General features: G+C 34.1%; 1 protein-coding gene across 1 annotated transcript; it reads right to left on the bottom strand.

Annotated features, from left to right (window-relative positions):
* Positions 1–16,731: 16,731 nt before the first annotated feature.
* On the bottom strand, positions 16,732–62,960 carry LOC129232466 (speckle-type POZ protein-like B). The gene is made up of 4 exons (XM_054866610.1): positions 62,804–62,960; positions 44,993–45,447; positions 44,801–44,831; positions 16,732–17,273 (listed from the first exon to the last, which is right to left on the bottom strand). Exons 1-4 carry the CDS (start codon positions 62,844–62,846, stop codon positions 16,732–16,734), a joined length of 1,071 nt encoding a protein of 356 aa, XP_054722585.1. The 5' UTR covers positions 62,847–62,960.
* Between the last annotated feature and the right edge of the window lie 1,040 nt (positions 62,961–64,000).

The raw sequence follows: 64,000 nt of genomic DNA, 5'->3' as shown, positions 1-64,000 counted from the left end.
TACTGATATGTAAATAAATTATGCCATGTTTTTTGTCAACAGTTATTATGTGATGTTTTCTTTCATTTCGAACTTGATTTCTTATGCAAAACACTGAAATGGGCCCAATCATTCATTATATGAGCAAGTCAAGCTTGAAAATAACAGAGAGCTCAAACTCCTGTGCAAACTGAACTCAGCTACTGCCACAAACTCCTTTTTGTATTCCAAAACAGAAATGTATTTATTTAAAAAAAAATTTTAAACATCTTTTGATTATTTTTGTTTTTCTACATTTTGCTTTTATTATTAATTATTTTCGTTTTTTTTCTTTTATTTGTTTATTTAGTTTTTGCTACTTAACTAGATTTTCCCTATAGTAGGGGAGCAAATGGTCAACTTTTAGCTTCTGTGCAATTTTTGTGACACAATTATGGGAGTTAGTTCTTCTGAAAGGTTTTGACCCAAAGAGAAAGAATGTGGATGTTGTCAGTCTCAAAAATGGTGCAGGGGGGGATTTTTGATTCAGCTATGCAATGGGGCGGTGCATGGGGCGATTTTTACGATACAGCTATGAGAAATTAAAAAAGCAGTCGAAAACTTTGTACAATGGAATGAGTAAATACTACAACAACGTGCATAAAGTACAAATAAAGTAATAAAATAGAGTTAAAAACTCAGCAAACAGCTGTTTCGGGGCTGTCATATGCAAGTCCCTTCATCAGTGCATAAAAAAAGAACGAAAAGTCCACACAATGTAGATTGAATGACAAATGAACAAAAATGGAAGGAAGCAATAGGTGTGGTATAGGTGTCGTTGCTGTTCTGTGACGCATGTGTTTCCAGTTTCCATGTCTATTTACTTTGCTTCCTTCCATTTTTGTTCATTTGTCTTTCGGTCTACATTGTGCCGATTTTTCGTTCTTTTATGCACTGATGAAGGAGCTTGCATATGACAGCCCCGAAACAGCTGTTTGCTGAGTTTTGAACTCTATTTAATTACTTTATTTGTACTTTATGCACGTTGTTGTCGTTTTTACTCACAACTATGGGAGTTTGTGTGGCCAAGAGCAAACATCCGTGGACAAATGTTGTCACATGTGGCGTATATTTGTATTACATAAACGTATTGTTATATATTTTTTACTTCAACCAAAATGTGAGATGTCATACTCCCTGTTATCTCTCCCCCGCCCCCCTTTGTCATAATTTCACCCACCCTCTGAAAGTGTCATCATTTGTGGGCAGCTCCTAATTTTAAATTAATTTTCAGTAATGAGCACATCACCGTAGAATTAGTTATCGTTATATAAATACATTGATTTCATAAATCTGGGGGGGGGGGGGTTAATTTCTAAATCCCATAATTTTTTCGAAAAGTGACTATTTTCCTCGCCTTTTCTTTATTTTCTACTGTGTGTGTGGGAAAGGATTTCATATCACTTCTCGTTTTAGCTCGAACTCTGAATCAACATTTTTGAACTATGAAATTAAATATCTCTGTGGCTATATAGTCCAGTCATATTATATAAAAAAAAAAGGGCTAAAGTCGCAAAACGCGATGTAGTTCTGATTTTTACTTTCTTCTATATCTAATATATAGAAGAAAGTATTGGATTCGTGCAAATTTTCGAATTTCGAATTTTGACGGATTCGAACGTTTTGAGGTGTGCTGAGTCCATTTCGACTATTTTTGGAAAATTTCTGTCTGTGTGTGTGTGTGTGTGTGTGTGTGTGTGTGTGTGTGTGTATGTGTGTGTGTGTATGTGTGTGTGTATGTGTGTCACGTCTGTGTGTGACCAGTTTTTTGTGGCCGCTCTACAGCAAAAACTACCACATGAAATCGAACGAAACTTGGTACACATATGTGCCCCTATGTGAACTTGTGCCCATTGGTTTTTGGCGCGAATTCCTCCAAGGGGGGTGGAGCAATGGGACGTTTTTTGAGTTACGCGTGATTGCTATTCCTCAGGAAGTAACTGGTGGAATCAAACAAAATTTGGTCCATATGTTGCCATTAACAGGAACAGGTGCTGATTCAATTTTGGGTGTCAATAACTCAAACGGGGGTTGAGCTATAGAACGTTTTTTTGTCGTCAATTGTGACTGCTGTATCTCAAGAAATAATGAACGGAATGAAAGAAAAATTTATCGGCAAGTAGCCCTTAGTGGGTAATAAGAGCTGATTTTGGTTTGGTGTCAACAGCTAAAAAGGGGGTAGCGCAATCGCCCGTTCTTTTTTTCCATTGTGAGTGCCCTATCTCAAGAAGTAATGCTACGTTCTGGTTGAAATTTGGAATGCATGTGAATCCATATGTAAACAGGCTTTGGTTCAATTTTGGCGCCAATCGCGCCAAGAGGCGCTGATTTATTTTTATTATCATTATTTTTTAGCGAATAAAAATAGTTTTATTAATGCAACAATAAGAAAGATAAATCGCAATAGATTGTCGTCTGCGTATTTCTCGTGATTTTAATTATATGGAAAAGATCGGAAATATTATCTCAATGATTTAAAATTTTTAACTGTTGCCATCTTGTGTTTGTTAACAGAAAAATGTTTGTAATTATTTTAAGCAAGGCTTTTAAAATAATTTTCAATTTTCATTCTTTGCTTTGCTTTTGCAATAATTCAGACATTGGGATGGTCGTCAAGTTTTTGCATGTGTAATTTCGTTTTTGTTGGGAATATTGCTTCCTCGTCAAGCATGGGGAGGGATCAGAAAAAAAAAAAAAAATATATATATAGAAGAAAGTTTCGTGATAGCCACAACATACTAGTTTAATATGTTTGGGTCAGTTAGGGTAGTGTAAATATAAGTTTGCAGTTTTCAAAAACCTGTGCTCGCTGCGTGATTCACGAAAAACTGCGAAATTTTCGGACTTTTTGTAGTTACTTCATAACTCCTAAACTATTCAACTTTTGGTACTAAATGTGATTACCCGTTCTAAAGCACATTAAATTTTGAACAATTCCAGCTCAACTGGCGTTCTGTACGATCAATATATTAGAAGATAGCGTACTTCAAAAATTGGCCACTTTTGGCGAAAAATATAAAAATTATGCTTCGATCACATTTCACGCCAAAAAATGAACATGAATTCCCACTCTAATTGGAAAATACTGGATTTACTGTTACAGTACATTTAATTGGTTTTCATTTAAGCCAAAAATGAAGTCTCTACATTCAATAGTTCTTTTACAATCGCAAAACAAACAAATAGTCGGAAAATTCGACTTTTGAAGAAATGAAGCAAAACGCTTTTCAAGACAATATGAAAGATCTTATTCCAAACTAGTATGTTGTGGCCATCACGAAACTTTCTTCTATATTTTTCTTTTTTTTCTGATCCCTCCCCATGCTTGATGAGGAAGCAATATTCCCAACAAAAACAAAATTACACATGCAAAAACTTGACGAACATCCCAATGTCTGAATTATTGCAAAAGCAAAGCAAAGAGCGAAAATTGAAAGTTATTTTAAAAGCCTTGCTTGAATTAATTACAAATATTTTATTTGTTAACAAACATATGATGGCAACAGTTAAAATTTTTAAATCACTGAGATAATATTTCCAATCATTTCCATATCAATTAAAATCACGAGAAATACGCAGACGACAATCTATTACGATTTATCTTTCTTATTGTTGCATTAATAAAGCTATTTTTATTAGCAAAAAAAAAAAATATCAACACCTCTTGGAGCGATTGGCGTCAAAATTGAACCAAAGCCTGTTTACATACGGACTCGCATATATTCCAAATTTCAACCAGAACGTAGCATTACTTCTTGAGATAGGGCACTCACAATGGAAAAAAAGAACGGGCGATTGCGCAACCCCCTTTTCAGCTGTGGACACCAAAATAAAATCAGCTCTTATACCCACTAAGTGCTACTTGCCGAGAAATTTTTCTTTCATTCCGCTCATTATTTCATGAGATACAGCAGTCACAATTGACGACAAAAAACGTTCTATAGCTCAACCCCCGTTTGAGTTATTGACACCAAAATTGAATCAGCACCTTTTCCTGTTAATGGCAACATATGGACCAAATTTTGTTTGATTCCGCCAGTTACTTCCTTAGGAATAGCAATCACGCGTATCTCAAAAAACGTCCCAATGCTCCACCCCCCTTGGGGGAATTCGCGCCAAAAACCAATGGGCACAAGTTCACATAGCGGCACATATGTGTACCAAATTTCGTTCGATTTCATGCGGTAGTTTTTGCTGTAGAGCGGCCACAAAAAACTGGTCACACACAGACGTGACACATACACACACATACAGACAGACAGACATTTTCCAAAAATAGTCGAAATGAACTCAGCACACCTCAAAACGTTCAAATCCGTCAAAATTCGAAAATTTGCACGAATCCAATACTTTCTTCTATATATTAGATATAGAAGAAAGTAAAAAGGGAGTAAAGAATGATATAATAAAGCTCTAATGCGTGTTTATATAAGTATGTGTGCTGGCAAAACACGACTGCAAGAGTAGCTGCTTATGCTCTTTAATTTAACAGAAATTATTTTACGCGCAATGAAATTGTTTTTGCGAGACGAAGCATTTTCGCCTTATCATAATTATGTATGAAAATTGTGTTTTGTTCAGACAACAGATGGAGGGAAAATTTTGCAGAAGTTTTTATTTCTGCCAAACTTGGAATTCCAATATGATTTACTGTTATGTCATTTGAAAGCTAGTGAGGTGGACTAGTTTTTAGAAGATTTGACCTGTTGTAACTGAAACGATTGTTTTTGAAAATGCCGTTTACAGATTTTGATGCCAATTCAACTTTGAGTACTTCGAATGTTTTAAAGCTTGTAGCCAGGGCCGCGCTGTCCATATGTGCAAGGTCGTGCGCACAAGACGGCGCCGAGCTCTGTTGTGGTAAACTTATGATGTTGGAGTAAAACTTTTTTTCTTTTAAAAAGCAGTCTTTGAATTCAAAATTTTCAATACTTACTGCTAATTGGTCTGCTACCCCCTCCCCCCCCTTCTCCATCCTATTTCTTTTTTTTTTACTTATTATTTTATTTTTCCTAGTTCGTCTGAAATTAAGAAAGTCGTAAAAATGCCACACCTCCAAATCTCTCCCCCCCCCACCATAAAAGCATTATAGAGCGTCTCAAATTTCGATTCCAGATCTTCAGTTTCACAAAATTACCAGGGAAGGCCCCCGATTTACAAACAACATCGCTTGAAACTGCCTTCGAAAATCGCCTAAAATTGCGTTTTTACCTTTAATTTCGAAAGATTGATGGCCCTAATGTTACCAAATATGGTTTTGCAAACGCGTTTTTTAGACTTCAATTTCAGAAAATATTCGGGCAAGGACCTCCAAACCGCTTTCCTTTAATATTGCAGAAATTAGGTTTTTTAAATATGACTTAAGAAAAATTTAATTGGAATAACCTCTGAAACTCTTCTTCTAATATTATAGAATATTGCTTCCGTTTTCAGGACTTAAATTTTGGAAAAAAAAAAAAAAAAAAAGCCAGGGGAAAGCTCCACACACCTCTTCCCGTAAAAAATCTTCAAAGTTATTTACAATTGCGTTTTTAGAAGTTAAATTTCGAAAAATTGGAGGGGAGAGGAAAAATTAATTTCTATCTATTTTTCAAAAAAAAAAAAAAAGGAACTGATGTGATATACCCCACCCTTGGCGTCTTTTTCCTGTTGGCGCCAAGAAAGCGTCGCCAAGAAAACGATGTATGACGACATATGTCATACATCGTTCTTAGCGATGCTTTTTTAGCGCCAACAGGAAAAAATCAGATACTATGAGACCTCTGGCTCGCCAGGACCTCGCTCCGCTCGGTCCGTTATCCCTCCGACTGTTAATGTACATTACAGTCGGAGTATGGTCACAATTATGTATATTTATGTATATTATGCATATTCATGTGTATGTACACCCAAGGGTGGCTCCTTCCGTTCAGTGTACAATAATGACACAGTTTTAAGTGTGAAATATGCACCATTATTGTGCAGATTTATTAATAAAATTCAGCATTTTTAAGAGTACAACCGAAAGAACTTTCAATTTTTAACATAAAATTCAGTACCGAAAGGAGGCACGTTAATGTCTAAATAATTCGTGGCATCGATAAGAATTAACTTTTAGAACAAAATAACCGTACTATTTCTGTAAAATTAATTTACACACAGTAAAAATAAAGTTAAAAACTACAAGAACCCCTCAAGGATTTGTAAAAACAAAGAATTTTGGAAGTGAGAGGTTTTTTCTGAATTCTAAAATAAAGAACTTACCTTTTTTATATGGTATAAATATTCACACTCAGTCTATAACAATACATCATATGACAATGGCACGTTACAGATACACACCACGTTGGAGTTAACTTTTAATTAACCTTCAAGTTTGAAGAAACTGGCATTTTCTAATGTTTTTACTTCAAAACACAACTACTGAATTTAAACTAACACAAAATAAGCATTCCTGTTTAACAATCAAGTTTAACAACTTTAAACATTCAAGCATATTTTTTAAATAAATTAAATGCCAAACGTATTTTTTTCCATTTTATATTTGTCTACAAAACCTCACTCCAGGTGTATACTATATTTTCTTCGAAAGAGAGTGTATGAAGGCGCTCAAAAGACATTTGCACGACGGCGCAAAAAAAGTTTCATTTTATAGGATTTTATCTGCTCTTTTCAAATTATGTTCTTTATTTGTGTGTCGAGTTCCCAGGAAATTTCACAAATCGGTCTTAATCTCAGAAGTTTCTTTTTTGGTTGATTTTTCTTCTTTCTATTGTAACTCGGTTACGGTTGCGAATTGAACCCGATAATGGGTGGTTCTATGCTCCCCTGGAACTCTTCTAAAACCCCCTTTCGTTTGGAATATTAGGACGAATTCACCCTGTATAGTTCCACTCCCACGTGAAATATTTCTTTATGTATTTATCTCACATTGTTATCAATCATAAAATGCATTTGTAAATAAATAACACTCACTACACAACCAAAAACAACATTTCGTCTGTAATCTGGTTTTAAATAGTCAATTAATATCAATTTTGGGTCTAGAAAAACTAATATGTGTGGATTTTTTTTATTATCGTTTGTTCTCAAGATAACACAAAAGCCCTCTGGAGAAAGATGCACAACAACTACTCATTGATTTAAAGGTAAAGTTAAAAAGAAAATAAAAAATATTCTATGCAGTAAATAGGTCCTGTTTCAGTAAGAAATGTTTATTTTTCATTGTTTCCTATGCCACCGGTTGGTTTTGACCTATTGCTGTAAACGCTTCATTTTAGATCTCTTGTAATATTTAATAAGTTACCAACCTGTAGCCAGGGCTAAGGTAGAAATACATCGCCAGCTCAGTTAATTCCAGCCGAGGACTGCAGTTTAGTGCTTATAGTACAGTAAAATTAGGCCAAAAAATGGCCAAACCCAAACATCCAAAAAAAAAAAGGTGAAACCTGTTGCAAATTACTTCTTACCCTTCCAGCAAGAAGGGGTAAAAAGTCCCAGCACTTTGCGCGTCGGGTTTTGGGGGGAAAGGTGGGGGACGAAATAATCCTCTATTTAAATAAAAATAATTTCTATTACTTAAAAAAAATTCTCAAACCTCTCAGAAACCACTCTATAATAGTAAAATAATAAACTCTCACAGAAAAAAAAATTCTAATTAACAGGGGTGCACCTGCGGGGGGGGAGGGGGAATGGAGCAGCTTTGCGTCATTGGAATTTTAAGGCAGTTTTTTCAAGGGATATTTCTTTCTTTTTTGAGGGTTTTTATTCTGGATGGATACTCCGTCACACTTAAGGGGTGCGCCATCGCTTTGGGGGGGGGGGGGGACCTGAATTGACATTCTAAAATCAGCTATTGCAGTGAAGTTCACGAAAAAATTTCCCTGATTTAAACTTTTCCGAAGTACAAAATGCCACACAATGATATGGTAATGTCAGAATGATAATTCTAAAAGATCTAAGCGAGCTCAGTAACCAAATTATTTGTGATTGGAGTTATTAAGAGTCATTTTTTTTAAGCTTGGACACTTTTGATAGTTGATGTCTTCGATTTTCGTAAAAATTTCAGGATGTGTTAGTGGTACTATGATAAGAAAAAGTGAAGTTTATTTTTTTAAAAAACTGATTTGTTTGCCCTTGAGTAGAGGTCAAAGTTTAAGAACGTGAGAAAAAAGAGCTTAATATATGATTGCTTTGCTTCAAAACCAATGGGTGTAGCAAGCCAATTTTTTTTATGTGGATACTACTTGATACTAGGTACATGCTAGCCGAAATATTTTGGTCTCTCATTCATGGCTTTGAGGGCAAAGGTCAATTGAAAATGCTATTTTTTAAACTTTTTTTGCCCTGTTTGGGCCCGGATATCTGCTAAAGCCGTGAGTAACCCTCGAAAATAAGTATATACCTAACTACTCACCACAGTATAGTACTAAGAAAAACATGAAATAGCATGGGTTACTCTTTGCTTTAGCAGTTCAACGGTCTCAAAGTCGATTGATTTTTTAAAAATAGCCAAGTTTAGACGTCAATAACTCTGATCGCGACGCATCAACAACTTTGGGACACAGCTGTAGTTATAGTCGAAGTGGTCTATTTTAAGGTCCAGGTTAGAAACCCATGGCAACTAATAAACTTTTTTTAGTTACACGGTCTCAAAGTTGAAAATTTGATCTATAATTTCAAGTTTTTTTTTTCAATTACTCTATGACTGATGAGTTAGTAACTTCGAGAAACAGTTGTAATCATACCCTATAGTGATGTAGTTGATGTAGATGACGTCAAGACAGCGTGATTTTAAATTTTGTTTCGTTATGGTTAACTGTCGTTTATAAGTATTTAAAAATAGTTCTTTATTTTTCTTGAAGCCCAATCTATGTAGTTGAAGAATTAAAAAAACATAAATGCCGCTGTGAACCGTTGCTTTTTCCTTTGATTTTTTAACCTAGAAAAGCATATTTTTGCCCATTAAGGTCATGGTTAGCCTTATCAGCCCAGTGTCCTCACTAGGACACCGGGTGATGGGGTGGAGGATATGATCCTGTCTTGCCTACGCTAAACATATGTCTACGAACTGTGCTGAGTGACCAAAAATCATAAAATGCCAATTTATCAGTGTCTTAAATGTGACAATTGTACTTTCACCTTTCCGCTGAAGGAAATTTGATTTTTTTTACAAGTTTATTGAACGTGTCAAATGTGTTTTAATATGCTATCCTATTGGCAACAGAGAATGGTTTCTTTTCGGAGTTTTTTTTTTTCAGAGTTGGAGACCAATGTTCCTAGTTTAGCCAATTTGCCTTTCTTTTTTAGAACAGTGTAGGAAAACATAATTGAAAATTATATTTTTTCCATGGAAATATGTTATCTAATGAATGTGCAAAAGTTGGAGTAGTCAATCATAAATGAGGTCACGAACTTAGGATGGCCTTGTTTGGTGCACTAAGCATATTTTTTGTACTTCTCATATGCAACTTAGGGGTAAAGTAAAATATCACACCTGAACAATAGCGGTCCACTAATACAGTGGTTTTTTTTTTTCTGTTAAAAAAGAAAAAAAGTAAATCAACACGAAAATAGGTCTCAAACATTTTCTACCTTGATTCTTTGCCCACAATTTTCAGAAAATATTTTATTTGACTAACGAGAAAAAAATTATATTGATTATTTTTTGAAACTTGAATCAATTTTTGTCTACCTTACTTTCAATTGAACATATTTTGTTAAACTATATACAGTTTGTTACTAAACCACGTGTTATGTCTCATTAAAATAGTACAACTATTTGAACACTAGTACTTGTAAACTACTTAAATGAAAAAATAGTTGTTTAACATTAAAAAAAAGCAGTACCTTACCTTTACACAATATCTGGCCAACATTCTCTCTGCTAAAAATTTTAAAAAAGCTGGTTGTTGATAGATTTTGTTTTGAATGCTCCGCCTTTCAAAGCTTCGGTTCAGTGTTGTTTGTTTAAAATGGCTACATCAGCCACTACTATCCGGTTTTATAGGTTTTACATATAATTTAATGAAGCCATCTATAAAATAAAGTACGAAACTTTTAAAAAAAATCAGAAATACATTTTGAAAAGGGAGAAAACTCAACACGTGCTATTAACTATATTGAACAAGTAAAAGTTCGAATTAAAAATATATTTTTTTGAAATTTTAAAAGTGTCATGGGTATGAAGCAGATTCTAAAACTACATCACTTGGAGCACAATTACAGCTGTGTCTGAAAGTCTTGTTTTCGTGGATTAGCTTAGTTGAAACTTGACACTTTATGTTAAAATTATCATTTTTGTGAGACCGTTTAATTAAGCAAGATGATTAGATCCCAAAGTTTTCTGGCCTGAGTCTAAAACTATATCACTTTGAATGTAATTACAGATGTTTTTCTAAGTTACTAACTCACCAATCATAGAGTAATTGAAAAAAAAAAAAGAAATTATAGCTCAAATTTTCAACTTTGAGGCCGTATAACTAAAAAAGTTTATTAATTGCCATGGGTTTCTAACCTGGACCTTAAAATAGACCACTTGGACTATATCTAAAGCTGTGTCCCAAAGTTGTTGATGCGTCGCGATCAGAGTTATTGACGTCTAAACTTGGCTATTTTTAAAAAATTATCGACTTTGAGACCGTTTAACTACTAAAGCAAAGAGTAACCCATGATATTTCATGTTTTTCTTAGTACTATACTGTGGTGAGTAGTTAGGTATATACTTATTTCCGAGGGTTACTCACGGCTTTAGCAGATATCCGGGCCCAAACAAGGCAAAAAAAGTAAAAAAAATAGCATTTTCAATTGACCTTTGCCCTCAAAGCCATGAATGAGCGACCAAAATATTTCGGCTGGCATGTACCTAGTATCAAGTAGTATCCACAAAAAAAAAATTGGCTTGGTACACTCATTGGTTTTGAAGCAAAGGAATCATATATTAAGCTCTTTTTTCTCACGTCCTTAAACTTTGACCTCCACTGAATTGCCAACAAGTCAAATTTGAGAAGAAAGAAGCTACACTTTGTCTTATCACAATACTAGCAACATATTCTAAAAATTTCAGGAAAATCGAAGGTGTCAACTATCAGGCTCCCATTCACTTTGTCCAGCTTTAAAAAAAATGACTCTTAAAAATTATTAAAATGTACTTACTGGTGCTTGCTGGTAAATGTATCTACTGGTTCAAACGTATGCAAAGTTGTGAAGTTAAAAAACAAAGGTAGAAAATCCTGTTTTTGAAAAGCGACTTTTTGGGAAAAAATAAGTACTTTTAATAGAATTTTATTGTCACACCTAAAACTGTGACTCAGGCTACATTTTAATATCATATACACATTGTTGAGTTACTTGAGTTACTTATAACCCATTTCCTTTGTGTGCCGGGGGTTAAAAATTATTAAAATGTACTTTATCTACTGTTTCAAACGTATGCAAAGCTGTGAAGTTAAAAAAAAAAAAAAAAAAAAAAGCTGAAAATTCTGTTTTTGAAAAGCGACTTTTATCTTTTTTGAAAAAAAAAAAAGTACTTTTAATGAAATTTTATTGTCACACTTAAAACTGACTCGGGCTGCATTTTAATATCATATACATATTTTTGAGTTACTTATTGAGTTACTTGAGTTACTTATAACCCATTTTCTTTGTGTGTCGGGGGTTAAAAATTATTAAAATATACTTACTGGTTCTTACTGGTACTTGCTGGTAAATGTATCTACTGGTTCAAACGTATGCAAAGCGGTGAAGTTAAAAAAAAGGAAGAAAATCCTGTTTTTGAAAAGCGACTTTTTTCTTTTTGAAAAAAAAAAGTACTTTTAAGAGAATTTTATTGTCACACCTAAAACTGCGACTCAGGCTATATTTTAATATCATATACATATTGTTCAGTTACTTATTGAGTTACTTATAACCCATTTCCTTTGTGTGTCGGGGGTTAAAAAATATTAAAATGTACTTTATCCACTGGTTCAAACGTATGCACAGCTGTGAAGTTAAAAAAAAGGGGGTAGAAAATCCTGTTTTTAAAAAGCGACTTTTATCTTTTTTGATTAAAAAAAAAGTACTTTTAATGAAATTTTATTGTCACACTTAAAACTGACTCAGGCTACATTTTAATATCATATACATATTGTTGAGTTACTTATTGAGTTACATGAGTTACTTATAACCCATTTCCTTCGTGTGTCGGGGCTTAAAAATTATTAAAATGTACTTTATCTACTGATTCAAATGCATGCAGAGCTGTGAAGTTAAAAAAAAGGGTAGAAAATCCTGTTTTTGAAAACTGACTTTTATCTTTTTGGAAAAAAAAAGTACTGTTTATAGAATTTTATTGTCACACCTAAAACTACGACTCAGGCTATATTTTAATATCCTGTACATATTGTTGAGTTACTTTTTGAGATACTTCAGTTACTTATAACCCATTTCCTTTGTGTGTCGGGGGTTAAAACTTATTAAAATGTACTTTATCTATTGGTTCAAACGTATGCCAAGCTGTGAAATTTAAAAAAAAAAGAAAATCCTGTTTTTGAAAAGTGACTTTTATCGTTTTTGAAAAAAGAAGTACTTTTACTGAAATTTTATTGTCACACTTAAAACTGACTCAGGCTACATTTTAATATCATATACATATTGTTGAGTTACTTATTGAGTTACAATTATTGAGTTAAAATTATTAAAATGTACTTTATCTACTGGTTCAAACGTATGCAAAGTTGTGAAGTTAAAAAAAAAAGGTTGAAAATCCTGTTTTTGAAAAGCGACTTTTATTTTTTTTTTAAAAAAAGGACTTTTAATGAAATTTTATTGTCATACTTAAAACTGACTCAGGCTACATTTTAATATCATATACATATTGTTGAGTTACTTATTGAGTTACATGAGTTACTTATAACCCATTTCCTTTGTGTGTCGAGGATTAAAAATACTGAAATTTTTTAAAAAAAGAAAGAAAATCCTGTTTTTGAAAAGTGACTTATCTTTTTTGAAAAAAAAAGTACTTTTAATGAAATTTTATTGACACACTTAAAACTGACTCAGGCTACATTTTAATATCATATACATATTGTTGAGTTACTTGAGTTACTTATAACCCATTTCCTTTGTGTGTCGAGTGTTAAAAAACATTAAAATGTAATATATCTACTGATTCAAACGTATGCAGAGTTGTAAAGTTAAAAAAAAATAAAATTCTGTTTTTGAAAAGTAACTTTTATATTTTTGGAAGAAAAACAACTTTTAGTGGAATTTTATTGTCTCATTGAAAACTGACTCAGGCTATATTTTAATATCACTTACATGTTGTTAAGTTACTTATTGAGTTATTTGAGCTACTTGTAACCCATTTCCTTTATGTGTCGGGAGTTAAAAATTATTAAAATGTACTTTATCTACGGGTTCAAACGTATGCAAAGCTGTGAAGTTTTAAAAAAAAAAGTTAAAAATCCTGTTTTTGATAAGCGACTTTTATCTTTTTGGAAGAAAAGCAACTTTTAGTGGAATTTTATTGTCTCATTGAAAACTGACTCAAGGTACATTTTAGTATCATATGTACATATTGTTGAGGAATTTAGTAATTCATAAATTCGTAATTACGCATACTATCCGTAAATAAAACATTTTATGGGTTAATAAGACAGAATATTGTTCAAGAAAAATACGATAGTTTTAGCCTAAGCTGTATCTTTTCTGGTTGCATATGATCGATACTGTGATACTCAATTTGCGGGTCACATCCGGCCCGCAAAGTTGATCCGTGTGGCCCCTTTTGCTCAAAGCCACAGATCAAAAAGCACGATTAATGACACTGTCGCAAATTTTAAACCAAATATTCGGGAATTGATTTTTGAAGAACATGAATTTTATAAAACAAGCATTAAATCATTAAATAATTGATAACAGCAATTGTTGATTTAAAGTTGTTTTTCCTTTCCATATTTTCTCATGTAATTTAGAAAAGAATGAAGTTTTTTTTATTTTTATTTTTATTTTTTTGAAATTTGTATGTTTATGATGAATTTTATTAAAAAAAAAGGTTAGGCACCATTGCGATACATTTTTTAGCATACATAGCTAACTAGTATTGGGCTGGTAAGTTAACCTGCATCTGTAAATTTTTCTAAAGTTTGGTTAAATAACAAATGTGACCATTTGAAGAAAGTAATCAATTCTTATAAAAAGCAAAGTAAATTCATTTTTCTGAAGTATAAATTATAATAGTTAAGATTTCTGTATTAAAAAAATTCAATTTTCCTTGGTTTAGAATTTGACATTGCAAAATGTTATTAAAATAAGATGCAATAAAGGAAAATAAGGAAATGATCTTGAGTAAAAAAACATTAATCAAATAAGTCAAACATTTAAGTAAATTTAATTGAATAAACTTTTGCGCAGCTGTAATGTCCGCAATATTATTAATATGAAGTTATAATATCGTAAGTTGATATGAATAAATAAATATCGTTGGTATTATTCACCAACGATAAAAACAGGAGAGGGGAGAAATTAAAAAACTTCATCGCTTTAGAAACTCGTAATATTTTGCGATATTTCTTGTAGAACATATAAACGGGAAGAAAAATTATAAACTTCATCGCTTTAGAAACTCGTAATATTTTGCGATATTTCTTATAGAACATATAAACGGGAAGAAAAATTATAAACTTCATCGCTTTAGAAACTCGTAATATTTTGCGATATTTCTTATAGAACATATAAACGGGAAGAAAATTTATAAACTTCATCGCTTTAGAAACTCGTAATATTTTGCGATATTTCTTATAGAACATATAAACGGGAAGAAAAATTATAAACTTCATCGCTTTAGAAACTCGTAATATTTTGCGACATTTCTTATAGAACATATAAACGGGAAGAAAAATTATAAACTTCATCGCTTTAGAAACTCGCAATATTTTGCGATATTTCTTATAGAACATATAAACGGGAAGAAAAATTATAAACTTCATCGCTTTAGAAACTCGTAATGTTTTGCGACATTTCGCATAGAACATCTAAACTGGAAGCAAAATTACAAACTTCATTGCATCAGAAATTCTACAATACTTTGCGCTATTTTCTGAAAGAACATACAAATAAATAGGAAATAGAAGATTTGAATAAGAGTGCATAAATTAACTTACTTTAACCGGGATGTACTTTAGCCCAAACAGTCCAATTACCCATCATTTCTTTCATATCTCTCACACCTCTGCTTACGCCATCACCGAAAAAAGACTACTAATTACCACCCTATTTAAGCCCATTTCGGCGATTCAAAATCACAAGTCTGCAAGTTCGAGCGGAAAAACTTCAAACAAAATCTGACGCGCAAGCTTTTTGGAACGTGTCACAATCCTGTTGCCGCTTCAACTTCCTGACACTCTAAAAACTCTACAGGTTTTTTTACTACCAAACGGTCAAGTCTGCAGTTCTCAATTATTCGGAATTTCTTTTTTTATTGTTATTTTACTTTTTTTTGTGTTTCTTTTTAACTTGTCGTTGCTCTGTTGGGGAATTGTTGTATGTTTGACTCGTCTCCATGGCTACAGCGCGTGCGCAGTTTCGGAGGGAATCAATAGGGGGGAAAGAAGTATCCGCGCGAGCACAGCATTAATGGTTGAAGAAAGAAAAATATTATTGGGAATTGGATCATTATGTGATTAGAATATATTTAGGTTTTAAAAATGTTTCGAATCGCTTCATAGTAAAAGTTTTTGAAGTTATATTTGCTACAAATAGTTTCCTGTAAGTTGATGTGAATTAATAAAAGTTTTCAGTTTAGCTAAAGGTAAAGGAAGTGATATTAACTTTTATAAAAACTTTTATTACATTTGCTCTCTCGTGGTGCCAGTTTGGGTGAACCAGATTTTTAATTACTCTAAAAAATAAAAATAAATGATAGAAATAATAAAAGATAGTTGTTGAGGGGACTAAATACTTTTAGGTCATTTCTTTTTTAAATTTAAAGGTTTCAAATACTTGAAAACTACAAACCTACGTCATGTTTGTATTGGTAATAGTTAGTATTAAAACATAACTTTTGCATGAAAAATAAAAACTAATGGAATAGAAAATTTTTGTTGTCATTATATTATTAGGTGTGTATTTTTCAATTCTTTTTTTTTTTTTGTTGTTTATCAATATTGTTATACTATATTATGCTGAACAATTTAGGAACGGGTTTTGCTATAAATGAATTAGTTAAAAAAATAAATAAATAAATAAATGAAACGTTTGTATTCATTGAAAAGTGTAGAAAAAAAGCATTACTTCTGATACCTCCTTCATTTCAAATATTTTATCTTTGCAAGATATCACAAAATCCATCCCTAATTCCGGTGAACATATTGTACTGAACTCAAAACATTTCAAGTTCTTCGGACAATACATATCGTAAATTTTACCCCATCAAATCCTATGATTTGGTGACAACATTCAAACTGAGAAATCAACGTTGAAAGAACACAAAACCGTTGAAAACTGGAGCTGTAAAAGCACCTAAAAGCTTTTTTAATACATTCATATTGATAAATAGTGCTTAAAATTTTTTTTGAATTATACTATAGGTGTCGATATATAATTTAAACAAAAGATTGTGTGCGGACATTTCACTAAAAAAAAATGACACGCGACTGTTTTTCATTTAGGTCATTTTGCAATGAGTTAAACTTAGAGCAAATTAGTTTCTGCGTCACTAATTAATCCAACATTTATTCCAATGATTTCAAATTTCTACATCAATACCACTTTTTCAATCAGTTCCGAGTATAAATCTCGATTCTGTTTTGCGAAGTTGCTCCACTTTTCGGTGTTCAATACCCGATGCAAATTGCTCTTTAATGTACAACAGGAAGCCATTAGAAGGTCTTCATCAGAATGCAGGGTGGCGAAAACAGCAACTTCACAAACGTCATCCGCAGACATGTCGTTCAAGATGCATTTCTTGCACCAACTTTTCAACTTTTGTAAGTCGTATTTATCAGCAGCGGTGTAGAGATCAAAAGCTTCTTCTATTTCCAGTTTGTCCAGACATCCTGTGTAGATGTACTTCAGCATGCTTCGGGCAGTAGAATGTTTCATTCCCACCAAGTCTAAGGTGTTCTCCTGACACTCGTTCGCGCCGCTTTCGAAGATATCACGGAACACTTTGGATCTACTTGACAAAATCGCCTTGTGGGCAGAAAACTCTTCTTGTCCGACTCGTAAGGTTACGTCGGAGTGCAGAGGATCCTCGAACAGAGTTTTCATATCCGTAGCCAAAGTCATGGCACCCGCTAAAAAGTTAAGAAAATGAATTAAATGCTGAAAAAAATAACAAATTTGTGATGATATTAATAATGATGCAGTTCAACTCGCTTATAACAAACCCTGATTTAACGAGAACCCGAAACGGATGTAACGACATACTTGCCAACCTTTGAAGAAAAAAAAAAACAGGAGATTCCACTGGAGGTATATCGATGATTCACCAGCGACATGTCTTCACAACATAATTATTAATTGTGCTTTTAAATAACATGAATACTAAATTCAAAGTGAAATGGGGATTTTTCGCAGATGTAAGTTAATTGGTAGTAACAAGAAAAACCTACAGCGTAGTGAACTTGCTTAAAGTTCTGTACATGATGTTATTGTACTCGTAGCAAAATATAGGTTTAAAAAGTCAAGACAAAACTACAAACAGTGCAAAAGCAACTAGGCCACTATACAAAGACAATATTCTACTACTAGAAAATTGCACTTTAAGATATGACGAGTGAAAATTGTTTCTACATTTGAAAGAAGCCATTGCCTGTTTGCTGATATTTTGATAGTTGAATGTTTAATGCTAACTCCAGTGGATGAATCCTAAACTCCAATAGGTGTCGTTCATTGTTGACCACTTTTTCGTTTCTTCATTCCCAAGAAATCAGAGCCCCTATAACTGGAGAGGCCGACGCATCCGCCATTTTGGAGCAAGAGTACAACAGGGAAAGCTACCTCTATTGGCAATCCTTCGCCAAACAGGGAACGAGAGAGTCGGAGAGCGAAGGTGAACATTGGCGAAATTTTGGAAACAGTTGGCGTCGTTTCCAAGCTGCCAGTCACTTCGCGTGCCATTATTTATCCATTTCTTTTTTCTTTCTGCATGTACTGGAAATCTGAAGAGCCGAAATTCTTTTTAGGAGCTGTTTACACAATTAACAGTCGAACAACCACTTATTTGACTCAATTTAACACATGCTAAAGAAATGTAAACATCGGCAGCAATGCTAACGCTACGAAGCACTGGATCAAGTTTGCTCCAAAATGGCGGATGCGTCGGCTCCTCCACTATAGGGGCCTTACCTGAAATGAGTCTTCCTTACCAGTGAAAGAGTTAAGTGACCGGATCGAGTTCAACCTCGTCAAAATAAAGCCTTTCTCTACATGTCAAACATTGCCAAAACTTATTATCAATTGATCATATCGTGGCACGAGTTTCACTGTTGATGACGTCAAGAGCGTTGCCTGATCATTTGCTGTTATATATTTGAGGATTAGATGGATATTATTATCAAAATCTAAATGATGCGTTAACAGAAAAGTAACCACGATACAAAAAAAATATGCAAATAATAATGCAATTAAAAATTCAGTGAAATGCAACGAAAATCAGAATCATCAACTGAATGGCTGAAAATTAATTTTATCGACCAATTTTGATTAATCTGATTCATTGTTGAAACTCTCAATATTGATTGGAAATGTTCAGGGTTGTAGTTTTGGCCGGACAAGACTGATTTTATCCAAGCCACTGGCTAAAACCGGTTAAAACCGGCCAAAACTGGATTTAACCACCATAGAACTGGCCAAAACTTAATTACGTGAAAATACACTTCTAATTTGTATGTATGTGAGAGATGTGTGTTTTGCAACTAATGAATCTGTTTGTTGGAAGTTGTTTAATTAAGCATAACAATTTTAGTTAATTAAATATAATATTAGTGAAGCATTTTACATTATTATAACAATAGTAGTGAACAAATTTTAACTTTCTTCAAAATTAATAACTGAAATTACTCACACTAAAACAAAAGACTTAAGGAATACAAAACAGCCTGTTACATAAATACAGTAACTTTTCAGTAGTGTTGCCTTTTAATTTTCAAAAGTGTTTTCCCCTTGCGCCTTTAGTTTTGTTTTTAAAAATGCCTATATGTTTCGAAGAGAAGTTTTTTTTTCCCTCTCATTTATTCTTCAAAATTACTTGAGATACTTTGTACGTTTGTGTGTGAGAATTAAAACCTATCTATTCAGCTTACAATGTTTCACTCTGTTATTATTTTAAATGTTACTGCATATTTTTCATGTAAACCTTATCTTCTAAACATGCTGTAATTTCTGCAAACTGTAAAACATACTTATTTAGATAATGAAAGGTGATTGATTATGGTTTGTTTTGCATTTCTTTTTAATAATTTATTAATTGGTTTTCATTTAAAATTCGATAATTATCTAAGTGGCCAAAACTGGATAAAACTGATTTTATCCCGGCCAGTTTTAACCGGTTTTATCCATGGCGAAAACCACCACTGGCTAAAACTCTTACAACCCTGGAAATGTTCGTCTGTTAATTTGCTGCTTAATTTTTACTCGTCATGTTCACAAATGTATGTACTACTGAACATTGTAACACACGTGTTTATTTAGTATTGGCACGTGTCATTACTATTGATAAGTCCTGGAAGTAAAGATTTGTTGAACTGCTGAAGTCCCAATTCTCAGAAACTTGATTTGCATACATCAGAAAGTTAACAAATTCCTACTGTTTTTGCTTTCAGAAGCCTTATCGACAGGAACTCTAAGTGGGTTTTTTATAAGAATATATTTGTATGTCTTTTACATCGGAAAATACCGAATTGCCGCTGGACGACTACAAAAAAAAAAAAAAAAAGATAAAAAAAAAATTCGCATTCATTTTGAAAAATACGTTTGTATTTTTGCTCAACGTGGTTTGTATTCGTACTACAGTGAAACCTGTGTAAGGTGATCACTCGCGGTGCAGTACTTTGGCGGTCAACTTAGACAGGTGGTCAACTTATAAAGGGCGGTAATGATTTTTTTTTAATTTTTTGTCATTTCTTGCACCATGTGTTAATTTTTTGTCGAATTCACCCTTACTCTTTCTGTTCAACTCACTTTCATTTGCTTAACATTATGAAAACACTAATTAAAAATACTATTCAAATATTTTTGTCATTTTTTTCCTTGTTTTCAACCGTGTTAGACACAAATTCTAGAAATTCCATCTGTGCCCAGCTAATTTTTTTCTCCCTTCTCAATTAATTTTCATATTTTACACTTTTTATTAGTCTCAAGTTCAGTTAACTTTCTTTTTGAAGCCATTTTTTTTTTTTTTTTTTTTTTTTGAAACTTATAGCAAAAAGAGCAACGAGCTCGACTCTCCCAGTAAATAAAGGCAAAATTAAAATGTTCTATCTCTTAATCCCTTGCACCAGAAATATGTAACTTTACTCTTTACCGGTCCCAGATCTGCAATCCCGCTGTGCGGGGGTCCACGTCTTTAAGGGGGCTAACGGCCCTAGAAATTGAAAAAAAACTAGCACTAAGATTTGTTAACTTTACATATAGACACTGCTGGCTATTAGGGAGAGGTCCTACATATTTTGTTGCCCAAGGGGCCCAAAATTTATAGATCCGGGCCTGCTCTTTAGCACAATTCCAATGTTGCCACAACATATTGCAACTGAAGGAAAAGACTTTTGTACTGTCACCTATTTTCTTTGAACAGACAAATAGAACAACGAATGAAAAACAAGTTTGGAGAATAAAGAGCAGCATAAGCTTTATGCTGCGGTTTTATTTAGTTAGTAAAATGCTAGTCTGTTAGTAAAAGCATTAAAAAATTCCTTGGAAAGCTATCAAAAAAAAAAATAAATAAATAATAAAATATATAATAATTACTGAAGAAAATTTTAAAAAATAAACCAAGTTGTCAACTTACAAAGGGTTTTTTACAATGCTCCAAACCAAATTTGGTGTACATAAGTGGTCAAGATAGACAGGTAGTCAAGATAGAGAGGTGGTCAAGTTACAGATGTTTTCTTTCAATATATAAGATAGGACTAATTCCGTTCCTGACAAAAGCGATCAACATAGACAGGTGGTCAACTTTACAGGTTTTACTGTAGTTCGAAAATAATAAAAACTATCGTCACTCAGAAGCCGATTCTAAAAGATTGGTGAAAAACATAAAAATATGACCAAATTTTAAAGCATTCAACATATTAAAGCCAAATGAGCAGAAATTTTAATATTTAGGCTGAAAACATAGACTTTGTGCACTGAAATACCAAAAGTATGCCATGTGTTTTTCAAAATGACGCCGCCTTTTAAATTTATTTTTTCGATTGCGTGCTTACTACTAGAACAATTGCTATGTCTGCTGGAAAAATGGCCAGTAAGCTATAAGGATTTACTGTCATCTGCTGGTTAGCAAATCGAAAATGCAATTTACAGGCCAACGCTTTTCCCTTTCATAGTCCTAAAATGGTTTTTCAAACGAACTTTGGACCATTTTTATCTGTTGTGTGCAATTTTAGATCGCATATAGAGAAATTTCAGTTTTTTTTTTTTGGATCAATCACGATTGCTTATTGCTTTCATTTGACTGTTTTGATGTCCTTTGATTGTATTTTCCCACCGCCACCCTCCGCACCATCACCGTCGACCGGCCGTCTCACGATGCTGCTCCTATAGCTCCAGGTTACATCCATGTCCTACACACGCGCATACATTCACAACTACACACGCACACATACACCTACAAAGACACACACATAACTACCCACATATTCATGCCTGCACACAGAAACAAACACATATACCCACACACATACACATACCCCGCCCCCACGCACACAAACAGTCATACACACAACTACCAACACTCATGCTTGCACACAGACGCAAACACACATGCCTACACACACACATACACATAACTCCTACACACAAACACACATACCTCCCCCACACACACACACAAACACACACGTCTACATACGCGCACACACTCGTGATTGCGAAAAACATATTTTGAATTCAAGATGACAAAATTCAAATAAATTTATCTTTTTTTTTCCTTTTTAACGATTTTTTTCTTACTTTTTTAAAAAAGGAAGAAACGAAATGAAATCGCCGGCCACACATCGCTACGGGGCGAGCCGGATGTTGTGCATCCCTCATGTAAATAATTTTATTTCTTTCGTTTTCAAGCTACACAATAGCTAACAGGAGAATGATGCGCAGGAATCACTCATTGATTTGAAGGTAAATTTAAAAAGAGAAAAAAATAAAATCCTGTACAATAAAAGAACAGTCGATTTCCGCTAATTCGAAATTGAAGAAAAGACATAATAAATGCGAGTTATGGAAAATCTCATTCAAATCTTCCTATCCTCATATAAATACTAGCCAATGATCGGGTAACCCGCGTGCTTAGTTTTGGCTGACACTATTCCCCTCCGTGGGAGTAACTCACTCATCAAGTTCCCGCTTGACTGGAGGGGCGAGCGAAACGTGGGTGACACCAACGTGGTTGAAAGAAATTTGGAATAAATGTGAATCCATATGTAAACATGCGTTGGTTCAACTTTGGCACCAATCGCTCCGTGGGAAGCTGACTTTTTGAGCAATCACATTGCTTATTGTTCTCACTTGACAGTTTTAAATTCCTATGATTTTATTCCCCCCCCCCCCGCCTCCCTCTGCAGCCCCACCGTCGACCGGCCACACGATGCTGCTCCTCTAGCGAAAAGTCTCCAGGTTGCGTCCATATCACACACACGCCTATATACAAACACCTACACACACACACACTCCTACACACACATGCATACCTACACACACACATACATACCTACATACACACTCACACACCTGAATACACATACACACACTCATGCTTGCACACAGACACAAACACACACGCCTACATACACACACACTCGTGATTGCGAAAAACATAATTTGAATTTCTGATGTCAAAATTCAAATTATTTTTATTTATTTATTTATTTATTTATTGTGAATAAAAATAGCTTTATAAATGCAACAAATAGGAAGGTAACTCGTAATAGATTGTCGTCTGTATATTTCTCGCGATTTAAATTGTACGGAAATTATCGGAAATATTATCTCGATGATTTAAAATTTTTAACTGTTGCCATCTTATATTTGTTAACAAATAAAATATTTGTAATTAATTTAAGCAAGGCTTTGAAAATAACTTTCAATTTTCGCTCTTTGCTTTGCTTTTGCAAAAATTCAGACATTGGGATGGTCGTCAAGTTTTTGCATGTGTGATTTTGTTTTTGTTGGGAATATTGCTTCCTCGTCAAGCAAGGGGAGGGATCAGAAAAAAAAAGAAAAATATAGAAGAAAGTTTCGTGATGGCCACAACATACTAGTTTGTAAAAGGAAGTAAAAATAAACCATATGTTAACCGGAAACATTCTCATACATTGACACAATTGTAAAATCCTTAAAACGCATAGCTACATCAAAAAAATATGGCAGAAATATTTTCTTTAACATTGGCTTCAGCACAAAGTACAAAGATATTAGTTTGTTTGATTGCTTTTTGTTGAACATATAGCCTGTCATGTTCTTTACAACTTTCAAAAGCATTTTGTAACCAGTCATTGATTGCAAATCCATCAAACGGCTTTTGACGGCAAACTCAATGCGTCATTTTCTCAATTGTCGTTTCACATTTTCTGCAAATTTTCGCTCTTTGCTTAAATTTTGCGACAATTCGGAAATTGGGACGGTCCTCAAGAATTTTGCGTGCGTAATTTTATTTTTTCTGGGAATATTGCTTTCTCTTCAAGCATGGGGAGGGAATTCATGAGAAATATATAGAAGAAAGTTTCGTGATGGCCACAACATACTAGTTTTCTTTAGACATCAATTACATTTTCTAGATGGGAAATAACACAACAATTATCTTGCGTCCATATCAGATCTTGATTCAATAAAAGCCTGCATTACATGCATGACGCTTTCTACTTCTTTAAAGGTTATCTTCTTTTGGGGATGATGAATTCTTTGATATCATCGTCGCAAGACGAAGACTAGAGCAAGAAAGGGTGTTTTAGGAACTGGTCAGTCAAGTTGAAACTGAGATAATGTTTGTTGCTTCTAGAAAGTCGACCATTGTCCACTGCTGTCAGAACAGAAAACAAGCGGAAACATGTCTCCCTCCCCCATACTTGCGGGGAACAAACCCTGTGAAAATCACAAACAAGAGAGCCCGAAATTACTCTGCTCAAAGCGCGTAAATGGGGGAGATAATAAACCATTTTCATAACAAAAGGCACAGACATTTGGAAATCCGAGTTTTGAGAGAGTAAAATTTTTTTGAGTGAACGAGGATAATATTCGATTTGTCGAGAAGAAGGGAAAATACGTTGAGTTAAAGAGATATTGTATTAAAAAAGTATTAAAAGCGTAGGAAAATATTTTTTTTTCGACGTATCGAAAAATTCGAGTTATTGATAGTAGTTGACTGTAATCAAAAAGGTTCTTTCATTAAACAATGCTTATTTTTCAGAAAAAATTGCTTTTGGCCTATTGCTGTACATATTCTTTATTTTAGAGTATTCCTTGTAGATCAGAGAAAGGTCATATCTTGTATTAGGCCATCTGTGCGTCACCTATTACCATATCTTAGTGAAACCTTTCCCCGTACTCATCGCTCAGAGCTCCATAATCTTTAGGCAAAATACTAAAGGAACTAGTTTTTAGAGACGTATTACATCAATGGTCAGAGAAATTCCCAGCAAAATAACTGAACTGTGGGTGGAATTTAGAAATGGGTGGATTTTTTACTTCCTTTTAAAAAAAAGGAAGTATCGTATTCGCGAAAAAAATTTTCACTCAAAAATCGGCCTTAATTTCCATTTTGCTCACCCCCGAATGAATGTTGAGGTTTTTTTTTTCCAACCCGACCACACGTAGATATATGCCTAGGAACGTACAGACACCCGAAATATCCATTTTGACGAGCCCCGAGTTAATTACAACGAATCCTCTCGTGACGTGCGTATGTGTGTATGTATGTGCGTATGTGTGCATACATGTCGCATAACTCAAAAACGGAATGTCCTAAAAAGTTGATATTTGGTACGTAGACTCCTAGTGGGGTCTAGCTGTGCACCTTTCTTTTTGGTTGCATTCGGATGCTCCAAAGGGGAACTTTTGCCACTTTCTTAATTTCGATGTAAACTCAAGTGGTGTCATAATTTGGCGGACACTTGGCGATATATCGCCAGTCTTTTGGTCGCCAAGTTTTGTCGCCAACTTGGCGACAAATTTAACGATTTTTTTTTATTTTTACTTTTATTTTTTAATCTGGTTTTAATTTGGCCACTGTTGGTGATATTTGGAGAGTAAACTATTGAATCACATTAAAACTGCCAATAATGAGAAAATGACATTAAATTTTAGTAAAAATTTTTTTTTTGTGGTTCTTTCAAGAACACCTCCACTATATTTTTTCCCATCATAAGTTTTTAAATACACTTATTTGTCATGTGGAATATTCTCAGTCAGCTAATTTTCTTTGCATTTAAGTTTTTGAAAGATTTCTTTCTTCAACTCACATTGCTATTTATTATTATTAATATTCTATTAGATCGCAGTTCTATTGCTACGTACTCATTTCTTAGCATTTTTTTTTTTTTTTATCATATAGGAATATTTTGATATTAATTAAGGTCACTAAAGCAGCCAGAAATACCTTTTGGATGTAGTTTTTTGCTCAAAAATACATTCTGGGAAGGGTTTTTTCATAAAAATTAACATCTGGGGAAGGATTTTTGAAAAAAAAAAAAAAAAAAAAAACCTACTGGGGGGGAGGGGTCAAAAACACTTTCTGAAGGGAGCTTTTTGATCAAAAATACCTTCTGTTTTTTTTGGGTCATAATAGTTTCTGAAGGGGATTTTTTTTTTTTTTTGATCAAAAATTCCTTTCAGATTATTTATTTTTTTAAATCAAAACAGCCCTTTTATATACATAAACTACTATATTAGAATTTGCATTTATGTTAAAGCCAATAGCTCTGGGAACTGTTCTCACCCCCCCCCCCCTCTCCAGTCAAGCTCATGTCAACAGAAGTAAGCACTTTAGCTACGGGCACATGTGACCATAGTTATTTTTTTGACCACTATTTCTTCAAAATTATAAACTAAATATAATAATAAAACAAGCTAAATTTGACAAACAATTAATAAAAAATGCAGCAGTAGAATAGTTTGTCTTATTTATTTATTTACTATTCCTGTTGTTTAGACGAACCTTTTACAAGCGATTTTTCCTGTTATCCATTTTATATTTTAATGTTGATAGAATTGGTTAGTCAAGATATTTTAAATATGGTTAGATTGAAAGAAAAATAAGTGTTTTAATATTTTAGAATATACTTTGTTTTGTGCATTTCCCGATAATAATTGCTTTCAGTTAGCAAGACAATAGGGTTGTTTCCTTCAGTCAAAAGTACTACTTCTAGACACTGAAATTGATAGAATAAGCAAAAAAAAATACATGGAGCGGGAAAAAAAAATTTCATTTTCCCAATGCTTAATTTTCAATTAATTTTTTAAAATGTCCGATCTTGAAAATAAGGCGTGGTCTTTATGACGTCATAAATGATGTACTTTGGCGCATCAGTCTACCGCGTTTCCATGTTATGATAATCGAGAAACGAATAAAATATTGCGCTCTACGTTTGCTATAAACCCAATTGTTGCCAGTACATGTGTGTAGAGAAGCGAATTAAATACTGTGCTCTGTTAATGGCATCAGTAAATGGCATTTCATCATTTGTTATGTCATCGGCAGAAGCGTAAACAATGAAATCGCACCGATGAAAGTATTTTTTTTCTTCTATTAAACTTAGTGAAATTATTTAAAAAATGGTCAGATCTTATGTTTTCGACCATGCTCTTTCAAAAAAAATTACTTTTAAAATTTCGGAAACATCCTCATTACTAATTTTTAAGTTCTAACACCGTGAGAATAAGTTTGTTCTATGATCTAGAACTGCAACATTCACAGTTCTTTCAGTAACTCATTCATTCAAACAAAAATTGTGTAATAATGAACTAAAACCTAGTTCATTGGAAAAAAGTAATTTACTTTTTTCACTTTTTGCGCATGAAAAAAAGGGGGCGGGGAGGGAGGCTAAACGTTCCTTTTTTTTTCTTTTGAAGGAACAAATTTACTGCCAAAAATGAAAAAGGTTTAAATGATTTTTTTTTTTTTTTTTGAGCAATCACGATTGCTTATTGATTTCATTTGACTGTTTTTGATGTCCTATCATTTTTCCCACCGCCACCCTCCGCAGCATCACCGTCGACCGGCTCCTCACGATGCTGCACCTCTAGCGGAAACCGTCTCCGGGTTGCGTCCATATCCTACACTTACACGCATACATACACGCACGTACACACATATACATACATACACCTACACACATACACAAACGCATACACACAAACACACACTCACATATACACAACTACCCACACACTCCTGCCTGCACACAGACACAAACACACACACATACATACCTTCCCCCCCCACACACATACACACAACTACCCACACACTCATGCCTGCGCACAAACACAAACACACATGCCTACACACACACATACCCTCCACACATATACATACATACACCTACACACATACACAAACACATACACACAAACACACACTCACATATACACAACTACCCACACACTCATGCCTGCACACAGACACAAACACACACACACACATATACATACCTTCCCCCCCACACACATACACACAACTACCCACACACTCATGCCTGCGCACAAACACAAACACACACACATACACATACCTTCCCCCCACACACATACACACAACTACCCACACACTCATGCCTGCGCACAAACACAAACACACATGCCTACACACACACATACCCTCCACACATATACATACATACACCTACACACATACACAAACACATACACACAAACACACACTCACATATACACAACTACCCACACACTCATGCCTGCACACAGACACAAACACACACACACACATATACATACCTTCCCCCCCACACACATACACACAACTACCCACACACTCATGCCTGCGCACAAACACACACACACATACACATACCTTCCCCCCACACACATACACACAACTACCCACACACTCATGCCTGCGCACAAACACAAACACACATGCCTACACACACACATACCCTCCACACATATACATACATACACCTACACACATACACAAACACATACACACAAACACACACTCACATATACACAACTACCCACACACTCATGCCTGCACACAGACACAAACACACACACACACATATACATACCTTCCCCCCCACACACATACACACAACTACCCACACACTCATGCCTGCGCACAAACACACACACACATACACATACCTTCCCCCCACACACATACACACAACTACCCACACACTCATGCCTGCGCACAAACACAAACACACATGCCTACACACACACATACCCTCCACACATATACATACATACACCTACACACATACACAAACACATACACACAAACACACACTCACATATACACAACTACCCACACACTCATGCCTGCACACAGACACAAACACACACACACACATATACATACCTTCCCCCCCACACACATACACACAACTACCCACACACTCATGCCTGCGCACAAACACAAACACACACACATACACATACCTTCCCCCCACACACATACACACAACTACCCACACACTCATGCCTGCGCACAAACACAAACACACATGCCTACACACACATACCCTCCACACACAAACACACGCTTACATATACACACACACTCGTGATTGCGAAAAACATAATTTGAATTTCAAGATGACAGAATTCAAATTATTATTTTTTCTTTTACATAGCTATTTCTTCATGTACTGTAATTTTCAAAGCAAATTTTCAGTTTGTTCATTTTTAAATCTTAAGTTATCTTAATTACTTTGGCCCACACTCCCCTAAATAACCATGTGTTTGCAAAAAATCAAATAATTAGACAGGAGTGTTAGTTAAAAAACTCAAAATTTTGATTCATCAATACAAATGAATTAAATAATCCTTCAGTCAAAATTATAAGTTATATTTAATGAAGCTTAATAAACTTTTACCTCTTAATTCAACACACTTCTTTCAATTGAATTTAAATTATTTCTGCAAAGAGAATGATATTTTCCATCTACTTACCGTATTACCCCGCATTACCCAGCATACCGAAAAAAGTGAGGTTGACCAGCATGCCAGGAAATTCCAATTTTCCGGCATGCCGGATAATTTGAGGTTTATTTTGCAACAAGCCAAAAGTAAATTTCCCCATTCAGCTCCCATCAGAAAGCAAATTACTGTATGGAAAAAAAAAATAAATCCCGAAAGAAACCTTCTTTCAAAAAAATGTGTAATGCATATAATATGTGATTGTTATTTATGGTAGGTCAATATTAATGGATTAAACTATATGCCAATAAAGTAATCAATCCAGAAGCAATCATCGTTACTGCGATTTGTTCATAATTGCATGCCGGATAATTTGAGGTTTATTTTGCAACAAGCCAAAAGTAAATTTCCCCATTCAGCTCCCATCAGAAAGCAAATTACTGTAAGGAAAAAAAAATAAATCCCGAAAGTAACCTTCTTTCAAAAAAAATGTGTATTGCATATAATATGTGATTGGTTATTTATGGTAGGTCAATATTAATGGATTAAACTATATGCCAATAAAGTAATCAATCCAGAAGCAATCATCGTTACTGCGATTTGTTCATATTTTTTTTAAATAATTTAGTTTAGGTTCTTTTTAGAGAGGGAAGTTTAATTTTTATTTATTGAATAGCTGTGGTAAATTTTTTAGCACTGTTTAGAGGTGGTAATTTGCAGCTTAAATATTTGCTTACTTAGTTTTAATTTAATTTTTATAGAATTATTCGTTATTGAGCGATGTGGGTTTTTTTTTTTTTTTTTTTTTGTAAAAATAACAAATGACATTGTTGTTAGATAATATTTTTGATTGTTAGTAAATATTTTTTACAAAATTTAAATGTTTATAAAACTTATTCATTTTTAAGGTGAACACATTTTTATAGTATTATTATTATTTTTTCCCCCTAATCTCGATTTTTCCGGCATGCTGTAAAGGACCAGGCAAGTGTAATTGAAAATCTGGTGACCCCCGAATTTTGCGGCATGCTGGATAATGCGGGGTAATACAGTATTTAGACACAATTACCGCATTTGAATATTAATTGATTAATTTTCGTATCGTCACTGAATATATACTTACATTTGAATGTTGTTTCTATGACGTCACCAGGAAGGAATGACATCACGTCCAGTTTGCAGACCAGCGTTAAAACTTCAGCCCTCAAAAGCTCCGCTGCATTTTCCTCCGTAAAATATATGGACTCTTCTGTGGGTTGTTTTTTACGGGGCGGAAAACCATCATACTTCCAATCATCATTTATCGTAGTAAATTGCTTACTACAAGTATGCGACCGGAAGCGGGTTCCGGCCCGGTTGAAAAATCCGATCGTGAATTTATAATCCTGATTGGATGAAGAAAGTTCCTCCAATGTCACTTTTACGCCCTTTCCATCATTAGGATAGAGTCGCAAACGGACCTCTGTTTCCGAGCACTGAATTGGCGCACTTTCGATGAATTCGGACATCGGTCCCACAGTTGAAAAATTATTTATTTTCCAAGTGAAAGATGTAGTTTCTTTCGTGAGATTTATAACTTGCTCGTAGCTTTTGGGCATGTTGCACTTCGAGATTATGCCTAAAGTTTCGTTTATCAATAAGCGGTCTCACTTGATAATTCAACAATGTGTTGCACTGAGACGAATTCCGCTGGAGAGTCTCTTTGCGTTTTAGGGTCGAAGTTGAAAGTATTCTCTATGCTTCAGGCAGAAATTTTAAGCATTGTAAACTTAACCAGCAAAACAGGTTATTCAAGCGCGTTGTTGATAAGTCTATAGAGGGTTTTCTTCCTTCTCATGAGGGGATGTCGGTGGGGGGAGGATGACTGTGCGACGGAGGTGAGACCCGGAAATTGGTTTTTCTGGGAAAACGCTTTCTTCTCTCTGGTCAGGTGCTGACAAGATGGTGAGCGCTTCCAAGATTTCCAAAAAAGGAGCGGGGACCAGGGTTCTCAACAGAGTTGCCAACTTAGGGGTTTTCCCCCTAAATTTAGTTTGAAAATTTTGGAATGGGATTTTTTTAGGGGGATAAAATTTTTAGTGGAAAATTTAGGGGTTTAAATTTTAGGGTTTTATTAGGTAAAAAATGTTCTTCTTTTATCTATGAAAATGCTATTTTTCGATTGTTTTATTCATTTTTCTACTTACATATACTTTTTGAGCCTTTGTTACCATTGGTTTTGATCAGAAATTACATAAAAATGACTTTATTCCACTCAACAACGAAAAATAGCAATTGTCACGTGATATTTTAATCCCATGTGTGACGTCACAGTTAAAGGATCACGTGACTTTCTGACGTCATTTAGGGGTTTTTAGGGGTTTTATGAGTTGAATTTAGGGGGAAACATTTTTAGGAGTTGGCAACCCTGCTTCTCAAACTTTTATTAGACATCGTGACGGCCGAATAGGGAAGTTGCAACCTATTAAATATTCCTATTTTGACTATTGGATATTGTTAATTGACCCTCAAAACTCAAAAATTCACCATCGCCGAATTTTAAAACACCATGATTGATTTTTAATGAATTTGTAAAAACCCACGGGTGGGGGGGGGGGGGGGCGCAAAAGCGCGCTCTTCTGAAACGTCACGAGCTTACGTCACAGAGTTCTAGGGGGCAGCCTTCTGCGGAAGATCCCCTGTAGTCGCTACGGAGATCTTGAGCGCGCCGATCTTTTTATTTTTCAAGAAATTTAATAGTGTACAGCCACCATAGTGTGTTGAATCCTTTTCAACACACTATGGAGGCTGGATTCGTTAAAGCACAGTCTAATAGTCTTCCTCAAGTAACATCAATGATGGTGTTCGAATATTTCCAAGAGGATGAGAGATTTAATGTTCCAGAAACGCGATGCCAAGTGCGTCTCAAACGAAGCCAACTGCACTTTCGTCGGCTTCTTCTTGTCGCTGAAGCAGCGGATGACGTCACTTCCTGAGCCATTTGACGTTACATTAGCTTGAACTTTAAAAATTATTTAAAAAAAAAAAAACTTATTGTTTCTCAAAAAATTTTTCACCGATGATGTTCATACATGTTATTCTATCATATAAAAATATAATTGAAAAATCGAAAACTTCCCTATTTAGCTCCATGCCGCCCCTAGGCAGATTTGAAATCTGCCCCTCCCCCCCAAATGAAGCAAAAACTCAAAAACACGTAGGAAAGTGCTCCCGAAATTTAAACTGTCAAGCTTATGAAAAATGATGACGTTTCACATTCAGGGGCGCCCCGATGGGAGGTCACAGAGATCTCGGAAAAAATTTCCTATTCGGCAAATTTTGCTGACAAATCGAAAAATTTGTAAATAACATTGCAACACATTTCTTGTTTCTTTTTTTTTAATTTTAAAATTATTTTTTAATGATACCTAACGTTCCTTCTCAATCTTCTCATTAGATGTTACTAGCTGCTTTGCCCGGTCCACCTTGAAAATAAAAAATGTGTCAAGTGACGTATATTCAACAGTCAGGCGTAAAAAATAGATAAAAAATACATGATTTCCCTTCAAACAATGACGACAGATATTAAAATACTTTTAAGAAATTAAAACCAGAAAGATGGATTTAAAATGCGTAACCATGGAAACACAAAATAAAATAAGTTTAAGGAATTAAAATGCGAAAGAAAATGGTTCACAATTTGAATGGAATCGAGATTTCTTACACTTGATTTAAAAAGGCTTGTAACTTTTTCCTTTCGAGATAAAAGCTTTTTTTTTCGACCATAGGTCGAGTTAGATCTGGAGTAAAAAAGGTCGCCTTTTCGAATGGCGTCAAAAAGAAAGCTGTGGGACAATTCCTTCACTTTTTATTGATTTGTTTAATGAAGAAAGAAATACCTAAATTTCAGCTAAGCCTAAAATAATTCGAGCTAAGAATGCAAATAACTCCCGCCGTAATAAAGTTAGAGCATTGCAACAAATTGCGTAGAACGCGGAAAATTCTATCCTTTCAAACGATATGTAATATTAATATGTGCAAATGATTTTTCACCCCCATATTTGAGAACTTATGTGAAAATTGGACGTAAATTGGAATTAAAAAAGAACTACTCGTCGAATTTTATTCGAACTGGCCTGCAAACCTTCTCAGGACTTAAAGGAACGAACTGTGAAAATTTCAGCGCAATCGGCCGGGTAGTTCTCGAGTTTTGCGAGTTCAAACAAACAGACGCTTTTTGGAGACTTCATTTTATACTATGTAGAGATGTACGTATGCATGATATGCGTGTAAGCTCATGTTTTATCATTCGGTTAAATTAGAATTTTCCTCTTCCCAAAAATTTTAGTTTAATACGCTTCTGTTTACATTATTTAACTTCGTACATCGTTCATGGCTCAACTACTGCTCTTGGGCAGGTTTCAAGCGATTCACATAAGACCAATTTAAATAATATTTACGATACATGTATTTATTTACAATTATAAACTAATAGACCTTACATGAAATACACCGCCAGCTCAGTCAATTCCAGCCGAGGACTGCAGTTTCGTGCTTATTAGCACTCATCAGCCCGGCATAGGACTAACTGAGCTGGACGTGGAAAACCTCTTAAGGAAGCCAAGAGTGCCAAACAAACTGGTAGCTAACAAAGAATTAGCACTGACCAGACGAGCTTTAGCCCTCGCTATAGGGCGGTAACTTATTGAATATAACTGCCTTGCCTGCAATATTCGAGTTGAACCGAACCATTGTTTCGGTCACTCGTCTGGTCAGTGCTAATTCTGTGTTAGCTATTAGTTTGTTTGGCACTCTTTGCTTCCTTAAGAGGTTTTCCACGTCCAGCTCAGTTAGTCCTATGCCGGGCTGATGAGTGCTAATAAGCACGAAACTGCAGTCCTCGGCTGGAATTGACTGAGCTGGCGGTGTATTTCGTGTATTTCTGCTTTAGCTCTCGCTATAGGGCGGTAACTTACTGAATAATAGACCTTGTGTATTATTTTTCATGGCTCTATAGTTTCATAGACCATGTTCTCTTTCATTCTTTGAAGTTTTGAACCATTTCCTTAAATGTCAACGTAGATGAATTACTGAAGATGATATCGACTTGAGTTAGACCTATGAGAGAAAATATATTGATAGAAAATGGGGAGATAAGGTGTATCCGTTCGCTTTGAATGCTAAGCACGTTAGTATATCTCACATAAGACAACATCTTTATTTTCCGAAAACGAACTGATGTGGGCATCACATGACTTCCTTTTGCTCCAATTTAATGTCATTTCCACATTATTGGCAATTTTAATGTGATTCAATTGTTTACTCTTTAAATATCACCAACAGTGGCCAAATCGAAACCAAATTGTAAAAAAAAATCGCCAAATTTGTCGCCAAGTTGGCGACAAAATTTGGCGACCAAAAGACTGGCGATATATTGCCAAGTGTCCGACAAATTACATCATTACTTGAGTTTACATCGAAATTAACAAAGATTTCCCCCCAAAAAGGGACAAAAGACCCCCTTAGGAACATCCGGATACAACTAAAAGAAGAGGTGCACAACTAGGCCCCACTAGGAGTCTACGTACCAAATTTCAACCTTCTAGCACATACCATTTTTGAGTTATGCGAGATACATACGCACATACATATGTACATACGGACGTCACGAGAAAATTCCTTGTAATTAACTCGTGGGTCGTCAAAATGGATATTTCGGGTGTCTGTACGTTTCTATCATGGTAGCCATGTTTATGTGTTGCTAGATAAGTTATAGTTATATAAGATATAGTTTCCCGCCAAGTGTGAGATTCACCGTAGAATGAAACGAGTATACAGATAAAGATTTATGAGTGACAGTGCAGTGCGTGATTGGTGTAGGAAATTTGAAGATGGACGAGGTGACATTCATGATGAAGGGGACCAACGACGAAAGTCGGTCGCAAACGAAGACCTCGATGATCGACTTGACCAAACTGTAAGAAGCAAGCGGAGGTTTACGATTACGGACCTATCCGATCAGTTTCCAGAGATTTCAAGGTCTGCCGTATACACTATCGTAACTGACTAGTTTGGCTACAAAAACCGCCGTGGAGACCCATCTCAAATCACTGGCGGCAAACTTCTATGAAGATGGTATTAAGACGCTTGTACCCAGGTATGAAAAATGCCTCAATTTAAATGGCGATTATGTTGAAAAGTAACTAATAATGTACCTAACTTTCGATAATAAATTTATGTAATTACTCTCACTAGTTTTATTTTTATACCACATCGGAAGTTGATAAAAAAACAGCCCTCGTACCAAAAAAAAAAAAAACTGAATATTCATTCTGGGGCAAGCAAAATGGAAATTTCGATTTTTGAGTGAAATTCTTTTCGCGAATACAATACTTCCTTCTTGGTAAAAGGAAGTAAAAATCAGCGCTTTCGATGGATATGAGAAAGTATTTTTTCAGTCCCATATTTCGAAATTTATACGAAATTGTGTTTTAATCCCCTATCGGGGATTTTGCCCCTATAACGGGACAAAAACTACCCTATGTGAATTTCTGAGCTTCAAAGGACCTCTGTGCCGAATTTCGAAAATTATCTCTCTATATACATGTATAAAAAATATGGTGGGCTAAAAAAATCGAAAATTTGCAGAGCACTTAACCTTAGTGCGGAAAATTTGTGACTCCCTAACACTAATTACTGTGCAAAATTTCGTGACTCTGAGTTAATGTCTTCTGCTGTGGGACGAGACTTGAATTTTTGAGATTTTTAAAAAAACATCAAATGAAGGGAAAATTTACAAAATGTTTTAAATTCCGCTGAACTTTAAGCCCTACAGCGGTATTTTTTTAACTTCCTAACGCAAACTACTGCGTAAAATTTCAACAGGGTTCATACCCTTAAGGGAGAAAAAAATTCAAGCACTTTTCAAGTACTTTTCAAGGCAAAAAAATTTTTTTTCAAGGCAATATCATAACTATGTACTAAAAATATTGTATGAAGATTTCATGCAATGCAAACATATAAATAATAGGTAATAATATAAAAAAGTAAAGAAAAACAAAATTGCCTTTTCTACAACAAGACTTTGATAAAAAAAGATCCACTGTGTTGAAAGTTTTTCTGCAAATGTCTGAAAAACTTGGTCATAAAGAGGAGCAGGTCCTACGAGGTTTAATTTTGAAATCTTCACATTCAAAGAAGTACATTTTATAGAATATGCAAGTTAATATTTATATATATATAAAAAAAATCTTTCCTGAGTGATTTTAATTTTTATCAGAAGAAACCACAATGCCTAAATTCAATGGAATTGCTAGAGGAGGTTTTGATTGATAGTGGTTCATACACATATAAGGGCGGTTAGGATCAAAAACACAACCCAGATGGTAATTTCGGTTGCACTAAGTTTAATAGTATTAGACTTTTGATAATTATTTATGGGTATCAAAGTATAAATCAATCAATCGATTTCATACAAAATCACCTGTAAGTTTCACTGAGCTAATCGGGGGGGGGGGGGGGGGGAATTTTCAAAACTAAGACCCCTATGACTTAAATATACATTTGTACAGCAACTACTTTTGATACATATAAAATTCATTTCTTATTTTAAAATAATTTATGAAGTTAAAATATTGCACAGATAAGTGCCTGTTGATAACTAGCAAGAAGCAAAGGGCCTAACTAGGTTGGTCCTAGACAATTTATTTGACCCCAATGAATATCAATGACCTTCCTTAAGCTATCTACCCCTTTGCTGATTACAGCCTCTTCCAAATGCCCCACAACCCAACAAAAGTAGTAATTTTGAATATTTGAGGTAAAGGAGGGAAATTGGAAGTAGGGAGATGAAAGCATAACAAACTCTACTGGATTTATAGTAAATAACCAAAACACAATCACCCGTGTTATATACCTTAATTATTTTAGCAGACATAAAAAAATGATGTACTTATAAATTCAACTTTACAAAATTGTATAGCTCAACTTTATCATTAAAATACAAACTTTAAGTCAAAATGTTAAGTGCTCAATCGCTTAAATTAAAATTTTTTTCAAAAAATCTGTAATAACCAAGAATTAGCTAATGATAAAATTAAAATTAAAATTGCAAAATTAAGTAAGTATATATGTAATTAAACAAAACAAAAATAATTAACTTTTTAGTTATTAAAAATAATATAAACCAGCTAATCTTATGTAGTATGTGCCAAAATAATTTCTAATTGCCAAAAAATATAAAAATATTTACAAGATGCAAAAGGGTTGAAACCTCAAACAAAAGAAGCAAATTGTCACGAATTAAGTTCAATGCTGGCATGTTTCCCATAAAATACATTTATTAATTTTTTACTAAAATTAAACATAAAATACATCATAAAATTAAACATAATCTAAGGTAGCATGTATGAAAATAACATCTGATTAGCCAAAATATTTAAATATTTGGAAGATGCAAAAAGATTCATATTTCAAACACGAGAAGCAATTTTCCGCGAAGTCTGAGTAAGTTCAACGTTGGCATGTTTTCCATAAAATAAATTAATTAATATTTTACTAAAATTAAACATAAAATATGTTAATCTGAGGTAGTATATGCGAAAATAACAATCGATTAGCCAAAATATTTAAACATTTGCAGGATGTAAAAAGATTAAAATTTCAAAAAACAGAAATTTTTCGCGAAATTCGGGAAAGTTCAATGTTGTTATGGTTTACAAAATAATTCCTTTTTTAGACATGGAAATTAAACAAAAAGTAAACTCATCTGAGGTACTATACGTCAAAATAGCTTCTGATTGTAAAAAACTTCAAAATATTTACAAGATGGAAAAGGATTGAAATCCCAAACAGGGAAGCGATTTTTCGCGATGTTGCAAATCGAACGCATGTTCAGAAAATAGCATTAGTAAAATACTTTATTAAAAGTTTTAAGCACAATCCGATGATTTTAGAAAGAATTTAAGCACCAAGAAACTTTTTCAAGGTTTTAAAACTTTTTCAAGGTTTTCAAGCACTTGAAAATGAACTTTTTTTTTTTCAAGCACTTTTCAAGGTTTTTCAAGTACGTACGAACCCTGTTCAAGCCTGTGGGTGAATATTTTCTGCTCTGGCAAAAGGCCTGAATTTTGAGAATTTTACGTAAAACTTTTTAAATACGAGTGACACATTACAAAGTAGTTACATACCTAATACGCTGCAATACTTCGAATTTTCAATCACATCAACGGCATATGACCACCCCTTGAACCAGGTCATGAATTTAAGGGGTTAGGGTGAAGGGGGTCAGTGGCTCCCCCTTACTTAAAAAAAAACTAGCATTTTTACTAGCATGGTTTTGTGGTTTTTGATGAAATTTCATGGAGTTCCTGCCCTTTACCCCCCCCCCTGATGAATAGAAATAACCATAGACTAATAATAAGAGTTGACCGAGCTCTCCCAGACTTGCTGATGAAAAAATTGGTTCATGGATACATCATGTGACTGGTGGGAGGCTTGGCGAAAACTTTGGCAGCATGGTTGCTAGATGGCAACATTATCTATAGTTTGGCACTCGACATGTATTCTAAGACGTAAGGTGTTTTCATTATAATTTTTTTTCCAGGTTCAGAGATTGAACTGTTTTTCTTTTAGTTATGCATTATTTTGACATTAGTAATTAGTTTTTGATCACAGTTTTCAGTAACTTTTATTTCATTTGGAACTGCTACGTCAGCGTTGGCGTGAACGTAATAGCGTAAACGTTTTGCGTTAACGAAAAAATGCACTAATCGGTATCTTAAATTGAAATTGTAGGTAAAAATCTTACCGTTTGCCGATTCTTTTCGGGCGCTTGCATCTTTAACTGCTTAGAGAGTTATTGAAATTGAATAAAGAAAATGCACAATACTATCTAAACGAAAAATTCACTATATTAACAAAATATTTACAAATTAGAATAACAAATTTACAAATCGGACACCATAAAAGATCATTCTTTCGTGCTCCATCAATTCTATTTATTTTATTTCTCGCGGGCGTTGATCGTCTGCTACGATCAACGCCCGCTGTTTCTAGGATATCCACCAGTCACATGGTTTGGTTTATGAGCAGCAAAAGGGTTGCCATAGCTCGGTCTATTCTTATTATTAGTCTATAGACATAACCGGCCCGTCTTGAACTTAAATAGGCTTTATTTCGTTGTTTATACGGGGAAAATGATAAAGGAGTCACGTGGTTTAAATATTTGTTAGAGGTTGTCTTCTGTATCTGATGCATATTTCAAAATATTTTTAATTCACTAGATTGAAAGCTGGAATCATTCGCCAGTTGGAGCAAAAACTTCGCAGTCCCCTCCAGTGGGCTGTTTTTCTTTCACGAACTCTCATTGCGGTCTCTCTTCCTGCATGGAAGTAAGTTGCAAAAAAAAAAAAAAAAAAAAAAAAAAATTTGAATTCTGAAATTTTTAATTCAAATTATGTGTTTCGCAATCACGAGTTGCGAAAGGACCTTACTCATTGGAGTTATTGTTTCTAGAAACGGCTCCTGCCCCTTCGCTAAAAGCTTGCCCTTCCTCTTGGCAGGTTATGCGTGTACAGGTGTTTGTGTGTGCAGACCTGTGTGTATGCACCACGTAGGCGTGTGTGTATGTGTGTGAAAGCTTGTGTGTGTGTGTGTGTGTGTGTGTGTGTGTATGAGCCAGCATGTGTGTAGGAAATGGATGCCACCGATCAGGAGAAGCAGAATCCAGGGGACAGTGCTCAGGACCGGAGCAGCCGCGCCTACAGAGGACGGTGGGCGGTGGTGCTGCAGAGGTCCCTGGTTCAAGCTGAAAAAGACTCGGACACCAAAGACGGTCAAGTGAGAACAATTCTTAACTTAATAAAAATTTAAACTTTGTAATGAATTTACTTGAGGGGTCTAAGGACCCTTAACCTTCAAAATTTTCGACTTTCTGGAAAAAATGTATGTTATGCATAATTTGATTCTGAACAATTTGATATCTTATTTATTACCGTACGCCAAAAACTTTTCAAGTTATCGTAAAAATGCCTAAACTTTCTCCATAGAGATTTATGTTAACAGCAGCTGTTTAAGCCTCTTTTTCTCAGGTGCCGGTTTCTTCGGTTTTCTCGTTTTGCGCGCATGATATCTCAGAAAGTTTTTTAAATATTTCCGTAAAACTTTTCATACATGTTTGTCTGGTATATATTTATGATCTGAACCTAAATTTTAACTAAAAATGAAAATTAATATTAAAAAAAAATATATTTTTTCCCAAAACTTTGGAAATTTTTAATTATGACTTATAAAATTTCAAAAAAAAAAAAAATAAATAAATAAATAATTTAAAAAAAAATTAACAAATTTAGGTTCAGGTCATAAATATAAACCAGACAAACAAGTATGAAAAGTTTTACGGAAATATATAAGAAATTTTCTGAGATATCATGCGCGCAAAGCGAGAAAACCGAAGAAACCGGAACGTGAGAAAAAGAGGCTTAAACAGCTGCTGTTAACATAAATCTCTATGGGGAAAGTTTACGCATTTTTACAATAACTTGAAAAGTTTTTGGCGTATGGTAATAAATAAGGTATCAAATTGTTCAGAATTAAAATATGCATAACATATATTTTTTCCAGAAAGTCAAACTTTGAAGGTTAAGGGTCCTTAGACCCCTTGAATGTCCATATAATGGCTTGCAATGATTCAGTTTAGATTAGTAGTTAGTTTAAAATATGTTTGCCTTAGAAAAAGAGTGATAAAATTACTTGCAACACCTGCTAAAACACAGAAGTTGCCACCAGAGAAAAATAAAATATCTGGACTCGTACTGCCATTACTTTGACTTCTTTAAAGATTTTTTGCTTGCATACCATATTCATATTATACAGTAGGCGCCGCTTAATGTGATCACGGTTAATGTTATCATTCGCTTAATGTTATCAGAATCACGAAGTCCCGAAGCATTTGTATGTTAACACACGTTAAAAAAAGTCGGATATTGTAATCAGCGTCTTCGTTTATTGTTATCACTTTTTCATGAACTTTAATTTTTCCCCGTTTCTATTCCTCAATTAACAGAAATACATAGGCAAACCCTGACGAGGCTAACTTTCTGTGTAGCATTTCGTGGTTTTCAATAGCAATTCAAAATTTTTTTAGGAATGAAGCTACAGAAAGTTCGCTCCCAGTGACCACAGACTCCCCCTAAGAAAACTTTCTTTGGCACCTAAAAAAAAAATTCAGTCGCTGGACATGTTGCAGGCATTGATGTAGGAACTCCATTGTTGCCATTACTTTGTAAGCTGTTAAAGAATTGTGTCGAGATAGAAAACAAAGCGAATTTAAATTAAAATTTAAACAACAAGCAAAACCATGCTGGAAAAGATAGAAAAGCTGAAGGTGATTTGAAATTGGTTTACGAATGTCAGGGAAAACGGTCATATTTAGCTTCACCTATTACTATGTGATTAAAAATTGCATAATTTAGGTTTAATTCTTTATAATTCAGATATTTCCATTCTGTTAATTTAATAATTTATAATTTAAAACTGCGTTCAGTTGAGTCATTGTGATTTTAATTTGAGGTTGCCATTATAAATGAACCTTAATTGGAAAAAAATCATTATTTTGTGTCTCCTGGATTCTTTTCGATTATTGTTATCAAATTATATTTGTCCCAAAGTGAACACATTAAGCGGTGCCTACTGTATAAGGTAACGGCACCAGTAACAGACTGGGGTCCAGTAACAGGCAGTCGTAAGTTCGGATTTGAACACGGTTGGGTTTTTTGCCGGCAAAAAGGTATTTTTGCCGGGACAGTGGAATAAACCATGGCAAAAATGGAAAAAATGGCAAAAACCTAATTGCAAACAATCTTCGAGTTGAACCGAACCATTGCTTCGGTCACTCGTCTGGTCTGCTAATTCTATATTAGCTACCAGTTTGTTTCGCGCTCTTGGCTTCCTTAAGAGGTTTTCCATCTCCAGCTCAGTCACTTTCCTATGCCGGGCTGATGAGTGCTAATAAGCACGAAACTGCAGTCCTCGGCTGGAAATGACTGAGTTGGCGGTGTATTTCACGTATGTAGCATTATATTGTTAATTAAGAAATAGTGACAATATAAATAATGCACTTTAATATTTTAGTCATGTCTCTCCATGTTACTTCTAATTTATAAGGTGAAAAATAAATTAAAAACAAATGTTGGAATTGCAAAACTTAAGATTTTAAATGTTTTCTAAAACAATTTTTTTCAGAAAGAGCCAATTCCTTCAATGCTAAAACAAAGAATGTTTACTTAAGCTTAGTAAATTAATAAAAAGATTGAGTTCTAATTATATATCTATACATATATTTAATTAATCACTTTTTTTTGATCCCACTAAAATTTTTAAGCTATTTAATTAATAACAGAATATTTACTTGAATATAGAAAAATATTAACTTTTCCTCACTAATGAAATAATTCACTTTTTCTCACTTACTGGGAAAATGGATAGCCAAGAGAAGAATTTAAAAAGAAAAAAAAAGCTGATCAAAATGTGCATTCTATATTCACTGTACTTTTTAGTAATACTAGCTCACTCTACAGAAAATGGCAAAGCCTTTTATCAATTATCAGTAAGAAGTTACCCATGTGGGTTTAATGCCAATGTGTTGTTTGGTGTGATAACTCACATGAATTCTCTGGTATGAGGAAGGAAGTGATTATGAAGATGGTATTTGACTATGATGATTTAAGTGATATTTCAATCTAAAGAAATGTGTATTTTGCTTTTTAATTACTCTTATTTCTTTTATTTTATAGTTGCATCTTGATTAAGTATACTTTATATAGATATTTAGTACTCTGTAAAAAATGCTATAATAAATAAGCCAATTACATTTTCATTGTAAGTTAATTATTTGTCTTAGATATTACAAACTGAAATTTTATGTTGATGCTTAAAAATTTAAAAGTAAAAATGCTCCATAACTTTAAAAGTAAGTTAAACCTTAAATTTTTTTAAACTATAAAAATAATTAAATTAAAATTTTTATCAAAATCTTTTCATGCTTTTACTTTTATATAAAAGGGAAAAAAACTGTACATAAGTTAACACAAAATCTATTTTTGCCACTTTGACAAAAACTTGCCAACCCTGGATTTAAATAAAAAGAATTTTAGGTTGGTAAAACTGATGTTGCTGCGATGCTCTAATGTTATCAGAGTAAATTTAATGAGCCAGTTGGTATTTACAAGACAGTGGTAAAAGGTTATGAACAACCATTACGAAGTCTGCCGGTGTTTCATATTCATTTGAATTTAAGATCTAAGATTTAGATCCAAAAATAAAGAAATTTTACACATTTTGAAAAGAAGGTTTTTTTTTACAAAATACTTTTTTGTAAAAAAATAAAATGTTGCTTTACAAAAAAAAAAAGTTTTTTTTAAATGTAAAGCTTGCTTCAGTGAAGCCCTGAAAACCATGAATAGAATCAAACCGCTGACGATGTTTAGCTATGACGAAGAAAATTTCGCGCTTTAAATAAATCTTAAATCTTAAGAACAACCGTCGTCATGCAAGTCTGACACTTTAGTCAAGTGAAGATAATAAACAATTTGTGATTGTTCAAAAAAAGTGTAGCTTTTTAGTAGAAAAAAAAGTTTTAAAAAATTCAGTAAAATTAATTAATTTCATATAGGGTAACGGCCCCAGAGACAAAAAAGGGTTTAGCAACAGACAGTCGTAAGTTTGGATTTAAATATAATAAGAATTTTAGGTGGATAAAACAGATGTTGCTGCAACCCACGAATACGGTGCAACCATATGGTGTTTATCAGAATGAATTTTATGAGCCAGTTGGTATTTATACAAGACAGTGGTGGAAGGATATGAACAGCCACCACGAGGTCTGCCGGTGTTTCATATCCATTTGAATTTAATAACTTCTCAGGTCTAAAAATTTACTTTGCACATTTTGAAGAGATAACTAGAATTCTGTCAATTACTCATCCTTTCTGCTACTGGGTATCATTAAGAATTAGAGTGTCTGTTACTGGGGGTTAGACCTTTTTTCGAAATTGAAGAAATAAAAATAGAACCAACTCATTCAGAGGATCCAGAAGCAGCCGACCGTTAGATGAGATGTAGTTGCATAAGAGAAAATTAGTTTTAAAAGTTTAAATACATCAAAAGGCTCAGAAAATTGAGTAAACCTGAGAGCGATGTCTTAAGCATGTCTGTTACTGGTGCCGTTACGATAAATGTTTATGTTTTTCTTGACAATTTAATGCACAACGCATTCCTCGATCTTTACGGTCTATGTGACAAAAAGCAAAAGAATATGTGTGATTATTTCATTAAAAAAATGACTCATGGTCATTTCTCATTTAAGTCATTTAAGCTTGCCTTCGACGAGCACGACTGGTTGCGACCGGTTAGTTAATCACGTGACAGCCAATGATCACATGCTCCAATCAACCAATCAACTGCTTAGAATGGTAACCGGTGCGGTAACCGGTTGATCATAGAACGTTGCGGTTAGTAAGTGGTTACTTACCGGTCGACCGGTGAGGTTCGTCGAACGCAACCTAAGAGAAAAATCGGTTTCTGTGGCTTCAATAAATCCAAATCATTAAACATTCATTTTAATGATTTCAAATTTCTACATCAGTGCAATTTTTTCAATTAACTCTGAGTATAAATCTGGATTCTGTTTCGAGAAATTTCTCCAATTTTCAGTTCTCAACACCTGCTGAAAATTGTTCTTCAATGCTAGACAGGAAGCCATTAGAAGGACTTCATCAGAATGCAAGTTGGCGAAAGCAGCAACTTCACAGGCTTGATCCGCAGACATGTCCTTCAAGATGCATTCCTTGCACCCATCTTTTATGTCTTGTAAGTTGTATCTATCAGCAGCTACGTAGAGATCAAAAGCTTCTTCCATGGACAGTTTGCCCAGAGATCCTGTGTAGATGTACTCCAACATGCTTCGGGCTGTAGAATGTTCCATTCCCACCAAGTCTAAGGTATTCTCCTGACATTCTTTCATGCCGCTTTCGAACATAGCACGGAATACTTTGGACCTACACGCCAAAATCGCCTTATGGGCAGAAAACTCTTCTTTTCCGACTCGTATGGTTACGTCGGAGTGCCGAGGATCCTCAAACAGGCCCTTCATGTCTGTAGCCAAAGTCTTGGTACCTGCTGAAAAGTTAAGAAAATGCAATTAAACGATAAAAACAACAATAAATTTATACGAAGGTTAGAGATTCAAAAAAAGGCAACTATCTATTTTCATCTAATATACAGATGTCTCACTTTCCAAATCGATTAAATCCATAAAACAAAAAGTAGCGAGAAGATGGTGTTATCCATAGCAGTAAATAGGCCCTCATGTTACATTTTCTGCCATCAGAAAAAATTCTAAAGTTTTGGTCAGAAATGTACTGAACCAAAACTTTAGTATCAATTCACATGCTAAGCATTGATTAAGCACTATTAAAGCAGAAATGAGGATTATTTTTAAAAAATGGAGTTAATCGATTTGGCAATTGAGGCATCCATATGCTGTTTGACCACGGATTGTGTGGAATTGACAAACGTCCAGTTAAGGCGACTCCATCTGAATGAGGGAGAAAAGTAAAAATTTGATGCCCGTGTTCCGCTCATGTGAATGAGACTCTGCTTAACTTAGAGGCTAATGTACATCTGCAAAAGCTGACATCCCTGAAAACTAATAGATGCTTCCATTTCCGCGTGTAAACCGGATGTTTGCCTTTCCATACAATCCGTGGTTAGACACAGGGGCGTAGCTAAGGGGGGGGTTTTGGGGACAAAACCCCCCCCGAAACGTTAGTCTCAAAAAAAAAGAGAAAAAGAAGAGAGAAGAGAAAGAAAAAAAAAGAAGAAAAGGAAAAAATTCCAAGCGATTATAAATATATATATATATATATATATATATATATATATATATATATATATATGTAAAAGAAGTAACCCCCCCCCCCCGAAAGTCGGGTCTAGCTACGCCACTGGTTAGACAGTAAGTGATACATGCCATCAAGTTTTACAGTTCTTTAGTATATTCGCCAGCATTACAACCAGTTTCCAATAATGTGGAAGTTATAAGTTACCAGTTGGTGCTTGTTCTATAAGAAATAGTTTGCTTCAGAAATGCGAGATTTTGCATTTTTGATGCAGGATGTATTAAGGAGCTGAGTTTGGCACATTTTGGTTTCTTCCTCAATTTTGCATTTGTTAAATTTTTTTTAATTCAAGGTTCATAACTACACTTTTCCAAATAGGTTTTCAAGCACATGGAAATGAAATTTATTTTTTCAAGTGCTTTTCATTTTTTTAGAAGCAAATCAAGCATCGTTTCCGGATTTTGCGTTCCCCAGCAAAGTCGGGGTCCTATTCTAAGCTACATCTGGTTCAGCATACATGTAAATCCAGTGCCGCTTATGATGCATACATAAGCATATAATTTTAAAAAGTTCGTGAGTATTATTACCCCCTTTTATTTTCCGTTGTCTCTCACTACGCATTTTTTGAAACTCTTAATTCCTAAAACACAAATTAGACGAGATAAGAGAGAGGGGGTTTCGGGGGCTTAACCCCAGAAAATTTTCGACATTACAGTTAAAAAAAAAACGCATTTTTTGATCACCTCTGATGACATTAGTTGGAAGAAACGTTCGGGGGGAGGGGGGGGGGGGTCTTTTTTGGAAAATTTTCGAAACTGAAGTCAAAAACGCGATTATGCCATTTTTGGTTACGTTAGAGAAAGTGGTCGGGTTCACAGCGACTCTCCTAAGACAGTTTTTGAAATTAGAATTTTAAATAAAATTGCTTTTAAACATCAGAATTTGTATATTTTAACCATATTTTTAGTAATTTTCTATATTGCTCATTATTTTGGTGGTCCTCACAGTCTGAAGGTCCCCTGGACTAGCCCTGATGGCAAAGAAACCTTTGCTTTTGTGTTCACTTACGTGTATGTTTCGCTGCATGATTCTGAATTTTTCTTATTTGGATATAGGAAATTTAGAAATGTCAATCAGTTAGCTCACCAAGCTACTCTAATTACGTAATTTTGTTATTTTAGTAATATTTTTGAAATCTAATGCCATCTGCCGAAAGGTTATTCATTATTCTTTGACACAATTTAAATTTATGAACAATTCCTTCTGCTTTCAGAGGAAATCCATTCAATTCAGCTTGAAGAAATCGGTAAACTAGGTGGAAATGGTTTTTCAAAGGTTATTTTGTGTCGCATGTTTGTAACATAATCGATCTCGCTCATAACGAGTACCAAGGGAACACGATATTTGCTCGATATAACCCAGTGCTCGTAAAAAACGGGTTCGTGCCAAAAATCATAAAAGTGCATACATATTTACTTTGCTCAAAAATAATAAATGAAATAAACAGTAACAAAGAATTTTTTTTGTTTTGATTCGCTGTCTTATCACATATTGCAGAGTTTCTCAAACTGTGGTTCGCGGACCCCCGGGGATCCGCGGGGCTATCCAGCTAAAACGTGAAATATAATTGAAATTGAAGGACGAGTACCGTAAACGCGGGCTACTTTGGTCCAGATTTTTAAGTTTCCTCATTCTTTTCTTAATAATTTTGTAACTATTCATGTTTCCAAGCTGTGGAAACTTGGTTTACACATCTAGATGTCTCTCAATTTAGTTTTTGAATAGTGATCACTTTATTCCAAGTATTGTTATCCTTTATTAGTGTTTTTTATTTGGGTCAATGTTACCCTTACGTTTGGCTCAAAGTGGTTTTCTCTGCTTAAAATCGCTGTAGAACTATTTAAAGTCAAAAAAATACATGTGTTCATACGAACAACTATTGATTTGATGATTAAAAAATACATTTAAAAGAAGTTTGAGTCACACATACTTGTTTTAAAGAAAAACTTTGGGTAAGTCCTATAGTTATTGTCTCACAAATTACCGACGGAGAACAGTCATCTTTTCATCAGTTTTGGAGGTTGAAGAATTTTATTAACGCAGCACCATTCGTAAAACAAAGGATGCTAAATTTTCGGTCACTGCCAAACCTTTATGGTGCCTTCCATGCTCTCAACAAACTCGACGTTGAATCCCGGTTATCACAAATTTGCCATTTCAACTGCGCTTGCGCGCGGACTTCGCCGATTTCAAAAATTTTGCTAAAATTAATTAAACATTTTAAATTTGTTAATAAATATGAGATAGCAACAGATAAAAATTAGAAATCACAAAGCTTTCTCTGATTTAGTTTTTAGGCCTCGGTAAAGCTTAAGTTTTGAGTCTTAATTATTAATGGATTCGAAGTCTGATTTTCTATCAAACAAAGGCCATTTTTCAGGGCCAAATTTTTTAATACAAAGCCGGACCCTCAACCTAAATAAAAATGTATAATACTAAGCTGTTTAAGCCTAACGTAAAATATCCGCAAAAGACGGATATCTGCACTCATATTCCAATCATTTTTGAAGTACACAACGTGTTTTACGTTTATGTTAAATAAATATTTCCAAACCAATAAATATTGAAGTGGCATTTTTCTCTTTACATTATAAAGATTATCAGTTATTCTCATATCCGTAGTTTCATATAACATATCACGAAATCGCTGTGAAAGTATTCTAATCGCATTCATTGATTTGTTGGGACTCTTGCTCAGCCTAAATATAAACGAGCAACACGAAATCTTAAAACAGAAAGCTCAAAAAGCCAAGTCTGCGCGCAAGCGCAGTTGAAATGGCAAATTTGTGATAACCGGGATTTAACGTCTAGTGCGTCTCAACAATCGCTCCTTCTTCTCTCGCATCAACAGCTATCTTTGGAAACCTGAGTTCATTCCATACTATAGTAATAAAACTCCATAAACTTTCCATCAAATTTAACAATGTTTGTAATATATAGATGCAACTGCATAAACCTTTTTCTAAGCATCCAGCAACTTTTAATTTCTCTTCATTTTCCATAATTTTAAGCCATATAACTCAGCCCTGATGAATTGAATCTGCAATCTCTCTATTTATTCTTTGCCGAGAATTCCAGGTTTTTTCCTGTTCTTCCTGTTAATAATTTTAATTTTAGCTATTCTTTACTTTTCCAAATCTCTCTGTCAGATTTTTTCAAGTTTTTATATTGTCCCAATCAGTGGCGTAGCTAGATCCGACTTTCGGGGGGGGGGGGTTACTTCTTTTATATATATATAATATATATATATATATATATATATATATAATCGCTTGGAATTTTTTCCTTTTCTTCTTTTTTTTCTTTCTCTTCTCTCTTCTTTTTCTCTTTTTTTTTGAGACTAACGTTTCGGGGGGGGGGGGGTTAGTCCCCAAAACCCCCCCTTAGCTACGCCCCTGGTCCCAATGTAGGTCGTAATTTTTAGGAAACGAGATATGTTGTCATTGTCAATTAAAAAAAAACAAACTAAGCATAAATGAGAAATACAACTATACTATACGGCATAGAGTATTAAATAGTGCTCGTAAATAGGTACTTAAAAAAGCTCTTGGCTGATGTAGCACTGCTTCTACTTGGAGTTTGAGAGGTTATGAAGGCGCATGTTAGAACAAGGAGTGCAGAACCACTAGTGCTGCTTCTTGAGCAGAGCTATAGAACTGCTGGGCAATTCCATGATAAGGTCAACCAGATGATCAAATTTTCAAAATTAAAACTTGTATACAAATGAGGTGTCATTTTAAAGATAAAGAGTTGTATATTTTGAAATGCCCGTCTAAAATTTGATCACTTCAGTTATAAATAAGTTACAGCAGGTTAAACTAAGGTCAACATCATGAGTATTTTCAAACCATATTTGGAGACTCTCGAAGAAATTCTATTTTTTCCAAAACATACATGCTAATATTATGAATTGAGATGAATAACCATTTTAAGATACAGAGTGTTGCTGGTGATGTTGCAAAAATGTGTCAAAATATAATTCATTTTGATTTGTAAAAGGATTCCTCTGGGGTACATTAAGTGTTTTACGTCCGACACCAAAATGGGCAGTTAATTATGCTGAGCCAATAATTTTAAAGCTACATACATGTATTTTTATGTACAAAGTAAGAATTTCAATCTCTTTGATGTAACCTTTTTTCATTTTGTGACAAGTGGATATTTTTTACTAAGGTACTTATATTTTTTATAAGGTTTACTAAGGTGTCGGACGTAAAAAAAATTTTACTTCCGACACTGTTACATTCCTTTAAATAACATATGTTTTCAACTGTGTTTCAACTTTTTTTGCTTTAATTTCAAAGTTAAAGTGAAACATGCATAAAAAAACAATTTAGTGAATTTATTGTATATACATTTAGGGTTGATAGGAGTAAGTAGGACCCCTTTTGAGAAAAGGTGTGTTGAATGAACGTAATACAGTTGATTAAGATCAATTTTGGAAAATTTGCCAAAACTATAAGTGTAAAAAGAAATTAGAAACAGTAAATGACTGCGTCTATGTAAAGTTGGCAAAGGAAGAACCATTATCAACATTCAACCCATATAAATCTTGATGGGTTTTTTTTCATGTAAGTTTCACAAATAACTAATCACCAGCTTTTGTAGCTGAACTATCAATTCCTACTAAGTCATCATAGTTGTCTTGTATTTCACTAATACAAATATTTCATCCAAGTTGCTTTTGATTTTCAAATCCTCACTGTTAAGGGGGGGGGGGGGACTACTTACCCCGTAGTGTGGGGACGTCTTATAGCAAAATTTTACGGGGTAAGTGGGGCCCCTCCTCTAAAACAGTTTTTAATAATATTTTACTCAAAAATTCTGACTGCAGTATTCACTTTAAGTTAAACTGTACATGAATGTTTAATGATCATAAAAAAATAAATGTTAATCGGGAAACACTTCTTTAAAAAATGCTGCTTAAACTCGCCAAAAAATATTGTTCAGATTTTTTTTTTTTTTTTTGACTAAGTTCTCTGACCTAGAAGAAAATTCCACTTAACCCAAATATATGCAAACTAATCACTATGATGAACCATGACATGATCAATGTAAAAAAGAATAAAAACCTTAAGGATATTTCAGTTTTTGGGGGGTGACCCACTTACCCCAGTGTCCCACTTCCCCCAATCAACCCTACTTTTGAATTTACTGGGTAAATTTTGTTTCAGTTTATGTAACCCATAATTTACATACTTATAACTGTAATCATTGTTATGTATTTACATTTAAGAGCAATAGTTTACATCCAATATGAAAAATTTACGTCCGACACCAAGCTAAAAATATTTTTTTTAAATAATGTTATTCCATTTATTATCATTTGAAAACTGTGATATATGCTTTAATCATAAGTGTACTTTAGAATTATGCTGTTTTTGAAATTAAAATGTAAGCCAATTCACAGACTTTTAATAATATTTAAGTGAACCATCAATTTTACTATTTGTGTGTTTACGTCCGACACCAACTCTTTAAAATTTTTTTAATTTATACTTTAGGGATCTATTTTGAAAAACTAACGTGATTTTTTTTTTCAGTGGGATGTTAGTAAGTATCTTGTAAATAAATTTTATCATTTTGGAACAGTTTATATTTGTGGTAAATGGAATTAAAACTGAGAAATTTTTCTTCATTTTTTACGTCCGACACCATGCAATTGCCCTGCTTGGTATACATAATTGAGTGCTTCGGGATGCTCTCTAGTGGAATCAGGCAAAATATGTCTAAAAAACTGCACACTGAAGGTTGACAAAGGACGATATATCTTTTTTATCCATTTAGGCCAAAGAAGGACCCTAAGTAGCTCGCGTTTACGGTAACGACATTTCAAGTCAAAAAGAAAGCACTCTCCTAATCACAGCATTACGACGCTTCCAGGGTAGGTTTGCCCGAACCATAGTAAATAATTAAAACCCTAATACGCCAAAAAAAAAAAAAAAAAAACAACTCATATAAAAAAATTAAAATACTTAAACCAGGCTAACAGTGCACTTACTTCAAAAATTCATTTTAATTTCTGAACTTGTTGTAGAAATTTAGTGATAACATTTATATTCCTAATTGAATTTGAAATAGAATTTTATTTAAATAACTCGAAATAATAATGTAAGAAATGAAAACCAGACAAGAGCTCTGAAAAATATACAGAGCAATGAATAAATAAATTTAAAGGAAAAAAAGCGTGGAAATATATTTAAAAAAAACTGATTTAACTTTGACAGACCATTTTTTGCGCAGCGGGGGGGGGGGGGGGCAAAGTTCGTAATTTTTCCGGATGGGGGTCCACGGAAGTTTGAAGTTTGGGGAACTCTAACCTATTGTGTTTCTTTATTAGAGAAATGCTCGTGGCCCGAAAAACATTGTCCTTTGCACTCCCGTTTCGGTTTTTCGGCGCATCAAAAGCCATTGAGTATATAGAGGGTTGTCTCACTTTTCTTCATATTTGTCGTTCTCCTCTTCGTTGTCATTATTTTTTTCACTCCATTAGCTTAATACTGATCTACAATACTCAAGAAAGTATGTCTCTGACCTGCAGGGACCGATTAACGTAAGAAATTAGGGGAAGCTCCGCCTCATTTTGCCCCCCCCCCCTCATTTTGTTAAGAGAAATTTACTAAACATTCTATGCATATTGATACAACACTGACTATTGCTAAGTGACCCAGCACAATTCAGAGTTAAGTTTATTCCGCCTTATCGACTGAGAGAAAGTTTGTTTATTGCATACTAGTGGTACCCGCACTGCTTTGCCCGTAGTAGAAAATTAAAAGGTTTTTTGGTTCGCCTATATATTTACAAATAATGTATGGTGAATTTCTCGGCCATTGGTTTGCCCATGTTACGGTTCCATGTTATGATAACTTGGTAATTGACTCGTCCATCTTATGATAATTTTTCTCTGGAAAATGTTCTTAAAATTGGTATAGAAAAAGAACAAAATCGAATTTTCGAAACATCCCTTTGAGGTGCACACCCCCATGCTACAAACTAAGTTTGTGCCAAATTTCATGAAAATCGGCTGAACGGTCTAGGCGCTATGCGCGTCACAGACATCCAGACATCCTCCGGACAGAGAGACTTTCAGCTTTATTATTAGTAAAGATGTTGTACTTGAATTCTCAGCATATCTGGGTTGTAGGAGTTCAAATGTTTGTAATCTCTTCGAAAAATGCAGTTAAAAGCAGAAACTGGAATTGTTAAGCACAGTTTTAGTGACATTTGGGCCCCGTAAAGTTTCTGAGGGGAAGCTCAAGCTTCCCGTGCCTTTTGGGTAATCAGGCCCTGCTGACCTGATAACAGCAAGGTCAACATACACGTAATTTTCAAACGCTTCTCTACTCCGCAAACGAAAACAAATCACTCATGAAATAGACCGCCAGCTCAGTTATTCCATCCGAGGACTGCAGTTTCGTGCTTTTTAGCACTCTTCAGCCCGGAATAGGAATCACATGAGCTGGAGGCGAAAAAATCTCTTAAGGGAGCCAAGAGAGCCAAACAAACTGGTAGCTAATGCAGAATTAGCAAACCAGATGAGCGACCGCAGCAATGGTGCGGTTCAACGGGTTGAAGCGGCTTTAGGGCGGTAACTTACTACAAAATACCTTGGCTTTGCCATCAATCTTTGTATTGAACCGCACCATTGCTGCGGTCGCTCATCTGGTTTGCTAATTCTGCATTAGCTACCAGTTTGTTTGGCTCTCTTGGCTCCCTTAAAAGATTTTTCGCCTCCAGCTCATGTGATTCCTGTTCCGGGCCGATGAGTGCTAAAAAGCACGAAACTGCAGTCCTCGGATGGAATAACTGATCTGGCTGTGTATTTTAAATATTTCTGCCTTAGCCCTGCCTTTAGGGTGGTAACTTACTACAAAATCACTCATGGTTTATGACTCATCACTAACTTTCGGTTTACTTCAGAATGTGAAAAGAATTTTTCCAACAAAGTATAAGCTGAACTGGAAATCAATATAAAATTTTGAATCTGAAAATATTTCTCGCTTTAAACGGGGTTTGCTCGATAAAAGCGAATCATGCTCCCGTAGACTTAACATTGTACCAAGCAAGTAATATTCTGATTTTCTCGTTAAATCCGGGTTCTCCTTAAATCAGCGCTTTATAAGCGAGTTCGACTGTAGCAGCCAGTTGCCGATATGTCAGTCAGTAACGACTTGTCGTAAATGCTGCAAATGTTTATTTTAGTAATACAGTGGTCGCCGCTTATTTGAATCATGTTTGCTCTAGGCTCCGTTGGGGTAATTTGGTTAGTCGGGGTAATTTGGGTACAAGTTACAGTAGGCGCCGCGTAATGTGATCACGGTTTATGTTATCATTCGCTTAATGTTACCAGAATCACGAAGTCCCAGGACCCTTTTATGTTAACAAACGTTAAAAAAGTCGGATATTATAATCAGCATCTTCGTTTATTGTTATCACTTTTTCATAAACTTTCAATTTTTTCCCCGTTTTTGTTCCTCATAACAGAAATACATAGGCAAACCCTGACGGGACTAACTTTCTGTGTAGCATTTCGTGGTTTTCAATAGCAATTCAAAATTTTTCTAGGAATGAAGCTACTGAAAGTTCATCCCCAGTGACCATAGACTCTCCGTAAGAAAACTTTAAAAAAAAATTTAGTCCACCTAAAAAAATTTAGTCGCTGGACACGTTACAGGCATTGATGTAGGACCTCCATTGCTGCCATTACTTTGTAAACTATTAAAGAATTGTGTCGAGTTTGAAAACAAAGCGAAGTTAAATTAAAATTTAAACAACATGCAAAACCTTGCTGGAAAAGATAGAAAAGTTGAATTTGCTTTGAAACTGGTTTACGGATGTCAGGGAAAACGGTCAAAGTTTACTTCACCTATTATTATGTGGTTAAAAATTGCATCATTTACATACTTGCCAACCTTGGAAGGAAGAAAAACAGGAGATTCCACTAGAGGTGTACAGCTGATTCACCAGCAACATATCTTCACAACAGAATTATTAAATTATGCTTTTAAATAGCATGAATACTGAATTTAAAGTGAAATGGGGATTTTTCGCAGATGTAAGCAAATTGGTAGCAGTAAGAAAACTATACTGCTAAGGAAAAACAAAATAAGGAGTCAATTGGCTTAAAGTTTTGTTCATTCTCCAGTCTCTACCAGAAAAGTAGCTACAAAAATTTAATTACTAAAATCCGAAAAAAAGGAAATCAATATATAATGAAAATACAATATAAAAAGAGTAGGTATAGGGTAGCACATGTTAAAATAACTTCAAACATTCAAAATAATTGGAATAATTTCAAGATGCAAAAAGATTGAAATCTGCTGCAATTTTCGGCAAAGCGCTTGCTTCGCTGAGCATGCAATGTGGAAAGCTTCCAAAAAATTAATTTTTACTAAAGGTGAATTCCGTTGTAACGGACGTTACATTCACACACAAAATCAATTATAAAAAGATTATGAGATGCATATAAATGCTTCCAAATAGGAGCAAGTTATTTTTTCTTGATAAAACCAAGACTGAAGATTACTTTGACCAGGTTTCAAAATTTATTTTTGTATTTAAACTGCAAAAAATAAATAATATTTAACTGTAACGGACGTTACATAAAGTGGAACATCATTTGTGCTATGGCATGATCAGATTAAAAAGTCTGTGAATCTATTATGTAAATTTGTTCAAATCTTTTTGATTTAACATCACAAAACATACCTCTAATTTATCAGAACCTTGGTATCAAAATTCAGTTATTCTCTTTTGTGATAAAATTTTTTAAAATCTCTGTAACGGACGTTACGGGCTGTAACGGATGTTACACTGTATGACACAGACATGTTGTATGCATGTACTGAATGATAAATTAATAGTTGAAAGGTGATACCTTAACTTCTTATAGACCATATAATGAAATCACACAGTCATAGGCAATCATTTCATACAACAATTGTAAAAAATTAAACCTATAACTTAACAGGGGTGATTGTGTTCCGGTATTTTACCGGATTTCCGGTATTTTCATCTTGATTTCCGGTATCTTTATCTTCGAAAATACCGGAACTTCTATATTTTCAGAAAAACCCACTTTTGTAAAACTTAGGGCGATGTTTAATGAAACACCAAAAGTCCAAATTGAAGAAGTTTTGTTTGGTATAAAGCGTAAGCTACGGTCATATTTTGTAAACTCTATGGTAATTATCGAAGAACAGCTGGGTTGGGGGATGGAATAAAGGCTAGATAAGAAGAATCTTTGAAAAATTTCAAGAAATGAGAAAAATTTAAAGAATTTAACTCCCACCATGCACATGGACATATTAAGTCCAATTAAAGCTTCGAGTTTTAGCCCCAACAAATAATTATGTATATAAATTATTTATATACATAATATAATGTGTACATACACGTAATATGTATATATATATGCCCATCAAAACACTTTTTCTTCTTGGAAAAAAAAAGTTCAGGTATTTTTTCATGGAGTCACAATCACCCCTGACTTAATTATGATATTAAAAAATATACCTTCGACAAACACTTTTGCGCGCAATATTTTTGTGACATTTACTTCACTAAAAAGAATGTTTACATTTCATGAATTCAAAAACATATTTGCATTTTATTCACATTAAATGAAAATAACCCTTGAGCTGAAACTAGCCTCATTGGAGCGCTGATTTTTCCGGTAAACTTGATTTATCTTGTACCATTCTGCATCTGTTTTTTTTCCTGCTCATTTGAAGCTCTTTTCAGACCAGTGTAGAAAAGTTCCCGGTCTGTATCCTCAACTATTTCTTGGACTTGGCCAAGATATATCTCACCATTCAAAACAACTGTTATTAATATAATTCTTATAATATAAATGTTTCCGATGTTTGGCAGACAGTGGCAGATTTAGCCGGATCATTTGGGGGAGCGACATTCTCAAATTAGCTCAATTCTCACAGGTGTCCATCCTCCCAAGAGAGCCCAAACCAAAAATAGATAATTAATACCCTCCCCCCCCCAAAAAAAAAATCAATGGCACAATCTGAACCATTGATGTACCTACCCCCCATGCATGGCCCGAGTTACTACATTCGGTCAAAAGTTAAGTTGAATGAGCTTCTAAATTGATATCGTGAAAAAATGTCTGAACATTTTAAAAATAAATTTTTCTATTTCAAGGGAAAGGAAATAATTCTGCCCTGACTAGGAGTTAAATTTATTTAAAGTAAAACACATCTTATAAAATTCACTATTTTTTTTTAGTTTTCGTCATTTTTTTAAACATATTTTTTTCCTCTCTGAAAAAAATTCCAAAGCTCATAAGGTTTGGAGGGAGGGGGACATGGACCCCCTCTTAATCTGCCCCTGCTGGTCAGTAGTTTCGAGTTTCTCCTTTGAAGGGACGGAACAATCTCCTAACCTTCAAACTTGAGTCAATGTGATTAGATTCATGGATGGTACTAAGTTTCACTACTCTTCAAGCCTTGTCACCAGAGGTTTTTAAGCATTGACAACCAACATTACAAAAAAATAGTCTAAAATCAGGTCAGAATTTCAATGTAAAAACATTTCCAGGGAGAGAGAATTTTGAACATTGTCCTTTTCCTACCTCAAAGATGGTCCCTACAATTGCGTTTTTAGAGCTTCAATTCTAAAGATGTGATTGGTGAAAGCTCTCACACCTCCCTTTCCATGGCATCATATTTAAAATTTTCTAAAATCTTGTTTTTGGTGTTTCAATATCAAAATGCTTGAGGAAGAGATCTCGAATTTGTCTCCTTGACACTACCAAAGATGGCCAACCATCATGAGTTTAAAAATTCCGGATAAGAGCCTCCAAAATTCTCTTCCCCTGCCTAATATCATCAAAGATCATTGCAAGCTGTTTTCAGAAATTAAATTTTGCAAAATTTAGCTAGGGCTTAGAGCCCCTTAGCACCCTATTTATGAAAGAAAATTAAACCGCTTAATCAAATATTGAGTATGTCACTATTTATCTTCAAACTGTATTTACAATTTTAATCTTTCTAATGATCTTTCTCTCTGCTTATTTCATCACATTTGATACGAAATCTGGTAAAAAGAGATGCCATACTGATATTGCATATTTTCTTACAAGGAAAAAAAAGTACCATTGAGGATCTAAATGATTGTTAGAAATAGTTCGAGTCCACAAATGAATCAATCGTTGAACTATTTGAGTAGAACCAAAATACTGGTAAAAATTCATTTTTTCCACATTCTTTTTACTTGAAGCACTTCTAATTACATCCCATTTAATCAGGATTTAAAAAATTAGGCGTACCTCAAATCTATATATATATATATATATATATATATATATATATATATATATATATATATATATTTCGTTTTATGTTAATTTGTCATTAGCCATTCGCTCCCCAAAAATGATTGTCTATACCCCCCCCCCCCCATTGGCATGTGCCTTTTTCAGGACCCAGTCCAACCCTGGCTACATGTTGGCAACCATGGACTTTATGAATTGTTTGATGTGTTGAATACATTTTTATAATTGCATTTAAAAATGTGTAACAGATGTTACATTCAAGTTGTAACGTCTGTTACAAACTTATGTAACGTCCGTTACATGCCTGTTTCTGCATGGTTTTTATTATAATCATATAAATTTTGGGAATTATAGTTTCTTCAACCTAAAAATAAAGAAAATAATTAAGAAGAAAATTTTTAAAAAAATGTTTCACAATGTGAGGAGAATTTATTTACCATTTTGTAACGGACGTTACATGTAATACATGATGTTATAATTATGCCCCTAATTAGACTATGTTCAAAACAAGCCCAAACATGGTTTTATTTTACTTTTATAGTTTTTATATCAATATTAAATTTACTCCATTTAAATTTAAAATCATAATTTGCATTACTAATAAGGTACAAAAATGATCATTTTACTTGCCAAAAAACACAAAAAATAGACATTTTACCATATCTTCCTCCACTAAATAAACCTAATATGAGAAAAAGCAACACTAGATTCTTGTTCTATGGGTTATAAGCTTTCCAATGATACATAAATCTTAGGGATTTGTTTAAATTGATTTTCTGACCTCTTGGTTTCATGTTAGCTGGAATTCACCTAAATGAGTTATTATTGTAAAAATTCTTATTCCCTGACATTGGTCGACTAGAAAAGGGCGCCATCTATTGAGAAGAAAGTGAAACTTTTTAATGATTGACTGAAAAAACTGCAAAAACAGGAGAAAATAATAAAAAACGGGAAATCGGGAGATGGAAGCAAAAAACGGGAGTCTCCCGTTAAAAACAGTAGAGTTGGCAAGTATGCATTTAGCTTTATTTTTTTATAATTCAGATATTTCCATTCTGTTAATTTAATAATTTATAATTTAAAACTGCGTTTAGTTGAGTCATTGTGATTTTAATTTGAGGTTGCCAAAATAAATGCACCTTAATTGGAAAAAAAATCATTATTTTGTGTCTCCTGGATTCTTTTCGGTTATTGTTATCAGTAGATTATTGTTATCAAATTGTATTTGTCCCAAAGTGATCTCATTAAGCTGCGCTTACTGTATATTTTTTTAAATAAAACGAATCAACTATTCATTTGATACACCTACAAAAATTCACAGTTATAAAAATCATCCTTACCTATGAATTTATGCTGAAAAAATGTTGCCAGCACTCTTTTTGAAATTGATAAAAAATAAATTCAATTTTTTGGAGATGTGAAAGCAATGCAAATCAAAACTTCCAAATGGCGCTACTAATTAACCTGCCACTCAATGTTTTTTAGGTTTAGGTATGTAGACATTACATATGTTTACTTTAATTAGACATTGAGTTGAAGTATTTAACGTAATTAGTTTTCATGTAATTAATGATTTAAAAGCATGAAGCAATTTGGGTATACATTACATTTTACCAATCAGAAGGACAAATAATAATTTTATTGGATTACAAACATAGGCATGTATGTGCATAATCAATACCCAAGGTAATACATGCCAAAAATGAATTGGAAGGTTGTTTAAATTAACTTTAATGCTCTGCAACAAAAAAATACTTTCCGTCGATTAACGACTTGTCATATTCTGATATTTTTAGTCTAAAATCTATCTTAATACTTAAAAAAATTGGTATTCATAGTGTACCATTATTTCTACTGTACTTACATTCAACCTAAGTTTGAAAACATTGAGTAAGATTGTTATTAAAACCATGCTTTGCTCTTGAACCATTACTTTACCCAAATTCCCCCATCCACGGGGTAATTTGGGTATAATGAAACTTATGCTTGCCATTTATATGCAAATGGGTCTATTAACATGTAATTTGTTGAAAATTATTCTGGAAAGTCATAATGGCAAGCTGAAACAAGAAAAAGAAAAAAAGTATGTACATAAAAATTTACTTCAGGATTGAAAATTTCAAAGATGGTCATTTTTATACTCAAATTACACCGACAGACCCTATACAGTTTTGATTCCATTCAGCGGCTGATTTAATAAAGCGGCTAATTCAGTAAAGCTGGATTTTGTTCTGTTTTTGACTATTTGAATCATCAAAGCGGTTGATTCGAACTACCACTGATTCAATTAAACGGTTTCCACTGTATTAAATAAAACAAATAATGTAATTTCATCGCTTACCTTTTTTGGCAACTTATTTATACGTTTTGCTGCTTAATTTGAAGTCCCCCCACGTCCTTAAGGGGTGCAACGGCCCAAGAAATTGAAACAAAAATTGAAAAAAAAAAAAAAAAAAAAAAAAACGAGCTGATGTGTGCACCATATGACTTCCTTTTACTTCAATTTAATGTTATTTCCCCATTATTGGCATTTTTAATGTGATTCAATAGTTTACTCTCTAAATATCACCAATAATGGCCAAATTGAAACCAGATTTAAAAGAAAAAAAATCGCCAAATTTGTCGCCACATTGGCGACAAAACTTGGCGACCAAAATACTGGCAATAAGTGGCCAATACTGGCCAAGTGTCCGCCAAATGATAACACCACTTGAGTTTACATCGAAATTAACAATGATTTCTCCCCAAAAAGGAGCAAAAGATCGCTTTAGAAACACCCTAATGCAACCAAAAGGGGAGGTGCACAACTAGAACCCACTAGGAGTATTCGTACCAAATTTCAACTTTCTAGTACATACCATTCTTGAGTTATGCGACATGCATACGCATATCCGCACATACATACGTACATACAGACGTCACGAGGAAACTCGTTGTAATTAACTCGGGAATCATCATTATGGATATTTCGCGTGTCTATACGTTCTTAGGCACTTATCCACGTGTGGTCGAGTCGAAAAAAAAAACATTCTTTCGGGGGTGAGTAAAATGGAAATTAAGGTCGATTTTTGAGTGAAAATTTTTTCGCGAATACAATACTTCCTTTTTTGTAAAAGGAAGTAAAACGCACAGACTTACTAGCGTTGCACATATACACTGCTGGCCTCTGGGAGAAGCCCTACATATTTTATTACAGGGGTCCCAAAATTTATAGATTCGGGCTTGGTTCTTTACTCCTGATTAGAATTTAATACAAATTCCTTTACTATTAGACAGATATCTTGTTGGATCTGTATTACTTTTGACACAGGTTATATTCATGTCAGTCAGTTATTATGCTTTTTAACAATTTTTCTAAAATCCCCCAATATGTATTTTTAAAATTCAACTATACCATGAAATTCAGGTTAAAAAGTACAATTAGCGAGGGGACAGAAAATATCTTTTTAAAAATAAATATTTAGTGGTTTATGTTTCAAAATACTTATCGTTATGCTCTGTAAATATCAGTCAGTTACTGTGGAATTTATCATACATATTTACAAAAAATAAAATAATTAAGCATGAGTGTTGGTTAAAAAACTGTCATCATTTTCATTCTTCAATGCAAATTAATTAAATGATTTGAAAGTCAAAATTTTAATAAGTGATATTTGATGAAGTTTAGCAACTTTTTAAAACCTTAATTCACATTTCTTAACATTGAACGTTAAGTATTACTTCCAAAAGGAAGATATTTCATACCCAAATATTTTGACACAATTCCCATTTGAAATATGAATTGTTAACCTTTTGCAATGTTACGGAATATACTGACATGTAAGGCTACTATATAAGGAGAGCTGACGCCTCCGACATTTTGGTTCCAAAATTGTAGGGGCACAAAATTAGTTTTTATATAAAAAAAAAGCCTCGTTGCAGAAAAACTGGTTCCCAGGCTTTTTCGGAGTTGCCTGATTGATGTCTTATTATTTTATTCTGTAAATGAAAAAGATTTTATACAATAATAAACAAGTTAGGAAACAAATTAGTTGTGGAAATGACGTTCATTGCAGTAAACTTTTCCCGAAACATTTTTGTTGAATTTGTGAATTAAGTTATCTTTCTAGATAGAACTTAAGTGACATTTTACTCAATTGAACATCAACTGTTTTACGACATAGCAACCAGAAAATGTTATAACGTATTTATAAACACTAGAAACAGGGTTGGAGCCAAAGCTGTCATGGAACCAAAATGTCGGATAAGTTGGCCTGTCCTCTTAATGAGGGTTTTACATACTTACATGTAGATGCTGCTTCAGTGACGTCATCAGGAAGGACTAACATCACGTTCAGTTTGAAGAATACTGTTAAGACATCATTCGGCAAAAGCTCTGCAGCTTTTTCCTCCAACACTCTTTTGGAGACGAAAATTTCAACAATGTCCTTACTAAAGATGTTAAAAGTAGGTAAAGTTTCTGCGTTAAATCGCTTTTTTGTGCCAGCATGAGATACGAACCATTCCCCGTCCTTGTTAACAACTCCGATCCTGCACTTAAATTCCTGTTTTGATGAAGAAATTTCACTCACTGTCACTTTCACTCCTTCTGTATCAGAGTCAGAGAATTTCCATTGAGGACGCAGTCGCAAGCGCAACTCAGTTTCTGAGCACTTGATTGGCGGACTTTCGATATCGGCGATCAATCCCACAGACAAAAAATTCTTTATTTTCCAAGTGAAATAAATAGTTTCTTTCGTGAGATTTACAGCTTGCTCGCAGCTCTTAGACATGTTAAACGGAATACTTCGAGATTAGACCTAAAATCCACTTGACAATTCAGCAAGATGTTGCTCTGGTGTGAAAGAGATTCCACTCAAACCTGTGTTTTCCTAGGGTTGAAAATGTATTCTCAATGCTTCAGTCTGCCTCTTATCAGTAATTTTCACCTCTGTAAACTTTTCCAGCAAAACAGGTTAGTCAAGCGCATCATAGAATGGCACCTACTGAGGGCTGGAGACCAGGGAACCGGGACCAGCTTTTCTTGGAAAACGCTCTTTCCTTCCTGCTAGTAACAGGTGGTGACGACAATAGATTCCCCTAGGCGTGCATCAAAGCAAATGGGCTTGTTTCCTTCAATCAAAAGTAGTTCTTTTAGTCACTGAAATTGATAGAATAAGCAAAAAAAAAAAATCATGGACTCAGAAAATTCTTTCATTTTTAACCAGGGTTGCCAACTTATGGGTTTTCCCCCCTAAATTTAGGGGGAAAATTTTAGAATGGGATTTTTTTAGGGGGGTAAAATTTTTAAAGGTAAATTTAGGGGTTTAAATTTTAGGGTTTTATTAGGTAAAACTGTTCTTCTTTTGCCTATGAAAATGCTAATTTTCGATTCTTTCATGCATTTTTTTTCTTACATATACTTTTTGAGCCTTGGTAACCATTGGTTTTGATCAGAAATGACACAAAAATGATAAAAATGACTTTATTCCACTCATCAACG

Source organism: Uloborus diversus, unplaced genomic scaffold, assembly GCF_026930045.1.
Source record: "Uloborus diversus isolate 005 unplaced genomic scaffold, Udiv.v.3.1 scaffold_12, whole genome shotgun sequence".
NCBI lineage: Eukaryota > Metazoa > Arthropoda > Arachnida > Araneae > Uloboridae > Uloborus > Uloborus diversus.
This window is presented reverse-complemented; position numbering and strand designations above follow the sequence as displayed.

Coding starts and splice junctions, on each gene's coding strand:
- LOC129232466 (XM_054866610.1), bottom strand. CDS start 62,846: ATGTTAGTCCTTCCTGATGACGTCACTGAAGCAGCATCTACAT. Junction 45,448..62,803: donor CACTGAAGCAGCATCTACAT/GTAAGTATGTAA, acceptor TTAACTTTTCAG/CAGGTACCAAGACTTTGGCT. Junction 17,274..44,800: donor CGAACCTCACCGGTCGACCG/GTAAGTAACCAC, acceptor TTAACTTTTTAG/CGGGTGCCATGACTTTGGCT.